The sequence below is a fragment of the Mus caroli genome, unplaced genomic scaffold (genome assembly GCF_978045245.1).
Source record: "Mus caroli unplaced genomic scaffold, Mus_caroli_1 scaffold_12, whole genome shotgun sequence".
Taxonomy (NCBI): Eukaryota; Metazoa; Chordata; class Mammalia; order Rodentia; family Muridae; genus Mus; species Mus caroli.
Window position 1 is genome coordinate 35,134,572 of NW_028227267.1, and position 72,089 is coordinate 35,206,660.

The 72,089-nt window shown below is 41.7% G+C and overlaps 2 protein-coding genes and 1 pseudogene across 2 annotated transcripts; 1 reads left to right on the forward strand and 2 right to left on the reverse strand.

Moving 5' to 3' along the window:
- Positions 1 to 23,858: 23,858 nt before the first annotated feature.
- On the reverse strand, positions 23,859 to 56,324 carry LOC147001700 (disks large homolog 5-like). The gene is made up of 7 exons (XM_085828849.1): positions 56,235 to 56,324; positions 31,832 to 31,887; positions 28,595 to 28,707; positions 27,649 to 27,811; positions 26,192 to 26,323; positions 25,346 to 25,529; positions 23,859 to 23,990 (listed from the first exon to the last, which is right to left on the reverse strand). The coding sequence occupies exons 1-7, from the start codon at positions 56,322 to 56,324 to the stop codon at positions 23,859 to 23,861; spliced, it is 870 nt and encodes a 289-aa protein (XP_085684975.1).
- On the forward strand, positions 32,099 to 55,137 carry LOC147001701 (uncharacterized; annotated as a pseudogene).
- A 10,227-nt stretch (positions 56,325 to 66,551) lies between the features above and the next one.
- Positions 66,552 to 67,022, reverse strand: LOC147001702 (eosinophil cationic protein 2-like). The gene has a single exon (XM_085828937.1). It carries the CDS (start codon positions 67,020 to 67,022, stop codon positions 66,552 to 66,554), a length of 471 nt encoding a protein of 156 aa, XP_085685063.1.
- Positions 67,023 to 72,089: the final 5,067 nt, after the last annotated feature.

The following is a 72,089-nucleotide window of genomic DNA, read 5'->3' on the forward strand; positions in this document are numbered from 1 at the left end:
AAATCATAGTGCAGAGCCCATCACTGACACTACCACTGGAAAGCGGGCAATGCAGTGAATACTGGCATAAGACAATGGAGCTGGAGCCAAGATAAAATCTTGCAATTGTAGTGGCTCTGAAAATGAGATAGAGCCTTCCCAGATGGTGTCTGAATGGCCTCCTCCATTTCTTTACAAAAGGAAACAAGGCATTCAATTGAGTAGCTGGTGTGTACTGGAGATTCATCCTCTGCTTTGCAGGGTAGGGCTCTGATGGGAAAGCCTCTACCAAAGCACTGAATGGGTCAGAGGTGCTTAACCCTTAACTCAGTACTTCTGCTAGCTTTCTGATTCTGTACATTGCACACAATAACTCTCATAAAAGAATCCCAGTGTTTTGACTTAGTTTGACTGGCATACAGCACATGACATAATCTATACTTTATTATTCAGGACTACTCTCAAATGTTGTGTGAAACTAATTTCAGAACATAAATAACTTTTATATTTCTCGGGTCCTATTTCATTTTCTAATAATTTATTCAAACTTTCTTTAAAAGTCATGAATTAATCTGGAACTATCATACACAGTTATTACATAGTTTCCAAGATGAGAACACACAGCATACACCTGGGACATTTTGAAGTGTGCTTTTCTGAGCCCCTTATATCTCAATTTTTCATAGTTTAAGAATCATTACATCAAGAAACATCGAGTTTCACAGACTACACCAAAGCAGAAGAAGAAAGAAATAGGAAATTCAGATATAATAGAATAATTATACACATCAAGGCCAGCTGCAAAGCAGTCATGCACAATGAATTCTATACAGTGATTGTACAGGGCTAAGGTTAAGATAACGGGAATCACGTTTTAGTATGAAGAGCTTCCACAGGCTATTGAAATGTTTCTATCACAGCCTACATCAGGCAGTCCCTTATTTCAAATGGCAGGTACCCAGGAGGAAGGTATCTCCTGCTTCTCAAGAACACAGACACCATCCTTTTTTACAAGTAGCTGCTGCAGGCTCCTGAGAGGTTTCCATTGAGACCTGTTGTGGGCAGTGCATGCTCTAATTGCATGCTCTCTCTATCACCATTTAAATGTAAATATGCAGAGACCTACAGCCACAGCTGGCCTCCTTGTTTTTCTAATTCTGGGCAACAAAAGTAAAAATAAAGAAGTACTGAATCTCTCAAATGGAGCACAGAATCATATAATTACATGTGTGTATCTGATGGGGAGTTCTCAGTAAGTGAGCAGTGGGAAACTTGAGCTGCTGTGGGCTAAGACTTGGCACCCCCACCTACATAAAAGCCAGAGGACAAAATATGGAGTTTTTTCTCTCCTATCATGTGGGTCACAGGGAAGGTACTCAGGTCTCTATGCTTGGTCGCATTACCATTATCCACTGAGCCATCTCATCAGCCAGTCACCACAGACACAGAGCTTAAGAATCTATGTATTCATATTTACATTCGGGGTTATACCGCAACTATGAAAACTTTCCCCAGAGAATATATCTACTCAATTAAGGGCAATAAATGGAGTCTGGGAGGGATATATGAGGAGGGTGGCAGGCTTTAAAACTTCAATGGAGCCTCACAGTTTTTTTTTTTTTTTTTTTTTTTTTGTCTCCAACAACTCTGGATGAGATGGGGTAATTTTTCCTTCTCTTTGACCTCCCAGTGCTATGATTGAACCTAATAATGTCCATGCTCCCTGAGTTACATTCCAGGCCTGTAACTTCATTCATCTGCTACAACAGCTACAAGGCAAGTAGCAATTTGAGACACCATAGTCCGTTTGGCTGCTACAAGATTGGTCCTTGAGAGTGGCTGAGAGAATGCTTTCAAGACAAGGAATATCTATCTGAAAGAGAAAAGGAAGTGTCTCACTTCACACTGCATACTCGGGAGAGTTTAGTCCTTTAAAGACTGATGTCAAGCTGTTATCTACCTGCACAAATAGCATTAGTAGATATCAGGTTAAGCTACCTGACATCTACCAAGACAGTCAAGCACTACACTGAAGACCTACAATTAAATAAGGCTCAGGACCCACCAGAGAATTGAAAGATGGACAAGAAGAGCTGCATCACGTGATAATGATCGGTTTCCTGTGTGTTTACAGGTGTCCCTTTCTGTGTCAGAGGCAGCTTAGAAAGAGAAGGTGTCCAAAGACAGTGAGCAACTTAACCCATCCCCCAATCCTTCTCAGACTTCTGCTTAAAAGCCCTGGTTTGACAGCACCAGTTTGGGGATCCAGGGGATTAATTCCTTCACTCATTAAGTCTCTGACTCACAGTCTCAGAAATGAGATCTGTTCCAGGAGACCTTCACAAGCATGAAGCATCCACTGGAAAAAGTACTTCCTCAATAAACTCTAAGATCTAGTGTGGTTAAGATCAATATCAACCATCGCTCTCCCTTCCTAGCCTTGCACAGACATGCTCTCCACCATAGGCATGTGACCTCTATTTCAGGATCCATCCATGCAGGATAGTTTGAAGTTTCATCCCAACACTGGTTAGCTGGCCTTAAATTTTTATTCCTTCGTCCACTTCTACTCACTGAGGAACTTCTCAATTCTGCATTTCTTCAATTAGGCATTTCATGCCTAGTCTGCAGTGTTATCCTACATGAGAGGAGACAGATTTGCTCCAACCTTGACAATTTTATGGCATTATCTTGAACCCACAGGAGCTCTAGATGGGTGCCAGGTAACCTAGGAAAATTAGCATTCCATCTTCAAGCACCTGAACCTATAGGTCTCCATAAACTTCTATCTTTGATTGTGGATGATCTTGTTCAATTAAAAACCACACAATCTGGAAGGACATAGAAGAAATGTAGAGTAGGGACAGGAAAGAAGGCTCTTCCATTAAGAACATTTGTTTATCCACCAGAGGATCCAGTGGGCTGCTAACAATCCTATTAATGAGTCTCTGGGTTGAATACCATGCCCTCTTCTGGCCTCTTCAGGAATTGCATGCATTTGGTGCACAGATGTGGTCCTGGGGGGATTTCTAGAGTCCCTTCTGGGCACCCCTAGGGTCCTGCCCTGCAGGCCTGGCTTGCTTGTTTTTTGCTGGTTTTGTATACCAGGTGCGGGTTGCAGCAGGCAAAACATACATATAAATTAAAAAAAAATGACAACGTTCCAAATTCAAACAAATAAAACCCAAATAGGCTCCAAATGTGTAGTCACACTAATATTACCTAAAAAGAAAGCCTTGTCTCAACATGTCTGGGAAATCTCAACATGAGTAGAAGGAGGTAGTTTTCTGGAAAGTCAGTATTTCTGCTTTACAGTTATCACCAATGCTGTATATCAAGGAAGTGAGAGGCAGATAGCTCTGGGTTTCCTGATTTCTTATGAACCCCGAATGAATATTCATTTCATAACAAGCTTTAGAGCAATACAGTTGTGACTCTCATAATTTGGTCAGCATGCTTATTACAGGAACATGTGAATGCCATTTACCTTATTTTAGGGGTACCTAAATATATGACCTAAAGGATACAGCATAGATCCATTTTCTATCATGAAGTGCTTATACACAGAGTAGGATATGACATCCATGCCCCCCAAAATATACCCTTGTGAAGGACTGGCTGTCTGGGAATTCTCGATTTAGACCATGATGCCTGGAGTTTACAGAAAACCATCTCTGCCTGTGAATTCTGGAGCTCCAGGAGTGTGACACCATACCTGGCTAAAAACGCTGGGCTTGATAGTGTAGGATTTGAACTTGTTTTCTTTTTTGTTTGTTTGGTTTTTAATTCATAAAAGTGCAGACATTTCACTCAGTATGGATTTAAAAAGAATCTCTCTCTACTTAGCTGTATCAGTATATGCAGTGTATATGGCTTCAGCAAAATATCAAAATAGTGACCAGAAAAAAGAAAGAGAAAATAAAAATCAAATCTGCAACACCAAGGTAACCAAAAATTCTAATCCCCTAAGCAATCAAAACCAAAACCTACAGGGGCAGTTTCGTAGCACTGAATTACAACATGTGGTCAACCGTGAAGCAAGGTAGAAAGGCAGTTTCAGATGTAATAGCCCATCAAGACAATCATTGCCATGTTTCTTTGGGGGCTTTGTAGTTTAGACTTTGTAAGACCAAGGTTGACACATGTTACAGGATTTTGCTCAAAGTCTTTTAACTTTACTTAACTCAACTCCATTAAATATTCTTGGTGTTGGGTGAGGACAAGTATTAATTTACAGTCTTAGACATTTTCTCCTGAATGCTGAGCAGCTCTGGATGTGCTTCTTCCTTCTCTGAAGCTCTGCCTGGTGCAACCTCAGCAAGAGGGGAAGCCCATACACCTCTGTGTGGAAATATACTGCCCCTGCCGACCTGGAACATCATCTGACCTCTGTTCATGTCTTTCAACTCCTAAGAAGATGAATGTCTTCTTGATGTACAACAATAATTTTGTAGCATAAATATAATATAACATAACATAAACAATATAGTATAGAATACAAATTCTAGCAACCTAAGTGTTCTTAATGCTTTGTCCTGGAAGCACATAGCTCCCCTCCCGCTTTTCCTGACATGTACTACACACAGCAGCACAGACATGAGTATGGTATTGCTCCCTTCTCTCTGAAATGGCTGTTGAGCCTAATGAACTTAAAGCTTTGTTCATCCCCAAGTCTATACATTTTACATTAGCTGCAAATAGTGAAGTTTCTTAGGTTCTCAGCTTGGAGAATGATAGAAGCCCTTATTGTCCATAAACAGTTGTTTCTTATAGTGACCTTGTCCAACCCTACAACTTGGAGAAATGAATGACTGAAGTTATACACTAAAACCAGTAGAATTCTCTGAAATTTTCTTTTGCAACATGATTTACAGTTACACCTTTTCAGATGAACCGTCTGAAACTCTAAAAGGTATTCTATTGCTGCCACTCTGAGGATGAAATTTCCAGGGTTTGGACATGCCTCAACTACCTCTTGCTCCAGGCCTGCTTCTCTCAGCCCCTAGCTCACTGGCCTCACAAAAATCAATAGTCTATAATTCATTAAGGGTGTCTTGGAGTCTCCTTACAAACACAGCCAAAGGATGTCTCCCATGCCTTCTATTGGGACTTTATATTTCATAGCCTATGGCTCTTGGGGAAGACTTTTTATCCCAGTAGCATAACTCTCTCTCTCTCTCTCTCTCTCTCTCTCTCTCTCTCTCTCTCTCTCTCTCTCTCTCTCTCTCTCTCTCTCCTTGTGACTGTGTGTGTGTGTGTGTGTGTTATATAATTTATGTATATGTAAAGTAATGCGACCCGTTAAGTCTATTTCAAACAATTTAGAGTTAATTTTTCCTACAAATTCCCTCTCCTTCTGTATTGTGCCATTTGTTCTAGTGATCTAGGTGGAGAGGCATGATGAAAAGCTGTTTCCCCAATGCAAAATGAACTGACAGAGTACTTTTCTCTTTTAAGTTGTCCTCTATTATATCGTTTAAGATATTTGCTGACAAAGTGACTATGTGAATATATTAAAAAATTACATGCATATGTGTACAGAGACACATGAATACTTGCCTTCACATATACATGCACACACACATAAAAGAAAATATGAATGAACAGTATTGTATACTAGCACCTACAACAAGCACCTATCATTACACAAATATGACACATAAACATGCTCACAAACACCTGGGCAAAAACACATACACACACAAACATACACATACACACACACACACACACACACACACACACACCAATGAAAACACTGCTATATTACAGCACATTTCCTGACAACTGAGGAAGTATTGGGACCTGAGCTGTGTAATAGATTCTTAAATTAACCCAACTTGTGCTGCCTGGGCCTGTACTGATTTCCTTGTCAGGAACTTTTTCCATGCAGATATTTGCTGCTTCTACAAGTATGACATAAAACAGACAAATGGGTCCTCTGCATACACAAGTGGGTCCACACAAGATTAAAGGTTCTAAAAGAGGGTTCCAAGAATATCCTCCAGCAAGCTCCAAGTGGAAATATATTCTGCTCTCTAAACCTAACTTAGCAATTTCTCATAAGACTCTGGTAGCACCAACAAAAACAGTTAGCCATAGATATTATCCAGTAGCTGCAATCAACAGATTACAGTTCATGAGATATAATGCCAGGGCCAGGAACCAGGAGTGGGTAGGTTGTTAAGAAGGGGAGTGGAAAAGGAATTGGGGGAGGGTTTTTTTTTTTATGATGGGAAACCAGGAAACGGGATAATGTGAGTAAAGAAAATACCCAATTTAAAAACAAAGTTGTGCGTGTGCCCGCGAGCACGCACGCGCGCGCGCGCGCGCGCGCCTGTGCGTACACACACACACACACACACACACACACACACACACATGTTAGTAATGTCAGCCAAAAAGAGGTTAGTGACTTAACATGCCTTGATTTTTCTGAAATGCAGCACTCTGCAAAACAATGAGGGGGAATCTGTACAGAAGCAAAGTCATGTCTATGATACACTCAGCAAAATAAAGTCAGCAAAGGGATGCAGTATAGGATTCCATGAATCCACTTGGTGAAGCCAGTAAGACACTCATTAGATTCCAGGGGTTTATCTTAGTGCAATGAGGCAAAGGAGTCTAAGTTTTATTTTTAAAATGCTTACATGTTTAACTTTTTATTACTAAAGACTTTAATTAGAAAACAATAAAACTGGAGACTGTCCTTCTGTCCTAGGAGTGTATTAGGCCCGAGGAGCTCTGCTCTGAGATAGCTGCCATAGAGAAGATCGGAGGACCTGGTTCCTAGATAATTCCGGAAGTGACATCCTGATTCACCTTTCCATACCATAGAGCTGGAAGGGGTTGCTGTCAGGGGTCCAGGAACTACTCTGCCTAGAAAGGAAAGCTAGCAGTGACCAACTGGGAGGGGGACAAGAGCGTGTGTCTGGATTGGAAGTGGCCACGAAGGTCACATCTGGCCTGGTCTCCTGACCTCCTGACCCCAGGGTCTGAGTATCTCCTGTGATCCTTGCAAGCATCCACGAGGCAGGCAAGAGGAAGAGTGCTTTGTGAAGGCCCTGCAGCAGAAGACAGACACAGAAGTGTAGCTTCACGAAGAAGCTTGATCCCAGGGCCACTGGAGTCTGAGGACCAGTGGATGGAGAGCCATGATAATCCAGGTAAGTTGGCTTCAGTGGTCCCTCAACCAACACCAATGCTTTTGCCCAATGTCAGGGAACCATCTTTGTGACTCGGGGGTGCCTGGACTCCTGCCCCTTGACCTCCAAGAGCCCCACACTCCCATCTTAGAATGATAGGCTGTTGTTTTAGGTTCCTAAGTGTTCTTTCAATCGGAACATCGAGATTCTTGGAGCCCCGTTTTGTTCATGTCTTCAGCTAGCTGTTTTTGAGCACCCCTTTTGTGCCCCATAACATACTCATATTCCAAGGGTACCATGCCGGCTTTGCGGTTTTTTCTCACATGGGTGGGCATCCAAACTCAGGATCTGGAAGTTGTAATGAATGAGGGAAGGACTGGGAAGGGGAATCTGAGGTCACATGGTAAGATTCAGAAAAGGTGGGCTGGACTATCTATGTTTTCATTCACTTTTAAGTGTTGGCAACATGGCTTCTCTTGGATTAGTAAGACATTAATTGTTGAAAACTTCAACTGTGGGTAACATGTAGCCCAGGTTTCTTGGGTAAGACCACCACTAGTCTACCCCCTCCCTACTACTTCTTTCTGAAGTTTCCTTCATGATGAGATAAAACTCATGAGAAGGCACAGTGAGCCAAGTTGTGTGTCTGACACCTGAAGCAGACGGCATTGTCTTCCTCTTTGTTAATGAATTGGCACTTACAAAAACAAACAAATAAAAAACCCCAAAACACTAAAATGTTTGTATAAAATTATAGAAAATAGCACCATGATCTTCCTAGCTATGAGCAATTGAACCTCATAACAATTAATTGAGACCAAACCATACAAAGATTTCTGCCTGGGAGGTGACAGAAAATTCAAAGATGCTGGTCAGACAGCTTAAACAAAACAGGAAGTCTCAGGTTCAGTGACAGACCTGGTTTCTAGGGAATATGTTACAGAAAGACTGAATAAAAAACAAACAAAACGATGCTGTCCCAATCAATCAATCAATCAATCAATAAATAAATAAAACAAAAAAAGAAAAACTGAACAAAATCTTACATAAATAACTGGACTTTCAACACACCCACCAATATATGTATTGGTACAGACATGCTTATGCCACACACAAACACATACTCTCTCTATATAGATAGATAGATAGATAGATAGATAGATAGATAGATAGATAGATAGATAGATACCACACACAAACACATAGTCTCTCTCTCTCTCTAGATAGATAGATAGATAGATAGATAGATAGATAGATAGATAGATATAGATATATGTCGCTTTCTCTGTCTAAAAATCATAAGTGAGTAGAAAACTATGAGGAGATAACAATGGATGGTAGAGAAACAGTTGAATGAGGACTATGGAAGGCTTATGTTTAATGTGAGACTCTGGTCTCTGCTATCCATCCCTTGGGCACTAACATTTCTTAGGGGGCACAATTTTTAGACTAGGTTGAGAGTGTTAGTGAAATTTCATTCTTGAAGCCTCACATCTCTCACACCAACACTCAGCCTGAGAGAAGCTTTTCTCACATCCTGGTTGATCCAGTGAGCTCCAGAATATAAGCTCTAGGAAAGAACTCTAGCAACACTGACAGAAAACAGTCCTGACAAGTACCTGCTCAGGCTCTTTCAGTGTGAGCCAAGATTTAGGTCTGTGATGACACATCTGTTTGTAGACAAGGAATTGTCAATCCTTGCTTCTGTTGCTACATAAATTCCCAAAGGACATAATCAGTATCTACAGGAGACTACATTTCCAGTGTGCACCTAAGGTGAGCACAGAGCTCATATGCTGTGCTGCTAAAAGTGAGGCTCCCTCTGTCTTCAGATCTTAAGTGGAACATACACACACACACACACACACACACACACACACACACACACTCCCTCCCCCATAATCAAACACATTCAGAATGCCAAATGAACACACATTATCTGAGAGTATAGTGAATAAAATTTGATAAAAGCAGTGATGAACTATGGCCAATCCAGTTATACTGAGAGACAATATGTGGGACCAGGCCCCTCCAGCTGTTGACAGGACCAGTTGAACCCAAATTACTTCCAGCTTAACTGCAAACATGATTGGCCATGAACACAGTGTACTTTGCATCTCCCCAAAACGTATACCTGCATAGGATTCTTACAATGCATGATTAAGGCTCACACACTTCAACCCTTATGCCTAGACTGTAATTCATACCACAGGCTCTGATTTACCTTTGGAGAAATCAAACTGCCTGAGTCCCATTTCACTCCTATCTGAACTTGAAGTTCTGTGTCGAAAATCCATTCAGCAAAATGAATTTGGATGTGTGGACAGCCTGGTGTTTTAGCCTCCTGTGATATGAGGGAATCTGAGGTTAACAGAGAGGGCCCAAGACAGTCAGCAAAGAACTGGGCATAATGACTACCTGTTGTTCAAAGCCTTGTTAGTGTAATTGGCTAGGATTCCCTGGAGTTCGTCTCTCTCATTTTTGATCTTCTGGAGAAACCTTTTGTGATTCTCCATCCTCCTCATTCTATGCTCCTGCTTATTGGTGGTGGAGGGTTGGGGTGATGCTTTTCCAACAGACCATGTAGGTTGAGATAATATGGCAGGGAATGGAGACAACATGATTTTCCTTTTCTTTGGGGCTCTTGTGACATTATTCATTTGTTGTGTTTTCTTGGGTATAATCACACTCATTCTGTTGGAATTTTGCTTCTAGTATCCTCTGTAGTGTTGGATTAGTGGAAAGATACTGTTTGAATTTGTTTTTGTGGCAGAATATCTTAATTTCTCCAACTATGGTCATAAAGAGTTTTCTGGGTATAGTAGCCAGGGCTGGCTTTTGTGTTCTCTTAGAGTCTCTGCAAGACATTTTTCCAAGATCTTCTAGATATTTTCATTTCTGGTGACAAGTCTGATGTAATTCCCATAGGTCTTCCTTTGTATGTTACTTGAGTTTTTTCCCTTATAGCGTGTAATATTTTCTTTCTTTATACTGTACATTTATACTTTTGTCTAATATGTGACAGAATGATTTTCTGTATTGATCCAATCGATTTGGTGTGTTGTACGTTTCTTGTAAATTTAAGGCCATCTCAGCTTTAGGTTAAGGACTTTTAAAAATGATATTGTTGAAGATGTTTTCTGGGTCTTTGAACTGTTAACCCTCACCTACTTCTTTTTCTGTTATTCTTAGTTTTGTTCTTTTTATTGTGTACTGCATTTGCTAGATGTTTTGAGTTAGGAGTTTTTTACTCTTTGTATTTTCTTTGAGTGACTTTGTAATATCATCTATGGTATTTCCTTTGCCTGCAATTCTCTTTTCTATGTTCTGTTGGTGAGACTTGCATCTGTAGATCCTGATCTCTTTTGTAGGTTGTCCTTTTCTAGGGTTGCCACATTTGTGATTTTTATAACTTTATTTTTACTTTTTCTTTATTGATTTTGTTATGTATTTCCAGTCCAAATTTTATCCTCCTTCTCAGTTCCCCCTCCAAAAATCCCATCCCCTCCACTTCTAGCATTGCCTCTATTTATGAGGGTGCTCCTATACCCCCTCCTCCCCACACTCCTGCCTCAGTGCCCTGGCATTGCCCAACCCTGGATCATCATGCCTGTACAGGACCAAGGGCATGCCCTCCCATTGATGCCAGATTAGGCATTTCTCTGTTACGTATCCAGCTGGAACTCTGGATATCCCCTCATGTACTATGTGCTTGGTGGTTTTGTGCATGTGAGTTTTGTGGGGCTCTGTTTCATTGATTTTGTTGTTCTGCTTATGGGGTTGCAAGCCCCTTCTCTTCCTTCAGTCCTTGTCCTAACTTTACAATCTGTGTTCCCTCGCTCGGTCTCATGTTTGGCTGCGTGCATAGCATTTCAAGAGACACCAACTACCAAAAGTTGCAGTTATGAAGTAGCATTGAATAATTTTATGGTATGGCGGAGGGAGTATCACCAAAACCTGAATAAGTACATAAAGGATTTGCAGCATTAGGAAGGTTGAGAACCATTGCTGTATACTGATATACTGAATCACCTTCTGATTACCCATAATCCTAACTTGATATGAATGTTATCTATCGTTGTTATACTGTGTTTAGGGAAAAGCAACAAAAATGTTCCTCCACCTGTGGGAAAAAAAGGAGAAAGAGAGAGAGAGAGAGAGAGAGAGAGAGAGAGAGAGAATGAGAATATACCAGGCTCCTGACAGCATCAGATTTCTTGACATCAACAATAGTGACTTGGTTTGGTGTCTCCAGATGGAATGGATCCCAAGATGGGGCAGTCTCTGGATGGCCTTTCCTTCAAGCTCTGATCCTCTCTTTATCCCTTCATTTCCTTTTGAGAGAAGGATTTCTGGATTAATACTTTTGAGATGGTTGGGTGGCCCCACCCTTCAAAGATTGCCATGCTTATCCAATAAATATGGTCTGTACAGTTCCTACTTCTTCTTTGTTTGGTATTTAGGCTAATGTCCTTCATGTTGGGTTCTGGGAATCTCTTGGGTCCCTGGCATCTGAGACTTTATAGTCGCTACACACAGTTCCCCCTCCCCAATGGCTACAGACCTCATTTCAAATGACTTTCCCTCTGTACTTCTTCCCCATCTCCTCCCATGTCCGAACCAGAACCTCCTTTACCTCCTACTCTTCTCTCCCTCCCAGATCCTTCTCTCCTCCTACTTCCAAACATTCTTGTCTTCCCCCTTCTGAGTAGAACTGTAGCATTCACACTTTGGTGTGATCTTCCTTCTTCTTCGGTTTCCCATAGTCTGTTAGTTGTATCGTGGGCATTCCATGCATTTTTTGAACAATTTCCACTTATCAATAACTACATACCATGTGTGTCCTTTGGTGACTAGGATATCACACTGAGGATGATATTTCAACTTCCAAACATTGGCCTTTGAATTTCATGAAGTAATGTTTTTAAAGCTGAGTAGTACTTCTGTACAATGTACCATATTTTCTGTATCCATTCCTCTGTTGAGGGACATCTGGGTTGTTTTCAGTGTCTGGTCATTTTAAATATGGTTGCTATGAACATAGTGGTGCATGTGTTCTATTAATATATTGGAGAATCTTTTGGGTATATGCACCATGGTGGTATAACTGTATTTGAGGTAGAACTATTTCCAACTTTCTCAGGAATTGCCGGATTGATCTCCAAAGTGGTTTTTCCAACTTGCTGTCCCAGCATGAATGGAGGAATGTTCTTCTTTCTTCACATTTTTGCCAGAATCACCTGTCAGCTGAGTTTTGTTCTTGGCCCATCTGAGTGCTGTGAAGTGGAATCTTAGGTTCATTTGGATTTGCATTTCCCTGATGACTAAAGATGTTGAACATTTCTTTAAGTACATCTCAGCCATTCAAGATTCCTCAGTTGAGAATTTTCTGTTTAGCTCTGTACCCCATTCTTTAATAGGGTTATTAGGATCTCTGGAGTGTAACTTCTTGAGTTCTTTATATATTTTGGATATTGCCACGTACTTTGGTTGAGTCAGTTTGACATAGCGAAACCTGGGAAGCTGACCTATGAAGCAATGAGTTTCAAGGAAACTCTCTTCCTGGAGTCTGGCACTTTCTCCCCTAAATCTTTATAAACCATAAAATCAATCTTCCATCCCCGAATTAGCCTAGTGTATGGATTCACGTGTGCTCTATTTAGTATTACCTTAATGTAATGACTTTTAAGATTGAATTCTAACATAGCTAAAGCCTTTCCCAGTGTTCTAAGTTCCCAGATAGCAGCAAGGAGCTTAAACTATTCAGTAACTAATTAAGCACTGCAATAAAACAATAAAGCACTAGCCATTAGCTCAGTTATCTGCAGAAAGAGATTGGAATTCTCACTGAGATAGAAATTCTTTTTACAGACTACATTCCATGCCAACAGCAAGTTAATATACTATACTGATAAATGGGAATTCTCCAGATGTAGATAAGAATTAAAAAGACCTAAGAATTCCAAGGTCCTTGACACTACTTTATTCCTGAGGCCAGGCAAGAGTTAATACCCCCCCCCAGCCCAATTAACAGTAAAGTGTGAAACTCTTGCCTGGCACAGGGCTGATCCAAAGCAGATGCTTATCTCTAATGTAAACATCATCCTTTTGAAGTCACTCCTCTTACATCTGGAGGGATGCTTATCTCTAATGTAAACATTTATCTGGTTACTATAAATTCTTTTTATAGTCACTCCTCTTGCACCTGGAAAACTTCTATGTACCCTATCTGCTATGTTTTACAATTTATGATATTCGCTGTAATATAATTAGTCTAAGTTCGACCAGAAAATTACATTCAGATTCTGCACAACCTCTCCTGTGTATGACTGTTTGTCACTCCATCCTAAGCTTTGCCCACCTACTCTAGAGAACCATTTCACACAGGCACGGGACCCAGAGGGTCTGCAGCAGGATACTAGCCCTCTATCAGACATAGGGTTGGTGCAGATGTCTTCCCAATATGTGTGTGCAATTTTGTCCTTTTGACAGCATCCTTTGACTTACAAAGCTTTTGAATTTTATGGGGTACCATTTGACAATGTTTTTTGTATTACAGCAGGAGCCATTGGTGTCCTGTACAGGAACATTTCCCCTTTGCCAATATGTTCGAGGTTCTCTACTGCTCTCTCTTGTATTAGATCCAGTGTATCTTGTTTTATGTGGAGGTCCTTGAGTGACTTGGAATTGAGCATTGTACAAGGAGATAAGAATAGATCAATTTGCATTCTTCTATATGAAGACTGCCAGTTGAACAAACACCAATTGTTGAAAATGCTGTCTTTTATCCACTGGATGGTTTTGGCTCCTTTGACAAAGATCAAGTACCATATGAGTGTAGGTCCATTTCTAGGTCTTCAATTCTATTCCATCGTTCTACTTGTCTCTCTATACCAGTACCATGCCATTTTCATCACTATTGCCCTGTGGTATATTTTGAGATCAGGGATGGTGATTTCCCCAGCCATTCTTTTATTGTTAAGAATAGTTTTTGCTATACTGGGGTTTATGTTATTCCAGATAAATTTGAGAATTGCTTGTTCTATCTCTGTGAAGAAATGAGTTGGAATTGTGATGGGGATTGCATTGAATCTGTAGATTGTTTTGGCGAGATGGACATTTTTTACTATATTAATCCTGCTCATCAATGACCATGGGAGATCTTTCCATCTTCTACAGTCTTCTTTGATTTCTTTGTTCAGAGACTTAATGTTCTTGTCATTCAGATCTTTCCCTTGCTTTGTTAGAATCACACCAGGATATTGTTTGTGACTATTGTGAATTATGTAGTTTTTAAAAATTTCTTCCTCAGCCTAATTATCCTTTGAGTAGTGGAAAGTTCCTGGATTAATTTTATATCCATTGACATTGCTGAAGTTATTTATCAGCTGTAGGAGTTCTCTCTTGGATATTTTGGGGCTCATTTATGTGTAATATCCCATACTCCTCAAATTGTAGTGTCTTGAATTCTTCCCTTCCAATTTGCAACACTTTGATCTGCCTTTTTTGCCTGATTGCTATGGCTAAAATGTCAAGGACTATGTTGAATACATAGGGGAAGAGGGGGAAGTCTTTCCTTGTCTCTGATTTTAATGGGATTGCTTCAAAATTTTCTCCATATATTTTTATGTTGGCAACTGGATTGCTCTATGTTGCTCTTATTATATTCAGATATAGACCGTGACTTTCTGATTCTTCCAATGCATTTATCTTGAAGTTGTATTGTATATTGTCAAACAATTTTTCAGCATCTGATGAGATTATCCAATATATTTTAAGATATTTTATATAGTGGATTACATTGATGGATGTCCATAATGAGTCATTCCTGCATTCGTGGGATGATACAGCATCTAATGAGATGATCAAGTAAAAATTTCTTAAATTTATTACATAGTATATTACTTTGATGAATTCTAAAACATTGAATCATTCTTACATCCTATGCATGATGACTATTGGATCATGGTGAATGATCATTTGCATGTGCTATTAGATTCAGTTTCCAAGAAGTTATTGTGTATTTTTGCATCAATATTTTTTATGGTTTTTATATGCTCAGTCCACTGAGTGGCAATATAAGAAGGTGTGGCCATGTTAGAGTATAGTGTGTGGTCAAGACCCTCACCCTAGCTGCCTGGACATTACTGTTCTATTAGCAGCCTTCACATGAACATGTAGGACTTTCAGCTTCTCCTGAATCATGCCTTTCTGGATGCATCCATGTGGCTACCTTGTTGGTACTTGACTGATCCTCTTAACCTGTAAGACATCCACATTGAATTGTAAGGGAAGCTGCAGTGCAGCCAGATTTGGAGGAGTCCCAAAACCCTCCTGGGACAACTAGTCATGGAGTTTGTTCAGCAGCCATCTGTCTGCAGGAGTCAGGGTGTTGTTCAGAGTCACACTTCTTATCTAAAGCTTTGAAGAACCACCTATCTGAGGGCCAGAAGCTCTTGTGGGTATCTGCTGATGCAGAGTTAGAAACAGCTCTACTAAGTACTCAGCCTGATACACAGAGTCCTAATGGTAGACACAGCAAATACAGAGGTCTGAAGGAAAGGACAAAGTACCCAAAATCTGAGTATCCAAGGCTGTACCCTCAGATTAGAAAAGAGAACAGAAAAAATGGAGAGAGAACCCAGTAAGTGGCAATGGGGAGAAGGGAGGCCATGTGTTCCTGGTGGTCATGAACTCTGCAGAGAGTTCACAGCAAATTTCAATGTGGATTATGAAAGTAGAAAATGTTCCCTTTGTTTTAGTACATTCACCTTGTTTGGGCAGATAATCCATGCAGGAAGGCTGAGAAAGGGCTAAGAAAGAAAGTTGACCTCAGAGAAACAGGAGGACTGGGGTTCTCTAGTGTAGTATACTGTAGTGTGGTGAGGGGTGGTGTGTTGTGGTGAAGTATAGTGTATACTCGTGTAGTGTTTGCTGCTTGGTATACATGAGGCCCTGGGCTCCCTCTCCAGTTTAGCCCACTTAGAGAAGCTGAAGTTAGAACATCAGTTGCCAGATTTTTTAGGGTGATGGTGGACTGGTTGTTGCAATCTCAGCTACCAAGGGATTACCTCTTCTATAGAAATAGAGTAGATGAGATAGTTCTTGTAGAGACCTGAGTAGAAGGAAGGAGATGGGGATTGTTAGATAACAGATGTCAAATTACAATAAGAACGAAGAAATTAATTCTAGTACTTAACATTGTAGAAGGGAAAGTTCAGTTCCCAGAAACTTATTATATTTGATGGAGAATTAAAGTAAAAATAGTTTCAAGTCTCCAAATGAGAAGATCTGACAGGGTGGACAAATGAAGAGACACTTCAGAAAAAGCATCTTAGGAGAGAAACTGTTTAGCTTCCATTTTCATGTGACTGCCCAGCATTGCAGGAAGTCGTAACAGCTGGTGCTTGAGAGTACTGGTCACATCACACTGACATTCCAATGCAGAGACAAATGAACACAGATATGCTCACTAGCTCGCTTGAGTGCTTACTTGTGTTCAGCTCAATTCTCCACCTTTATGCATTCGGGGCCTCTTCCTTGTCTAGGGAATATTGCCTCTGAGAGTGGGCTGTGGTTTTTGATATCATTTAATTTGACTAAGAGAACCAACCCTAAAGATATGACCACAGGCCACCCATGGAAAAATCCCTTGTTGAGATTCTGCTCCGAGATTGACTCCAGGTTGTTTCCAACTGACAATTAAAGCTAATCCTCACAGACTTGGTTACAGCAAGTCCTTGTTTAAGAAAATCATTTCTATACTACAGGTAAGCTGATCCTTTTAAATAAACCAGAAACTAGTTACGAGCTTTTATATTCTGTCTATTTTGTGAAAGTATTTTACAACCCAACCCCCAGATTCTCCATAATCCATAATTTCTTTGCAAAAGAGTATTTAGCCCCTTTAAAGGTATCTGATGAGATGAATATTTTCAGGGTCGTATGGCAATGGTCATTATACCTAGGAGAAGAAAATTAAAGAATGTGGAACAGCTTCTACCACAATACCAACCAACAAGAAAACATTAGGTCAAAATGAAAATGGGAGTTGAAAGCTCCCAATGAAAAGAAATGATAAATGATTTGATAGTTGTACATTGTGTTCTTATATTGAATCTTCACAAAGGATAAAGTTGCATGCCAATTGAAAATCTTTAACATTGCCAACAAACTTGCTAGACAAACACCGAAGTGATCTTGGTTAAAACATATTTTCCTATATCCATTGCAGATATATAAAGTAGACATGTTCCCACAGTGGACAGCCAAAGTTGATCTCAGAGAAAAAGGAGGACTGGGGTTATCTAGTGTAGTATACTGTAGTGTGGTATGGTGCAGTGTGCTGTGGTGAAGTGTAGTGTATTGTCCTGTAGTGTTTGCTGCATGGTGTGCCTGAGGCCCTGGGCTCCCTCTCCAGTTTAGCCCACTTAGAGAAGCTGAAATTAGAATATCAATTGCCAGATTTTAGGAGGGTGATGATGGACTGGGATTTGCAATCTCAGCTACCAAGGGATTATCTCTTCTATAGACATTTGGTGGGTTGCAATGGGCCAAATATCTCCAAGTAACTGCTAAAGAGTAATAGATATGTTCTCAACACACAGAAAATAATGAGATAGATGCCTGAATTGATGGCTGTGCCAGATACCATCTTCTTCAGCAATGTGGTCTGACCATTGACTTCCAGAAAGGAAGGAAGAGCAATGGACGCAGTCTTTAATGATTGGGGAGTGTGTATGAGACTCTGTGATGAGCAACTCCAAACAAGATAAGGCAAACCTGGCCCTGGACTTTTCATTGGGTAGTATATTATGTTCAGGGGAGGAATTGTCAGAGCATAATAGGGTATTTTCATTTAAACCTCCTTTATATGGGTTTGTGTATTATAAAGCTTCTTAAATTGTAGGCTTACAGGTGGCCTTTCAAAAGTCTGCAGTCAGTTATCCCACCTCCATACTACTTCCTTGTCTTAGTGTTGTTTTGCTTTCTGATCTGCAGCACAGGTGTGGGAAACCCACTGGGCAGACCAAATGCAGTCATGGTAGATTGTATGTATCCTAAGCCCACTGTCTGGTATTGACCTGGATTGAAATGCAATTACACTACTTAAGGGGTGGAAGAATGTAGACTTGGGCATGGGAGGTGGAAGCTGGGGTTCCCTGACACCTTGGAGTCCATTTGACAATGAAAACCACAGGCAGGAGTAGAGAATGGAGGTTCTGAATTCCATGGGCCTATGTTAAGGAGTCTGGGGACAGGGACCCAGGAAATCCTGGACATCCAGACAGTGCTGGGTTGCAGGGAGTTTATAGCAGGTTAGAGCCTGCTGGCCTGCAAGGAGACCAGGCCAAGGGGTTCTCAGAATCTTGGACATGCAGGTACTGCTAGAAGTCACAGAGGAGCTGAGCATGTAGGAGGCCAGCAGGCTGAGAACTAGCCCTGAAAACAGGGAATGGGGAATTCTGGGTTAGCTCAGAAGTGGCTAGTCCAGGAGTATTGAGGGTCCTTCTGTTGGAGACTTAGATGGCATGGCTCTGTAGGCAAAGGCTTTTTCTCCATATAACCCACAGTTGGTTTGATGAGAGAGACAGTCCTTGGTTCTAAACTGTTTATTGATTGTTTTTCATGGAAATGAAAGCATAACACGTCTTGAGGTTAGACTAGAAGGTAAGTACCTTCTGAGGAAGCAATGTCCAGGAAGGGAAGCTTATTGACTAAACCCTACCATCTTCTAGGTACCTCATTAGTATGGGGAACCTTATTCTGTTCTAAATGACCACAGGCCATGTTCCTATGTAGAGATTTTGGTCCCATGAAAGAGGCCTGGTAGGAAGCAGGTGACACTTTTGCCATCTACTGTGGGTCTGGGACTTCCAACCCACTCAACCTTACCAAATTCCTGACATGGTGGTCTACTGTCCCAGGTCTTTGAGTTTTATTGATGTGAGGAGACACCAGGACCAAGGCCACTTTTCATTGGGACTGGCTTATAGGTTCAGAGGCTCAGTTCATTGATTTCAAGGCAGGAAGCATGGCAGCATCTAGACAGACATTACTTTGGAGAAGAAGCTAAGAGCTCTATATCTTATTCCTAAGGCACCAAGAAGACTGTCTAACTGGTGTTTTGTAGGAGGGTCTCAAAGCCCACCCTCCACACTGACACACTGTTTCTAACAAGGCCACAACTCCTAAAGGTACCACTCCCATGATCAAGCATATTCAAGCCACCACACTCCTCTGCAATCTCCCAAGATATTTACCTCACTCGGTCCTACTGTTTTCCTTTTTTCTCCTTCACCAATTATGTGTTCTATTATTTTCTTGAAATATCCTCCTATAACCCAACACTATGCATTACCTTCTATGGATACTGCAGTTTAAATACACATCTCTAGACATTCAAAGTTACCATCCACATAAGACACATCATGTGGTATTTGTCTTTTTGGGTCTGGGTTATATCACTCAGAAAGATTATTCATGTCTCCATCCATTAATCTGTAAATGTCATTTATATTGTCACAGTTCATTACCATTGTGTATATGAACCATATATTCATTATCCTTTCATCAGTTATATTTACGTCTGGGTTGTTTTGATGTCCTGCCTATTGTGAATAAATCAGTAAGGAACATGAGCACACCCAGGTCTCTGTCTTAGGATAATGCCTTTGGCTATATGCCCTGGAATAGTGTCTGAGTCTGTGTTCACTTGCTAGAAAGGGACAACAGGACCATGATAGGTCCTTTTAAGGAGAGCATGTAAATGTGGGTCTGCTTACCATTTCAGAATTTTAGTACATTTTTGTCTTGACAGAATCATGCACAGGCAGACATGGTGTTGGAGAAGTAGCTGAGAGTTCTGGATCTGGATCTGCAGGAAGCAGGGATACTGGCCCTGAGCTGGACTTTTGAAACTTTAAAGCCCACCCCCACAGAAGGCTACAGCTCCAAATTTGATCAAATAGTGCTATACCCTGTTAACCAAGTATTCAAATCTATGAGCCTATAAGGGTTCTTCTCATTCACACCACCACAAATAGTACAGCTGGTTCATATAGAAGATCTATCTCTAGTAATGTTTTGCAGAACATTTCTCCTGTTTTTCATAATGACTGTACAGGTGAATATATGTTCTCTTACCCCACACTCATGCCAACAGTTGTGGTCCTTAGTCTATTGGTAATAGCCATTCTGACTGCAGTAAGATACAAGGTTAAAACTATTTTAATTTGCATTTTCCTATGAGGAAGGATATTAAATATGTAAATACATATTTATGATCCATTTCTTTCTCTTTCTTTTTTTTATTTTTAATATTTTTATTACATATTTTCCTCAATTACATTTCCAATGCTATCCCAATAGCCCCCATAGCGCCCCCCACTTCCCTACCCACCCATTCCCATTCTTTTGGCCCTGGCATTCCCCTATATTGGGGCATATAAAGTTTGCAAGTCCAATGGGACTCTCTTTCCATTGATGGCCGACTAGGCCATCTTTCGATACATATGCAGCTAGAGACAAGAGTTCCAGGGTTCTGGTTAGTACATCATGTTGTTCCAACAATAGGGTTGCAGATCCCTTTAGCTCCTTGGGTACTTTCTCTAGCTTCTCCATTGGGAGCCCTGTGATACATCCAATAGCTGACTGTGAACATCCACTCCTGTGTTTGCTAGGCCCCGGCATCGTCTCACAAGAGACAGTTATATTTGGGTCCTTTCAGCAAAATCTTGCTAATGTATGCAATGGTGTCAGCGTTTAGAAGCTGATTATGGGACGGATCCCTGGATACAGCAGTCTCTAAATGGTCCATCCTTTCATCACAGCTACGAACTTTGTCTCTGTAACTCCTTCCCTGGGTGTTTTGTTCCCAATTCTAAGAAGGTGCACAGTGTCCACACTTTGGTCTTCATTCTTCTTGAGTTTCATGCGTTTAGCAAATTGTATCTTATATCTTGGGTATCCTAAGTTTTGGGCTAATATCCACTTATCAATGAATACATATTGTGTGAGTTCTTTTGTGATTGTGTTACTTCACTCAAGATGATGCCCTCCAGGTCCATCCATTTGGCTAGGAATTTCATAAATTCATTCTTTTTAATAGCTGAGTAGTACTTCATTGTGTAAGTGTACCATAATTTCTGTATCCATTCCTCTGTTGAGGGACATCTGGGTTCTTTCCAGCTTCTGGCTATTATAAATAGGGCTGCTATGAACATAGTGGAGCATGTGTCCTTCTTACCGGTTGGGACATCTTCTGGATATATGCCCAGGAGAGGTATTGCTGGATCCTCCGGTAGTACTATGTCCAATTTTCTGAGGAACCGCCAGACTGATTTCCAGAGTGGTTGTACAAGCTTGCAATCCCACCAACAATGGAGGAGTGTTCCTCTTTCTCCACATCCTCGCCAGCATCTGCTGTCACCTGAATTTTTGATCTTAGCCATTCTGACTGGTGTGAGGTGGAATCTCAGGGTTGTTTTGATTTGCATTTCCCTGATGATTAAGGATGTTGAACATTTTTTCAGGTGTTTCTCTGCCATTCGGTATTCCTCAGGTGAGAATTCTTTGTTCAGTTCTGAGCCCCATTTTTTAATGAGGTTATTTGACTTTCTGGAGTCCACCTTCTTGAGTTCTTTATATATATTGGATATTAGTCCCTTATCTGATTTAGGATAGGTGAAGATCCTTTCCCAATCTGTTGGTGGTTTTTTTGTCTTATTGATGGTGTCTTTAGCCTTGCAGAAGCTTTGTAGTTTCATGAGGTCCCACTTGTCAATTCTCGATCTTACAGCACAAGCCATTACTGTTCTATTCAGGAATTTTTCCCCTGTGCCCATATCTTCAAGGCTTTTCCCCACTTTCTCCTCTATAAGTTTCAGTGTCTCTGGTTTTATGTGAATTTCCTTGATCCACTTAGACTTGACCTTAGTACAAGGAGATAGGAATGGATCGATTCGCATTCTTCTACATGTTAAATACATATCTATGATCCATTTCTTTCTCTTTCTTGAAGATTCTGTTCAGTTCGACAGAACATCAGAAGGGAGTATGTTTGAGACTGGGACTCTCTAGTTACCCCTGCTGTCCCAGAATCTAGTACATAGACTGTCCAGAGGCTCATGCAGTTCTTCTTGCCTCTGCCTTCTGACTGCTGGGATTACAGGTGTGCACTACCATGTACAGCCATAGAACATTTTGAAATGTTTAAATTTATAATGTTTTAATATTTAACAGGCAGGTTTCCTGGTGTTTGGTTTTAAACACCATCCGATTGTCTAGAAATGAACTCTCTGTCATATGTACACTTAGTAAAGTTCCTCTCCCTTCTTGTAGCTGATCTTTGCATTGATTAAGAGTTTCTTTTGCTTTCTTATTCACTGTTTTATTGCTAGGACACATCTTGACCAGGATAACATATAAAGAAAATATTCAATTGGGGTTGACCTACAATGTAAAAGTGTGATCCAGGATTGTCAAGTTGGGGAACGTGGCAGTAGGCAGGCAGGCATGCATACAGGCATCATAAAAATAGAGGAGTAGATGAACTTGCATCTGATACATATAGAGGAGGCAGAGGAAAGAGATAGATAGATACAGATTGACAGACAAACAGAAAGACTTAGGCAGAGACAGAGACATTATAGACTGAGATATAGAGAAAAAGAGAGAGAAACATAGTGAGATCAATAGAGACGGAGAGATAGTGACAAAGACAGGGACAAAGACAGAGGCAGGGATTGGCATGAGCTTTTGAAACCTCAATACCAACCTCCATTGTCACAACTCCTCCAGCAAGTCCATATCTACTAGTCCTTTGTAAAACAGTTCGATGAAGTAGGTATCAAACATTCAATTCTGAAATGAACTTTGAAGGTCATTTTAATCCCAATCACTTCATTTATAATTCAGAAGATTTTAATTACTCAATGTGAATATTTTTGTTTCCTGAGATGTATTAGAGAAATACTGTTGTGTTTCTAATTTGTTTGTCTGACGTGGTCATCCAAGAGAGTACATTATGACTGTAGCTAAATTTTTTACTATAGAGATAGAGCATGGATAGTTTTTCCATCCTGACCTCGGGATCCACATAGTTTGATACATTATCCACATCAAAAGCTCAATTTTATGTGGAGATCCGTCTGGCTGGGCACTACTTATGAAGCCTAAACAACATAATACTTGAAGAGTCCCATTCCTGCCTAAAACTTCTAGTGTTACAGGACTATGTATGAACCACACATAAATACAGAATATCCTTATAATAGAAATAATTAGAGATGATGTTTTATCCATAACAATACACTAATTTTATTCAATAAATTCTTAACGTGGGGAGTCAGTTTATACAAGATATAGACTTAGCAAAATGCAAATTAATTACATTAACAAAAAGATAATGAATATATAATGAAACTTCAAATGAAAACACAGGAAAACCAAAGACCCAAAGAAATCAAAACTCTAACCAAAAACCAAAGAAAATAATTAAACTAAACATCATTCTCTTGCTGCAGATGTTCAGCACAGACCCACAGCCTATTGCTGGCCTTGGTGAAATAGTGCAAAGCAGTCACTGATGGTAATAATCTGTTGAAGATGAATATAGGCATGCCTCATTGGGGTGGGTGTTCTGCTCATGGACTAGTCCTTCAAGGCTAACATGAGAGATGTTACAGATGATACCTCAAAGTTTTTCAAATTCACATGACTGACCACTATGAATTATATCTTGATGACCCAACAGGACCTGCCAAAATTGGCATTGTCAGAGTCCTGCTGGATGCCCAGCAGATCTTGATGTATCTCAGTACTTCTCTGAAGCCTTCCAAACAGGCAGTTTTGCTGGATGAGAGGCTAGAAAAAATAAAGGCCTCATTACCCATAGCAAACTAAAAAAGAAGAAAATGCAGCCCAAGATTGCCATGGTTACAAGGATTAGATGCAATGGTGGTTAATTTGCTTTGTACATCCAGTGCTCCTGGTGAACAGTTGTGTCGGAGCAAGATCTTGACCTGGTCTCTGATCTGTTTGAGCTTCTGCAGAATATTTCAGACCTATGGGAGGAAGAGAAAAAAGCCTGGTGAGATCTTGCCATGTCAGCGATCCAGGAAACATCAGCTTTACTCATCAGGATAATCCAGTATGATCTTTCATTTGAGATCTTTCCTGTATCCCCATAGGAGAAGGGGCAGAGAGCACCTGGGCCTGGATGTTTTTCTCAAATGTAAAAAATTGCTTGACACTGAATTGTGAACTACACACTGTGCTGGAGTTAAAGTAAAACACCACATTTCTCCAATAGTCTAAATGTTTATATTGAAAAATAAGTGTGTATCAGTGTCTGAATCTAACATTGAACAGAGGCCTTCTAAGGAGCCTAGCAAACTTTGAAGTGAAGGCTCTTATTATTTCTGGAGTGAAGATTCCTTCCTTGGCTCTCCTTGTGAACCCCTATATCTGGGAATCCCCAGAGAAACCATCTCACAGGAAATCCATGCACACTGAAAAGATACTGTAATCAGCAAGTGTGTGCTTCATGCAATTCTTCCCAAGGGTAAGCATTGAACTCTAAAGTGGATACTCATGAAGGAAAAAACAAAAGCAAAACCAAAAACCAATAGCCCTGCTATGTGTATGGCTCCTTAGATACTGCCATCCTGTACTAGTACTTCATCTTGGAGACATCGAAAGGACACTGCATCTTTTCAGCCAAGCCATGACATACACGCACACCCATACACACGTACACATACACAATAAAATTGGAGCCTGCCCTTCTGTCCTAGGAGAGGACAGGCCCAGACCCCTCTGGATGAGTTGCCATAGAGCAAAACAGAGGGCCTGGTTCCTAGATAATTCAGGAAATGGCATCCTGAGTCACCTCTCCATACCATAGAGCCTCTAGGGGTTTCTGTCAGGGGTCCAGGATCTCCTCTGCCTAGAGTGGCAAGCTAGAGGTGGCCAACTGGGATGGGGAGGAGAGGGCATGGCAGAAATCCAATTTCTCCAAAAGAGGGTAACTCCACAGAAAGTCTTGGAAATGATCACAGAAGTGTAAAACTGGATGAGACATAGGAGAGAGCCTGGATAAGGTGCAGGATGGTTACATACCTACAGGTGGTTTTTTAATACCATAAATACCATCAGGCTTGACTGTCTTTATGATTACACATTAGGGCATTCTGCCCATGATGCTTCATTCATCCTACCTGCTGCTGCTTAGTATAGTGGTCTTTGATCTTCTGGCTGCCTTCTTTACATAGTATTTTTGTTGCTATGTTGCATTCTTCCAATGCAGTCTGATCCAATACCAGCTGTCTGTTCTCACTCCTCAACATCCTGACTTTGTGCTGGATGAGCTTAGATTCAATCAGGAGGTGGCAGTTCCTGAAGCTGAGACACAAACAAAACATGGTGATTACAGGCAGCATCCATCCATCTTCCTCCCATTCCTCCAAGCACCATTCCTTCTTCATGGGCCCTGATCCCCAGACAGCCCCAGACAAGTATCCAGATTGGCCATAAAGGGAGATCAAATCCAGAGGACTGCCACTTTCCAGAAGACCCAAGATACTTTTGAAAACCCTGACACCAACAGGGACTCATGTATCTCTCAGAAAAGAACATGGTGTCTATATGTGCTTATGAGTCTGTGGTATTAAAAAACCACCTGTAGGTATAGGGCAAAATTCTCTAGGAGTGAAGAGACCCAAGCATCACACTATCTTTCTATGTTTCTCCTGGAAACCCCATCTATGAATCTACTTTCAGAGCTCAAGAGGTCCAAGGTTGATTGATATCTCCATCATGGTAGAAACCTTTCAATCTTGAGGATACTGTGTTGGAAAGGACAGTGACTTGAGGGGCTCCCAGACTCTTCACACTTGGTCAAAATGACTCTAAGATGTTAAAATCTTAGTGCCTCATTTGAAGGAGGCAGGCTCCTTTTTAGAGACTAAGAGTATAGAACCTGAGCCCCATGTTAGTTCAAAGACAAGGATTGTCAGACATATCCTGGGCCTAGTTCTTGGGTCATGACCCTGTTAGTCACTCACCAGTAGAACTGATTTTCTTTAGTCAACTCCTTGCACTTGGACAAGGCCTCACTGATGTCCTGGGGCATTCTCTTCAGGTCAGTCATCACCTGGTCATGTTGCATCTCAAGCATATATGTCTCAAAGTTGATCCTGTGGGAGGGCATGGCCCAAGCAACAAATTGTCCCATGAACTAAGGATACAAGGATCATTTCAATTCAAGCTGAATCATGCTCTACCCTACCCCATATATGCCACTGGACCTAGCTCCTTATTACCTTTTCCATTTGGTGCTTATTAAAATTATTGCTCTTCAGCTTGGGCCATTAAGCCCAGGGAAGAAAAGGCAGGGTGCTGATCTGCTTCAGCTCCCTGAAGGGGTTTGAAAGAATAGACTTGCTCTCCCAGAACTTTCCAGGAATCTGTGTCACAGGCCTGGGTCCACGTTAAATCTGTATGATTCTCCTCCTGGTTTTAGACAAGGAATTCCCAATCCTTGGTTCTATTGCTACAAAAATTCCCAAAGGATATAATCATATCTACAGGGAAAAGCCTTTATAACACACCAGGAGATTCCAATGTGCATTCACGGTGAGCACAGAGGTCAAGTCCTCTGCTACTCAGAATGAACCTCCCTGGCTTCCTCACTGTTATTGCCTGGAAATGGAGTCTTGCAAAACTCAATGATATATCACATGACACAGACTCTCTAGATCTTAAGCTGCACTCACAGGAACACACACACACAGGAACACATACACACAGGAACACACACATCCACAAAGGCACACACAAGCTCACATGCAAACAGTATCTCTCTCAGTCTCTGTCTCTCTGTCAGTATCTCTCTCTGTCTCTCTCTATCTCTTTTACACAAACACACACACACACACACACACACACACTCACACACAGACAGACGCAAGACACAAGACACACACACACAAGACACACAACACAATCAGAATGCAAAATAATTAAAATGATTTGGCTTTATCTGAGAGTATAATGAACAAAATTTGAGAAAAGCAGTGATGAACTGCAGCCAATCCAGTCATACTGAGAGACAATATGTGGGACACCCCGCTCCAGCTGTTGACAGGACCAATGGGATCCAAATTATAGCCTGGTCAATTATGGAAAGGATTGGCTATAAACAAACTTTACCTAGCAACTCCCACAAACCAACACCTGTGTAAGCTTCTTAAATGGCAGGATGAGAGCTCACACATTACTACCTTCATCCCCAGACTGTGATTCATGCCACAGCCTCTGAATTACTTTTGGAGGAATGAAAAGTGCCTGTAACCCCATCTCACTCCTATCTGAACTTGAAGTTTTGTGTCGACAGTCCAATCAGCAAAATTAATTTGGATATGCAGACAGCCTGGAGTTGTAGCCACCTGTGGTATGAGGGAATCTGGGCTTAACAGGGATGGCCCAAGATAGTCAGCAGAAAACTGGGCATAAAGACTACCTGTCATTTAAATCCTTGTTAGTGTAATTGGCCAAGATTCCCTGAAGTTCTTCTCTGGCATTTTTTATGTTCTGGAGCTCTCTTTTGAGCTTCTCCAACCTCTCACATCTCTTCTCCTGCTCATTGATGGTGGGGGTTTGGGGTGATGCCTCCCCAACAGACCCTGTAGGTAGAAAAAACACTAGTAACCTTGTAGAGATAATAGGGCAGGGAAAGGGAAACCATGCTTTGTCCCACACAGAAGCCCGAGGAAGAGGAAAATCTAGAGACACCTAGAATCCCTGATAGTGCATCATAGGTTTCTTCAAGCTGGGCTCCTCAGCTAGGTCCCTGTTCACAACCACCATCACTAAACATATGCCTGACTTCCTATTGTAATCGCCCTAGCCCTGAAATGCATAAGCTGCCCCAGGCAAGAATAAATGGATGGCATTGTCAGCTCATATCTGACAACAAATCTGTACCTCTTAGCATACTAGCCAACATTTTTCTAGTCTTCTTCAAATGCATGATGAGAGCTCATACACTACTACAGGAACCCCAGACTATGAATCAGTCCACATCATATGTGTTCCATACCAAAGTGTCTGAGACCTTGATTCATAGGCAGGGGAATAGCCCTCTTTGTTCTTGGCATCACATGCTCATGTATCCTAGAGGAAACTATATTAAGATGAAGTACATGAACACTCTATCCTTAGAACAACACTTTTCTATTCTCACAGAGCTTGCTCTGCATAATTTTCCATTCAGGAGCAAATTAAGATCTCTCAGCAAAGAAACTGCAGGCTTTTGAATACCAGGCTGTCTGTAAAACTAATCATCAGATATTCTTGACTCTGGTTCTACCATTGAAGAATCTGAAGTATCATAATCCCTATTCCTGGAAGGACCAGCTGAAGGCCACATACTCTAGGCAGCTCCCCGAACCTTGCCCAGGACTCACTGTGCCGTCTCCATGACCAGTTGTTTCTTGCCCTTTCCCACACTGACGGGCGGCTGGACTCTTTCTGCCTTACTCTGGTGACTGAGTGTATTCTATTCTCTCTCCGAAATACCCTGAGGAGCATGGACAACATGCCTGCTTGGGAACCCATGAGGATCTGAAGGAATACCCCACAAGCTGCTCTGGTTACCACAACAGTGGTGACATCACAGAAGATTCTAGGGTTCTCTTGGATACAAGAGATTGTCTGGGAAGTGACTACTGATGATGTCATCTGGAACTTCCATGGCCTACTGGCTTACCAGCTTACCCCATCTTGACCAGTTTCTGAGGTGCCCTTTCCTGGAGTTTCTCTTTTGCCCCTTGGGATACCTCTTGGCAACTTCTCCTTCCAAAGCTAGAGATTTCTCTCTGCTTCACTACAAGTCCAGTGCATTGAATGGGGAGAGTTTGTTAGTGCATTGGAATGGGTCGCTCATCTTTGTTTGGATCCTTTTATGAGGGAAATTCTTCTCCAATATAAATCTACTTCTGGGGTCCATTCATGGAACAAACAGTCGATTTATCCAGGTGTCTCTGTTTCCCAGAGGCCAAAAACCTACTCTTGCACCTTTACTCTTACACAAGTTGGATTATATGTTTTAGAGTGCAACTGCCTTGGGAGGAGACACTGTTTCAATATATTGATCCATGTGATTTCACACAATCTCTGATTTACAACCCCTTTTCTTTGCAATGAAAACTCCCATGTACTTGGCAATAGAAGAAGTCACTACAGGGGCAACATCAAATTGTAAATTTTATGTCCCTTCTTCCAGAGCTAAAATCTTACATTCTCTCTATCTCCAAAACAACCAGACAAAATAGGCATCTCTGAACAAAGGCCAAGAGGGACATTGAATGGCTGCTTCCTGGTCCCATTAGCTCTCACTTCTCCAGTATCTACCTTTGTAAGTTCCCAGTTCCAGGCCTGAGTCTGTTGGGGGTTGGAATATGATCCTGTATTCATGATATACCTAAGACTCAATTGGATGGATAGGGGATGAATGGCCTCGGGTCCAGTGAAACCTCCATTTTAATGGATTCATAATTTCAGAAGGGGCTCTCTTTGGCATTGACATCAGTGCCTTCTGCCTTCTTGACCTGGGTGTGCTGAGTGCATGGTAAAATGCCACCTAACCTCACAGGTTTAAGAGTGTAGATATCATGCAAAGCCTTTCCACATTGATTGTGTTGTCTTTGGCTACCACCTTCGGTTATGGAATATCACTACAACAAGGCCCAAAGGTGTCTGGGGAGATGGTGGGGTAGACAGAAGTATACTCTCTCTCTCTCTGTGGTAGTCAAATGAAGAGCCTTTATGGAGAACTGGAGAATATGGCTAATGAAAAAAAAATAGTTATATTTTGACTAGCTGATGATATCTGAGCCTACAAAGCTATGGGGCAGGCATTCCAATAGAATATTATAGGGATGAGTTCCTCCCTGTATTGGGTACAATAGGCCCAAAGTAAGAAGGAGGCTCAGTCCCTGAACTCTTCTGAGAGATTTGTAGTGTTTCCGTTAAGGAACTCTTCTTTACTTTCATGAGACCAGAACTCTGAGGTCTGCATATACCATGAAGGTTCCCATCTATTCCTAAATCATTCACTGTTTATTGACAGCTTTTGGCTATGAATGCTCTGCTATAGTTTGACACAATTCAAAGGGTGTGGTATAATTATTGGTCAAGTACCTTGAAGAGCTCCTCAGCTACTCTTTTAGAAGTTTCAGACTAGTGGATAAACGCATAGAAGGTTTCATTAAAAAAAAAAAAAAACAAAAACAGCATGGACTCTTACTCTCCCCCACCAGAACACACATCAGTGCAGTCAGTTTCCCACATTTGACCATTGTTTGGCCCCTCATATGTTCTCACTTCTGGCCGAAGTATCTGTCTTTACATGTATTTTACTATTAAGATGACATATTGCTTGGAGGAATTGAGCCATGCTGTTAAGTCCAGTTATACATACCTTGTTATGAGCAACTTAGAAAGTAGTGTGTATGCCAGTCAGGTAGTCTGTTGAAGGTTTGTTTCCAGAAACTTACCAGTATTTCCTGGCAGAGTGATCATTCCCTCTGGTGTCCACCACCAAATTTTGGCTTCAGCTATCTTTTAGATATTTTTACATCCCTTATTTCCCCTTGTTTATACAATGGATTCTCAGGCTGCAGTGGGTCACAGTATGTCAACTGAATGTCAGTAGATTCCACTGTTTTTTGTTTGTTTGCTTTTTGATTGGTTTATTCGAGACAAGATTTCTCTGTATCGCCTGGCTGTCCTGGAACTCACTCTGTAGACCAGTCTGGCCTCGAACTTAGAAATCTGCCTGCGTATGCCTCTCAATTTCTGGGATTAAAGGCATGTGCCACCATGCACAGTTTACACTGATCTCAAACAATTTTTGGCATGCCAACTCAGTGACCTGATTACTTGTGACCACAAGGGGGTCATTAAGTTGATGTGCTTTGCCTTGAAACCAAGAGTATCATGGAGGAATTCAAAGAGTTTCCAGGAGAGCCAAGAATTCCTCTTTGTTTTTAATGTACTTTCTATGAGCAGTGATGAGCTCTCCTTCTCCATAGATCATAATATCCACATATTTATTAAGTAAAGCATATTGACATTCCTGGTAAGTGATGACAGGTCTTTTCTTTCACCATAGATTTGGTCTATATATTTTGGGGCCAAATATTTTCACCTGCAATATCTCCTGAAGTCCCTGTGTACCTGGTTCCATATTTAATTGAGTTGTTCCCATCCATGTAGAACATTCACTCAGAATCTTTCATGGGATGTGGGGGTGTCCAATATGTTGAGACCGATCTGTTTCTTCATGTTTGTTTCCTCATACAATTATTGATGAGCTTCTGTGGGTCTTCATCTGTCAAGATGTTAGCAGACGTGATGACAGTGGGTTTTTCAAACTAGACTCCAGGATAGTCAAAGAGTAGGACTTTGACCCTTGCTTTGAACAGCCAGAATTTTGGTGTTGCTTTGAGAAGAACCTCAACTGCATGGGGTGATGTAAATATAAGATGCTGACCCAGAGAGAACTTCTCTGTTTCTTTCACTAGATAGTGGGAACCACCATAGCTCTAAGACAAGAGGACCAGCCTGAGGATAAAGGATTCAATATCTTGACAGGTCTATTAGAAACTTCTCACAGACCTAGTATAGTACTTCAGTCTCACCCAAGGTGCTCTTGAGGGTCATTGCTCTTCATTTGGTTTCCAGGCTCTGCTGTTCTCTGGGCAAGATAATAAGTTTACTCAGTACTAATAGGACCTTCTTTGAAGGAACAAGGATGTGGCATACAATTGGCTTGGGTAGTCCAGATACAGCCTTTTTTGCACATGATACTTGATTGCTTAGTTCAGAGGATATTTGCTCTTTGGGCCATGCTCTTCCACAGGATGAACATTGAATTCACCATCATTAAATCACAACATGAGAAGACAATGTTGGATATGGAAAAAATGACCCAGTCAATAAGTGATATCATAGAGAAGTACAAGGAACTCATAGAAGATAACTATTCCTGCAGGTGAGTCCCTGACACAGGTAAGGAGAAACACTAGGCTGGGAATGCTGGTGGCCTTCTAGGACTTTGAACAAAAATAAGGGCTCTAGTTCTATACTACCTGTTTCTTTTTTTAAAAAAAATTATTTATTATATGTGTAAGTACACTGTAGCTGTCTTCAGACACTCCAGAAGAGGAGGTCAGATCACATTAAGGATGGTTGTGAGCCACCATGTGGTTGCTGGGAATTGAACTCAGGACCTCCAGGAGAGCAGTCAGTGCTCTTGACCTCTGAGCCATCTCTCCAGCCCCACTATCTGTTCCTTAATAGGAGCCCTCCCTTGAGGCAAGGGTCTTGGATTTGTACCTCTTGGACTCAGTTTTCTTCAGTGTGACGAGTGTCCAAGACACTCCAAACTTTATTCTTCTAAATTCAGGATCCTCTGCATAGAAACCATTTCCACCATGCTGGGAATATCAAGCAACCCTGAAACTTTAGGATTCTGACAGCAGATTCAAAGTTCTGGGATCCATGACAAAAATGGAAAGAGTTTATACCTGTTGGGTCTTCTCTTCTCCCTCTGAGTGTTTTTGCCCTTTCCCTGCTGATTATTTTCTGGTACCCAGACATATAAGCAACCATGAGGAACATTTCCTCTTCTGTGATGTATATGGAAAACTGTTGGTGTTATGGTTTTCCGAAGTCCTTTGAGTCTTGTGGCATGTGGCTGATCTCTGCATTTGATCTACCTCGATTTGGTTTATACATGTTGGGTCTTCTCTTCTCCTTCAGAGTGTTTTTGCCCTTTCCCTGCTGATTGTTTTATGGTACACAGACATATAAACAACCACAATATTGGTGATACGGTTTTCTGAAGTCCTCTGAGTCTTGTGAAATGTGGCTGATCTCTGTATTTGACCTACCTCTATTTGGTACTGATGGGTATAGTGTGGACTCTAGTCTGAGGCTGTCCAGGGATCAGAACTCTTGTAGGGATCCTAGTTCTTAAAAGAGTGGCAGAGAAATGTAAGCTTGCTTGAAATGACCATTTTTTGTTTCTTTGTTTGTGGATCAGCTTCAGGCACTGTTACCTCCTGAATGACTGCAATTAATTGAAGGAAAGAGTAAGGATGTTGCTGAATGAGAACAGGAAGCTGCTGGAGGGGCAGGCTGAACAGGAAGCATCCTATGGTGAAGAAAAAGGTTCTGTGATGAGGCCAGCAAGAACATCTTTGTCACAAGTACCAAGCAGCAGCAGGTAGGGTGATGTGTATCAGAGGCAGATTGCCCTCATGGCTCACTATAAACAAAGACAGTCCAATGTAACAGTCCACCAACTTACCAGGCACTTGCCTATGTCTTCTCCAACTGTTTATTTATGGGATCATCTACAAGGCTTTTTGTGGAGGTAGCCTTTATCAAGAAACTGTTAGTTTGAGAAGTAAATTTTTCTGTTCTACTAGAATCTGCAGTTCACTGGGGGAGATAAGTTGATTACACATCACAACTCTATATGACATTGAGTTTGAAGGGTGCTGTGTTGGAGCCCTTCTTTAGAATAGTAGAGTGCTTTGCAGGAAGATGTAAAGGCCTTCAAAAGTTTTGTGGGGAGCATGTAGATTTCAGGTAGGAAGTAGTTTGGAAGGATGAGAGCTTAGTGGGATTGAGAAATAAGTGGATTTCATTGTTGCCTTTTGGAAGTTTTTGCCCCCCACCCCTACCCTTTCCCCTGTAGATCTTGATTCACACTGAGTGAGCCTGAGTAGCAGCTTGTCAGTCCTATTTTCTTTGAGTGCTGTTGGAGTTGGAGTTCCTGGGCCTTGTGGTCTGGAGCTGGCTTGATGAGCAGGGATGTAGGAAAGGCTTCTCACAATCTCACTTTGTGTGAGAGTTTTGAGACTTCATGAAAAAATTTCACTCTATATGCTCCTCATTCTGACCAAGAAGAATGTTGTCTAGATCTTTCTATTTCCCCAGTAAGAATACCAGAGATGTGTTTCTCAGTTGAAACATCTGCTCTGCATTGTCCAAATTTTTGTTCCACCAGCATGACAGATTCTTCATTGTTTTTTGCTCCCTTATGATTTTATGGGTGTGTGTGTGCGTGTGTGTGTGTGTGTGTGTATGTGTGTGTGTGTGTGTGTGTGTGTGTGTGTGTGTGTGTGTGTGTGTGATTATGGATGCTTATGCCAATCTGTACCTTTGTGGGTATTTTGTAAGGCCAGTTAAGGACATCTGATTTTGTGTAGTCATTCTCTAACTTGGTTCTTTGGGCCTACGTCTCTCAATAAACCTGATACTTCCTGTTGTTTGATGTCCAGTAGAGTTTTCATTTCCTGTCCACTACCAGGTGGAGATTGTCTCTTATTTATATCAACAATTCATTAAACAATAACACTATTTTTAAAATTAGTATAACATTTATAATTTTTCCTGCTTCGAGTTATTGCCTGGGCTATTCTGGCTTGTCTTATTGGCTTAACCATGGGCATACATAGAAGCCTACAGTGCTCACTCTGCTGACATTGTTTTGCTAACTATATTTTGGGCATGGCTTTGTTTCAGGATAGATTCTCAATCAGAGTTGTGCAGAGTGCTGCATTTCAGAAATGTCACAGCAGGTCATTTAACTAGAATTCTCCTGACTAATTTTGAGGATGATTTAATATAATATAATAAGTAATGTGTTGAAAAGATCCTGAGTAATGTCCAAAAGTCACAGTCTTCCTCAGATGCTAAAAAGGACTCAGTGTAGGTTTAGTGAGAGGGCCTTGATGTGTCAAAACGGGCTTAGTGGAGGCTATAGGTAGAAAGCTCTTTCTTGGCAATTTAGTGCTGTGTTGTCCAGGATATCTGTGTAGAGCTTATAATTTCCTGGTAGGACAGCAAGTATTTGCATATAAAATATTCCTGAGGAGGAGATAAGTACAGGTCAGGGCTGCAAAGCCCCCTTAAGTCTAAGAGCTTTGTGCACATCATAGGTCCCACTACATGCTCATACAATAGAAAATATGCTAGATAAGAGCAAGAATTTCATTGTTGTATGTGTGTTTGTGTCAGTCTTTGTGTGGTATGTGGTGTGTGTGCTGGTGTGTCTGTGTGTGTGTATGTGTGTGTGTTTGTGTACCAGCTATGACTCAGAGTGTTTATTCTAAGTTGTGTGTTTGTGTAAGGCAAAATGCCTTTGCAAGTGTTTGTGGTATGGATGCTTGAATATACAGCTGTGTTTGTGTGTGTATATATGTTTGTGTAGACGTGTAACCATGTCTGTTCTAGAGGCCAAGCATGATGAAAAGCCCCTGAGATTACACTGCACGCATAAAAAATCAAATACGGCAGTCAAATTAGTGTGCAACTCTACCTAGCTTCCCAGAAAAAAAAAAAAAAAAAAGGACACAAAAACTCATGTAAAGTCAGACTCTCAACTGGCTAGGGGCAATACTACTGATCCTCATTGAAATCCTTTGGAAAAAATCATCAGAATATGGTACATAGTGTTGAGGAGGACTTTGGTGTATAACATCCATGTGTTATGTCCCTTTTCTGCTCTGGAAGAATCATGAAGGGCCACTGGAATTTCAGGTGTCTCACTGTGTATTCTCAGCATTCCAGATTCTTTTCGTCATTGCCTGCTACCATTGCCTATCCAGCTACCTATACTCAGTAAAACGTTGCCTTATCATATGGCTTGGATTCTAATCATTGAGAGATTGAGTTGCATGTGGCTGTACATGCATCCAGCAGAATTCCCATAGCTGTGGTGCAAAACAGGGGTGTTTCAGGAGCCCCTTGAGGGTCATGATAATCTAAAGAACTCACACTATGTTATCTGTGTAGCATTCTGCAATTGCTGTTATTCAAACTCATTTTCTCAGTGTTAAAATCAGCCTCAATGGGGGTTGGGAGAAATGAGGACCTTCAGACAGGTCTGGTAGTATAAAATCAGGTAGGTGTTTGAGAAGTGAGGTTCAGAAAGTAGAAAAGAAGTCCCCTTTGACCCACTGATTGCAGAACAAGGAGTCGATATCCAGAGAGTCTCTAGGGCACATGAGGTCTGTACTGGTCCTCGAGTAGTCCAGAAGAAGATGATATCCTGATGTCCATCAGCTAAAGAGTGAAATTGTACTATGTGATGCAGCCCTTTCATGAACTATTACTCAGTGTTCGATAATCCATGCAAGTATTTGCCCTTCAACAAGTTAGCCGCATCTTACTCAAAATATCCCTGACACAGTCACATTATTGGGAGAAAATTGTTCCATTTGTTCCTATTTATAGTGACTTCCTATTTTTCTGGGATCATACCTTTGGACACCTAGTCAGTTAGGCAATGACAAAGGGAGCCTCTAATGGAAGGAACTGTTTTCTTTGGGAAAAGACTGAAACAGTGAAGGAGAGGCTAGTCCAATACCACCATGTGATCCTTTGCTGGCAGACAAGCCTACTCTACATACCTTTTGGAACTTGCTAAGACAGATTGGATACTATGCCAAGAACCCTGATTCTGAGTCTGTGTTTATGAGGGGAAAGCTTATCACTGACTGAGCTGTCTATATGCTTTGCTCATTATGTACCTATCCCATTCAAGACTTGTTTTTTATGACTCCAAAATATCCTGGAAGATTTTTATAATAGCATTACCAAGGAAACAACACTAAACTGGTTACTGAGGTATACTGTGCTTGTGTTGTGTGAACACAAATAATTTGCATATTTGACAGAGTGCTCTACAATAGTCTCAGATGTACAGGTGTGTTGTTATGTTCCTTCATGACCATCACTTTTTAAATTCAGTTCCTAGTGTTAGAAATATTTTCAGTTAACACATTCTTGCTGATTTTAGTACCCATGCAGTGCCTGTGGATTTCATGTGATATGTTTTCTCTGGTTATTTCCAGATATAGGGGTTGATGAGTGGTACCCTGTCAGGATCCTGCACTAGAGAAATAATCATAATCTTCACTTAATACTAGGCAGGTTCCCCATATGGCATCCACATGATTTTCTAGGTTGTTCACATCTCTCTTGAACTCAGATTTGGGCATTCCTACAATGTTAGTATTCAATATATTATACCTGGACTATTGGAGTAATATAGTGTTTTTCTTTTAAACTCCAGTACAATGTGTAGTTCACAGCTCAGTTTCTAGCAGTTTTTAAAAGCTGAGAAATAATTCCAAGCCCAGGTGCTCTATGACACTTGAGGATGCAGGGAATGACATCAGCCAATGATGGGGATGCAGGGAATGACCTCAGCTAACGATAGGTCATAATATATTATCCAGCTTAATAGATCTAGTGTGGGATGGAGAGCTGAATTGACAAATCCTAATCAGGCCGTTGTTCCTTCCTACACTTGATGTGAAATACTCCAGCAGAACCTGGAACATGGAACAGACTAGGACAAGGTCTCCTTTGAAGATAACTTCTATAGGGGCATCTCTGCGTGTGCAAAACAAATATTTCATCTCATCTCCAGTAATCATGGCTATCATCTGTTGCATTTTCTTCCTTTACTTTTGTTTCCTTGCAATGAATAGCTATTAATTTCATCTGGGTTCTGGCTCAGCAAGAGTGAGCATGTAGAGGGATTCAGACATGTGCTGAGACACATCAAGAGCTGCTGGGAAAACAGGAAGATTCTGAGAGTGTAAATTTTTCTTGTCCTAATAGGTCATCAAGGAAAATTAAAAAATCATTCTACAAAATCACAAAGTCTTTGAGCCAAAGTCTGTAACATGTTTTCTGCTTAGTGTTGGGTATCCTTATTCTTCAAACCCATATTCCAAAAAAGGAGACCTACTTAATTTTCTCTTGTAAAGATTGTTACCAGAAGTAACTTATTTTCTACTGTGTTGCCAAGGACAGTCATGGGCTGTAAGTCTGTGCAGCAAAATAACAGCCAAAGAAGGCTCTTTACCACAATTCTTGTTTTTAGATTTTGGTTTGAGCTTTGATTGCTTTTGTTATTTGGTTTTCTTTTGTTTCATTAGAAGTTTTTTTGTTTGTTTCTTTGCTGTTGTTTTGTTTTGTAATTGATTTAATATTTTGATAAGGCTATACACTGTACATATTGACTGCCCACTTTTAGTTTCTATTTAGTAAATTGGATATATTCTAAGAATAAAACAGTGATCTCCAACTCTTCACTCTTAAGAAATTTCTTTTTTTTTGATTTTTAATATTTTTATTACATATTTTTCTCAATTACATTTCCAATGCTATCCCAAAAGTCCCCCATAGCGCCCCCCACTTCCCTACCCACCCATTCCCATTCTTTTGGCCCTGGCATTCCCCTATATTGGGGCATATAAAGTTTGCAAGTCCAATGGGCCTCTCTTTCCATTGATGGCCGACTAGGCCATCTTTTGATACATATGCAGCTAGAGACAAGAGCTCCGGGGTTCTGGTTAGTACATCATGTTGTTCCAACAATAGGGTTGCAGATCCCTTTAGCTCCTTGGGTACTTTCTTTAGCTTCTCCATTGGGAGCCCTGTGATACATCCAATAGCTGACTGTGAACATCCACTCCTGTGTTTCCTAGGCCCCGGCATCGTCTCACAAGAGACAGCTATATTTGGGTCCTTTCAGCAAAATCTTGCTAGTGTATGCAATGGTGTCAGCGTTTAGAAGCTGATTATGGGATGGATCCCTGGATACGGCAGTCTCTAAATGGTCCATCCTTTCATCACAGCTACGAACTTTGTCTCTGTAACTCCTTCCCTGGGTGTTTTGTTCCCAATTCTAAGAAGGTGCACAGTGTCCACACTTTGGTCTTCATTCTTCTTGAGTTTCATGCGTTTATCAAATTGTATCTTATATCTTGGGTATCCTAAGTTTTGGGCTAATATCCACTTATCAATGAATACATATTGTGTGAGTTCTTTTGTGATTGTGTTACTTCACTCCAGATGATGCCCTGAAGGTCCATCCATTTGGCTAGGAATTTCATAAATTCATTCTTTTTAATAGCTGAGTAGTACTCCATTGTGTAAATATACCATAATTTCTGTATCCATTCCTCTGTTGAGGGACATCTGGGTTCTTTCCAGCTTCTGGCTATTATAAATAGGGCTGCTATGAACATAGTGGAGCATGTGTCCTTTTTACCGGTTGGGACATCTTCTGGATATATGCCCAGGAGAGGTATTGCTGGATCCTATGGTAGTACTATGTCCAATTTTCTGAGGAACCGCCAGACTGATTTCCAGAGTGGTTGTACAAGCTTGCAATCTCACCAACAATGGAGGAGTGTTCCTCTTTCTCCACATCCTTGCCAGCATCTGCTGTCACCTGAATTTTTGATCTTAGCCATTCTGACTGGTGTGAGGTGGAATCTCAGGGTTGTTTTGATTTGCATTTCCCTGATGATTAAGGATGTTGAACATTTTTTCAGGTGCTTCTCTGCCATTCGGTATTCCTCAGGTGAGAATTCTTTGTTCAGTTCTGAGCCCCATTTTTTAATGGGGTTATTTGACTTTCTGGAGTCCACCTTCTTGAGTTCTTTATATATATTGGATATTAGTCCCTTATCTGATTTAGGATAGGTGAAGATCCTTTCCCAATCTGTTGGTGGTTTTTTTGTCTTATTGATGGTGTCTTTAGCCTTGCAGAAGCTTTGTAGTTTCATGAGGTCCCACTTGTCAATTCTAGATCTTACAGCACAAGCCATTACTGTTCTATTCAGGAATTTTTCCCCTGTGCCCATGTCTTCAAGGCTTTTCCCCACTTTCTCCTCTATAAGTTTCAGTGTCTCTGGTTTTATGTGAAGTTCCTTGATCCACTTAGACTTGACCTTAGTACAAGGAGATAGGAATGGATCGATTCGCATTCTTCTACATGTTAACAACCAGTTGTGCCAGCACCATTTGTTGAAAATGCTGTCTTTCTTCCACTGGATGTTTTTAGCTCCCTTGTCGAAGATCAAGTGACCATAGGTGTGTGGGTTCATTTTAGGGTCTTCAATTCTATTCCATTGGTCTATTTGTCTGTCACTATACCAGTACCATGCAGTTTTTATCACAATTGCTCTGTAGTAGAGCTGTAGGTCCGGCATGGTTATTCCACCAGAGGTTCTTTTATCCTTGAGAAGAGTTTTTGCTATCCTAGGTTTTTTGTTATTCCAGATGAATTTGCAGATTGCACTTTCTAATTCGTTGAAGAATTGAATTGGAATTTTGATGGGGATTGCATTGAATCTGTAGATTGCTTTTGGCAAGATAGCCATTTTTACAATGTTGATCCTGCCAATCCATGAGCATGGGAGATCTTTCCATCTTCTGAGATCTTCTATAATTTCTTTCTTCAGAGACTTGAAGTTTTTATTATACAGATCTTTCACTTCCTTAGTTAGAGTCACGCCAAGATATTTTATATTATTTGTGACTATTGAGAAGGGTGTTGTTTCCCTAATTTCTTTCTCAGCCTGTTTATTCTTTGTGTAGAGAAAGGCCATTTATTTGTTTGAGTTAATTTTATATCCAGCTACTTCACCGAAGCTGTTTATCAGGCTTAGGAGTTCTCTGGTGGAATTTTTAGGGTCACTTATATATACTATCATATCATCTGCAAAAAGTGATATTTTGACTTCATCTTTTCCAATTTGTATCCCTTTGATCTCCTTTTGTTGTCGAATTGCTCTGGCTAGGACTTCAAGTACAATGTTGAATAGGTATGGAGAAAGTGGACAGCCTTGTCTAGTCCCTGATTTTAGAGGGATTGCTTCAAGCTTCTGACCATTTACTTTGATGTTGGCTACTGGTTTGCTGTAGATTGCTTTTATCATGTTTAGGTATGGGCCTTGAATTCCTGATCTTTCCAAGACTTTTATCATGAATGGGTGTTGGATCTTGTCAAATGCTTCTTCCGCATCTAACGAGATGACCATGTGGTTTTTGTCTTTGAGTTTGTTTATATACTGGAGTACGTTGATGGATTTCCGTATATTGAACCATCCCTGCATCCCTGGGATGAAACCTACTTGGTCAGGATGGATGATTGTTTTGATGTGTTTTTGGATTCGGTTAGCAAGAACTTTATTGAGGATTTTTGCATCAATATTCATAAGGGATATTGGTCTGAAGTTTTCTATCTTTGTTGGGTCTTTTTGTGGTTTAGGTATCAGAGTAATTGTGGCTTCATAGAATGAGTTGGGTAGAGTACCTTCTGTTTCTATTTTGTGGAATAGTTTGTGAAGAACTGGGATTAGATCTTCTTTGAAGGTCTGATAGAACTCTGCACTAAACCCATCTGGTCCTGGGCTTTTTTTAGTTGGGAGACTATTAATGACTGCTTCTATTTCTTTGGGGGATATAGGGCTGTTTAGATCATTAACCTGATCTTGATTCAACTTTGGTACCTGGTATCTGTCTAGGAACTTCTCCATTTCATCCAGGTTCTCTAGTTTTGTTGAGTATAGCCTTTGGTAGAAGGATCTGATGGTGTTTTGGATGTCTTCAGGATCTGTTGTTATGTCTCCTTTTTCATTTCTGATTTTGTTAATTAGGATGCTTTCCCTGTGCCCTCTAGTGAGTCTGGCTAAGGGTTTATCTATCTTGTTGATTTTCTCAAAGAACCAGCTCCTTGATTGGTTGATTCTTTGAATAGTTCTTCTTGTTTCCACTTGGTTGATTTCACCCCTGAGTTTGATTATTTCCTGCCGTCTACTCCTCTTGGGTGAATTTGCTTCCTTTTGTTCTAGTGCTTTTAGGTGTGTTGTCAAGCTGCTAATGTGTGCTCTCTCTAGTTTCCTTTTGGAGGCACTCAGAGCTATGAGTTTTCCTCTTAGAAATGCTTTCATTGCGTCCCATAAGTTTGGGTATGTTGTGGCTTCATTTTCATTGAACTCTAAAAAGTCCTTAATTTCTTTCTTTATTCCTTCCTTGACCAAGGTATCATTGAGAAGAGTGTTGTTCAGTTTCCACGTGAAGGTTGGCTTTCTATTATTTATTTTGTTATTGAAGATCAGCCTTAGTCCATGGTGATCTGATAGGATGCATGGGACAATTTCAATATTTTTGTATCTGTTGAGGCCTGCTTTGTGACCAATTATGTGGTCAATTTTGGAGAAGATACCATGAGGTGCTGAGAAGAAGGTATATCCTTTTGTTTTAGGATAGAATGTTCTGTAGATATCTGCCAGATCCATTTGATTCATAATTTCTCTTAGTTTCACTGTGTCCCTGTTTAGTTTCTGTTTCCATGATCTGTCCATTGGTGAAAGTGGTGTGTTGAAGTCTCCCACTATTATTGTATGAGGTGCAATGTGTGCTTTGAGATTTACTAAAGTTTCTTTAATGAATGTGGCTACCTTTGTATTTGGAGCATAGATATTCAGGATTGATAGTTCCTCTTGGAGGATTTTACCTTTGATGAGTATGAAGTGCCCCTCCCTGTCTTTTTTAATGACTTTGGGTTGGAAGTCAATCTTATCAGATATTAGAATGGCTACTCCAGCTTGTTTCTTCATACCATTTGCTTGGAAAATTGTTTTCCAGCCTTTCATTCTGAGGTAGTGTCTATCTTTTTCTCTGAGATGAGTTTCCTGTAAGCAGCAAAATGTTGGGTCTTGTTTGTGTAGCCAGTTTGTTAGTCTATGTCTTTTTATCGGGGAGTTGAGTCCATTGATATTAAGAGATATTAAGGAAAAGTAATTGTTGTTTCCTGTTATTTTTGTTGTTAAAGTTGGCATTTTGTTCTTGTGGCTGTCTTCTTTTAGGTTTGTTGAGGGATTACCTTCTTGTTGTTTCTAGGGCGTGGTTCCTGTCCTTGTATTGGTTTTTTTCTGTTATTATCCTTTGAAGGGCTGGATTCCTGGAGAGATAATGTGTGAATTTGGTTTTGTCGTGGAATACTTTGGTTTCTCCATCTATGTTAATTGAGAGTTTGGCTGGGTATAGTAGCCTGGGCTGAAATTTGTGTTCTTTTAGTGTCTGTATAACATCCGTCCAGGATCTTCTGGCTTTCATAGTCTCTGGTGAAAAATCTGGTGTAATTCTGATAGGCTTGCCTTTATATGTTACTTGGCCTTTTTCTCTTACTGCTTTTAGTATTCTATCTTTATTTAGAGCATTTGTTGTTCTGATTATAATGTGTCGGGAGGTATTTCTTTTCTGGTCCAGTCTATTTGGAGTTCTGTAGGCTTCTTGTATGTTCATGGGCATCTCTTTCTTTAGATTTGGGAAGTTTTCTTCTATAATTTTGTTGAAGATGTTTGCTGGTCCTTTGAGTTGAAAATCTTCATTCTCATCCACTCCTATTATCCGTAGGTTTGGTCTTCTCATTGTGTCCTGTATTTCTTGGATGTTTTGAGTTAGGATCTTTTTGCATTTTACATTTTCCTTGATTGTTGTGCCGATGTTCTCTATGGAATCTTCTGCACCTGAGATTCTCTCTTCCATCTCTTGTATTCTGTTGCTGATGCTCGTATCTATGGTTCCAGATTTCTTTCCTAGGGTTTCTATCTCCAGTGTTGCCTCATTTTGGGTTTTCTTTATTGTGTCTACTTCCCTTTTTAGGTCTAGTATGGTTTTGTTCATTTCCATCATCTGTTTGGATGTGTTTTCCTGTTTTTCTGTAAGGACTTCTACCTGTTTGATTATGTTATCGTGTTTTTCTTTAAGGATTTGTAACTCTTTAGCAGTGTTCTCCTGCAATTCTTTAAGGGATTTTTGTGCTTCCTCTTTATTGTCTTCTGCCTGTTTAGCAGTGTTCTCCTGCATTTCTTTAAGTGTTTTATTAAAGTCCTTCTTGAAGTCCTCTATCATCATCAGGAGATATGCTTTTAAATCCGTGTCTAGCTTTTCCGGTGTGTTGGGGTGCCCTGGACTGGGCGAAGTGGGGGTGCTGGGTTCTGATGATGGTGAGTGGTCTTGGTTTCTGTTAGTAAGATTATTACGTTTACCTTTTGCCATCTGGTAATCTCTGGGGTTAGTTGTTATCGTTGTCACTGTTTAAAGATTGGAGCAGAAGCTGTGTTCCACTCACCAGCAGTCCCAAAATCCTGCGGCGGGGGTCGTGGGTAGCTGGCGGGTGTCAGGCAACCCTGCTCTCCTGCTACCCCGGCGCTGATCCGGCCGGATGAGGCCTGTGGCCCTACTCAGGCCGGTTTCTGCTTCCCTACCTAATGCAGTCTCAGGTCCCGCGCAATTGGATTGGAGCAGAAGCTGTGCTCCACTCACCAGAAGTCTTAAGATCCTGTGGCGGGTGTTGTGGGTAGCTGGCGAGTGTCAGAGGACCCTGCGCCCCAGCTGCCCCGGTGCTTTTCTCAAGAAATTTCTTTATTCAGATGTGGTATCATCCTACTGAAATCTCACACCTATCAGACACAGATGGATATACTTAAGGGGCTTGGGTTCCATAATGACTTCCCAGCCAGATTGAGCTACAAAAGGAATAGATTGTACATTCAGTGTGTCTAGTGTGTCTAACTCTGTGAATTCCAACTACAAGATGGAAAAATTATCCATGCTGTATTCTTGCATGTCAAATATTTATCTGCTGCTAAAATACTGTGGATGATAGTGTTGAACAAATTAATGGGAAATATATCAGTATTTCTGAAATGTCTTTCAGGAAATAAAAACATATTCTAAGGGAATATAAAAGCTGTCAGAAAACACAGATATGTATGCTTCTGCTTTCCTTCAAATGTTCTACCAGTGGTAACTACTACTAGAGATATTCATATTTAGGACCTTTCGAGTAGGGATTTATCATTTTTTGGTTATTTTCTTGTTTTTCTTTGTTATGAGAGTGAATTTTGTGCTTGACAATACATTTGGTTCCTTTTTGCGTTTTTAACACAAACACAGTGTGTAGTTCAGTATTCAGTATACAAATGTTTTTAAAAGCTGAGACAAAATCCAGGCCCATATGCTCTATGAGTTTTCTCCTTCTTCACCCCCCCCCGTGGTGATTCTGCTTGTTATTTGGAATTATTTTATATTTATGCATGATTTGCCTTCTGTAGGTCTGTGCAACTTTTGCATGCCATTCCAAAAGGCCAGAAGAAGTTATTGGGTTTCACCTGGAACTAAAATGACAAAGGACAGTTAGATGACATGTGGGTATTTTGAGAAACATATTCTCAAATGAAGAGCTATCTCTCCATCCCCTGATATGCACTTTTGTCCTTCTTTGTGTGCTATATTAGTGGAATGGATCATACCTATAGAAAGTGGTTCTTGAGATATGTTTACTTTGTTGTAAAAAAGTAGAAGCACCCATTTCCTTTCAGAGCCAAAGCAGTTTAGAATGTGATTTGAAGTTTCTCTTGTGATAAGAGAAGCAGGTTTTGGGAGCAGCAACACCAGGTAACAGGGACAAATCATAGTGCAGAGCCCATCACTGACACTACCACAGGAAAGTGGGCAATGCAGAGAATACTTGCATAAGATAATGGAGCTGGTGCCAAGTTAAAATCCTGCAATTGCAGTGGCTTGGAAAATGAGAAAGAGCCTTCCCAGATGGTGCCTGAATGGAGTCCTCCATTTCTTTATAATAGGAAACATGGTATCCATTTGAGTAGCTGGTGTGTACTGGAGATCCAACCCCTGCTTTGCATGTTAGGGCTCTCATGGGAAATCCTCTACCAAAGCACTGAATGGGTCAGAGGTACTTAACCCTTAACTGAGTACTTCTCCTAGCTTTCTGATTCTGTACATTGCACACAATAATCCTTGTAAGAGTCCCAGTGTTTTGACTTAGTTTGACTGACATATAGCATATGACATATTTCATACTTTATTATTCAGGACTACTCTCAAATGTTGTGTGAAACTAATTTCAGAACATCAATAACTTTTACATTTCTCAGGTCCAAATGTTGTCTCTATTTCATTTTCTAATAATTTCTTCAAAATGTCTTTGAAAGTTATGCATTAATCTCGAACTACCATTACTCAGTTATTACACAGTTTCCAAGATGAGAACACACAGCATACACCTGGGACATTTTGATCTGTGCTGTACTGAGCGCTTATATCTCAATTTTTTCATAGTTTAAGAATCATTACATCAAGAAACATTGAGTTTCACAGACTACACTAGGGAAGAAGAAAAAAGAAACAGGAAATTCAGATATAATAGAATAATTATATACATCTAGGCCAGCTGAAAAGCAGTTATGAATTCTATAGAGTGATTGTATAGGACTAAGGTTAAGATAAAGCGGAATTACATTTTAGTATGAAGAGCTTCCACAGGCAATTGAGATGTTTCTATCTCAGCCTACAACAGGCAGGCCCTTATTTCAAATTGCAGGTACCCAGGAGGAATGTGTCTCCTGCTTCTCAAGACCACAGACACCATCCTTTTTTACAAGTAGCTGCTGCAGGCTGCTGAGAGGTTTCCATTGAGACCTGTTGTGGGCAGTCCCTCTAGTTGCATGCTATCTCTATCACCCTTTAAATGTAAAAATGCAGAGACCTACAGGCAAACATTAGGCTGTGGTCTGAGATTCATGTGGAAGTGTTGGTGGAAGGGTTGTAGTAGCCAGAAGGGTTAGGAAGCCACAAGAGGACCTACAGAGTCAACTAATATGAACCCTTAGGGGTTCACAGAGACTGAACCATGAGCCAACACCATGTAGGGGTTTGAACTAGGACCCTTTCATAAATGAAACAGATATGTAGCTTGGTCTTCATGTGGGCGACTAATAACTGGAGTGGTTGCTGCCTCGGATTTAGACTCTGTTACCTGCCTTTAGATCTCTTTTCCCTAGCTGGGCTGCCCTGTCTGGGCTCAGTGAGAGAGGATGCACTTATTCCTGATGCAACTTGATGTGCCGGGTGAGTTGTTACAGGGGAAAAAAGGAGGGTCACTTACTCTGGGGAGAAGGGGATAGGGAATTGTGTGGGGGGGGATTGGGACATTGATTATGACTGGGAAGAGAAGGAGGGACTGTGATCAGATGGAAATAAATAAATAATTCAACGAAAAAAATGCACACCCACTGGCTCTTGGAGACTTTCTGTTCAAGTATGTCTTTGATCATTTTCTTCATGATCTTCTCTCCCTTCCCCTCCAGGCAATGCTCTACTCCTTCCCTATCACCTTCTTTTTTGATACAAAGTTTCAGTAGAAACAATTTAAGCTCATCTGGACTTGCTTCCAAACAAATGACTCAGACTATGCTTACATCATTTGACTCTGACAATTACTGTGAGGTGGTGATGCACACTTTTACTCCCAGCACTTGCAAGGCAGAGGCAGGATTTCTGAGTTTGAGGCCAGCCTGATCTACAAAGTGAGTTCCAGGACAGCCAGGGATATTCAGAGAAACCCCGTGTTAAAAAAAACAAAAACAGAGACAATTACTGTGGGTTTGGTCACCCCTAATCTGCTTTTCTACCAGCTCACCTGGCTACCTCCCCAGTGGTGCACCCCAAATACTTGCTGTTTCTCCTCCATATGCACACAGGGTACCTCTCCTCCATGGTTCCTTTTCTCTTTTCTTCTAATTTCTCCTCTTATCTTTCAGTTCTCCACCCACAACCAGATAACTAAAAACTCACATATGTCTACTGCCTCCATTAAATACCAGTAGTCAGTTTTATTTAACCAATGGTTTTAAATTAAGCAACAATATTTGCACAACAAAATCATTTGATAGGAGAATTCTCTCCTAGTTCCAGACCTTCCTAGGAACAGAATTTAGCATTACAATACATAGCAACAGATGGGAACTCAATGAAGTTCTTAGAGTAATAAAGGTGACTTTAAATTTCTTATGTAGTCAAGGATGCTCCTGAACTGATTCTGACCTCCTCTCCCAAGTGCTGGGATTACAAGCAATGTTGTGAGATGTCAGTAACTTCATTTTCAAGGGATATAAGGCCTTCTTCTGTGTCTCCTGACACCATGTACCCACATCATGAATGGAAATACATGGTGCCAAAAAACCCATCCAAATGTGGGCCCTGCATCTTACTATATATGAACTGGTGGGAGTATTTCCTTATAATAACTATGTTTAGCACTCTTCTGTTAGGCTAGGCAGAATCCCCAAAGCAGATAATTCATTAGTCCTCTGGATGCACTTGCCTTGGAGCTGAAAGAAGGCCTGGGTTCCACAATTTATCTGTGAATATTTGCATTATCCCTTCCTACAAGTACAAAGTCCCCTTAACTGGTAAGCCTAAAACCTCCAAACCTCAGAAACTTATTTGACTTGATCCCGAATAAAAAACATAATCTCCACAAACTGTTTAGACTGCATTGATTTCATAGCATTCTGTCTGCCTGTACCTTTCCTGGCATTAAAGGCAAGTGCCACCATACTAGGTTAGATTGTTATGTCTTGTAAGATTGAACTAGATCATTGGGCCATTGTAAAGTGATCTTCTGGTACACATAACAGGAAAGTAGGACCACATCCCTGTCATGTGAGTGTCCACGGAACAAGGTGGTACATGATTAATCTATGTGGGCTGAAAAGAGAAGGAGAATGTTCTTCAGAGCAATGAACTACAGCAATGGCTATTTCTTCTTAACCTTGAGCCAACTCCACTGTGTATATTCAGAAGAGAAAGCAATTGTCTCAGCAGCAAATTCACAAGACAGTGACTTTCATCACTCTCCTTATGCTGTCTAGACCACAGATCCAAAGACCGTCTAGTAGTGGGAATACCTTCTACCTGGAAAACTGTCAGACACTCTGTACTAGGCCTCTGCCTGCACCTCACATTCCACTGTCTACTCCCAGGTCAATTTAATCGTTTCAAAGCCTACTGTTGTAAGCCTGGGCATATGCTTCCATCTTTGGGTCCTTTGTACTTTGCTACTGGTGTCTGCTTAAACCTAGGAGTGCTAGCACTGTTAATCATTTCACTCTGTGTCACTGATAACTGTTATTTTGTCAGAGGAAGATATTAGCATATGGCAGTACAGGCGACCAGGAGCAGCTGTGCATCATCCAGGCAAATCATCCTCACTCAAGCTGACTCTGACATCTAGTGAGGCTTCAACAGTCACAGGGATTAGTGCAAATTTCATCACAGTTTTTTTGTCTCTTTGAAGTAATCAGAGGTAGACAATAAAACAAAACTATAGCAACAAAGAAACAGCAGTGAAACAACAGCATCTACTACAGTTGGCCACACATGTATTGAAAATCATTTAGAGCAGTTTGGAACACATGAGGTTCACACCTCAGTTACAAATTCCCTATATCCATAATCCCTAACCTGCATTTCAGTTGTTGGTCTGATGCTGGCCTCCTTGGTTTCTCTAACTTCTGGGCAACAAAAGAAAAATAAAAAAGTACTGAATCTCTGAAATGGAGCACAGAGTCATATAATTACATGAGTGTATCAGATGGAGAGTTCTCAGTGTAAGTGAGCAGTGGGAAACTTTAGCTGATGAGACCTGGCACCCCCACCTACATGAAAGTCAGAGGACAATTTATGGAGTTTTTTCTCTCCTATGATGTGGGTCACAGGGAAGGAACTCAGGTCTCTATGCTTGGTCACATTACCTTTATCCACTGAGCCATCTCATCAGCCAGTCTCCAGAGATACAGAATTTAATGATCAATGTATTGGTATTTATATTCTGGGTTATACCCGAATTATGAAAACTTTCCCCAGAGAATATATCTACTCAATTAAGGGCAATAATTGGAGTCTGGGAGGGATCTATGAGGAAGGTGGCAGACTTTAAAAGCCTCCATGGAGCCTCACAGTTTTTTTTGTCTCCAACAAGTCTGAATGAGATGGGGTACTTTTTCCTTCTCTTTGACCTCCCAGTGCTATGATTGAACCTAATAAATGTCCATGCTCCCTGAGTTACATTCCCGCCCTGTAACTTTATTCATCTGTTACAACAGCTACAAGGCAAGTGGCAATTTGAGACTCTATAGTCAGTTTGGCTGCTACAAGATTGGTCCTTGAAAATGGCTGACAGAATGCTTTAAAGACTAGGAATATCTATCTGAAAGAGAAAAGGAAGTGTCTCAGTCCACTCTGCATACTCGGGACAGTTTAGTGGTTTAAATACTGATGTCAAGCTGTTATCTACCTGTACAAATAGCATTACTAGATATCAGGTAAGGTACCTGACAGGTAGCATTTACCAAAACAGCCAAGCACTACACTGAAGACTTACAAGTAAATAAGGCTCAGGACCCACCAGAGAATTAAAAGATGGACAAGAAAAGCCGTATCACGTGATAATGATTGGTTTCCTGTGTGTTTACAGATGTCCCTTTCTGTGTCACAGTCAGCTTAGAAAGAGAAGGTGTCCAAAGACAGTGAGCAACTTAACACATCCCTCAATCCTTCTCAGGCTTCTACTTAAAAGCCCTGGTTTGACAGCATCAGGTTGGGGATCCAGGGGATTAATTCCTTCATACATTAAGTCTCTGACTCACAGTCTCAGAAATGAGATCTGTTCCAGGAGACCTTCACAAGCATGAAGCATCCACTGGAAGAAGTACTTCCTCAATAAACTCTGAGATCTAGTGTGGTTAAGATCAATATCAGCCATCGCTCTCCCTTCCTAGCCTTGCACAGACATGCTCTCCACCATTGGCATGTGACCTCTATTTCAGGATCCATCCATGCAGGATAGTTTGAAGTTTCATCCCAACACTGGTTAGCTGGCCTTAAATTTTTATTCCTTCGTCCACTTCTACTCACTGAGGAACTTCTCAATTCTGCATTTCATCGATTAGGCATTTCATCCCTAGTCTGCAGTGTTATTCTACATGAGAGGTGACAGAAATGCTTCAACCTTGACCATTCTATGGCATTATATTGAACCCACAAGAGCTCTGAATGGGTGTCAGGTAACCTAGGAAAATTAGCATTCCATCTTCAAGCACCTGAACCTATAGGTCTCCATAAACTTCTATCTTTGATTTTGGATGATCTTGTTCATTTGAAAACCACACAATCTTGAAGGACAAAGAAGAAATATAGTGTAGATACAGGAAAGAAGTCTCCTCCATTAAGAGCATTTGTCTATCCAACAGAGGACCCAGAGGGCAGCTAACAATCCTATTAATGCTTCTCTGGGTTGAACATAATGCCCTCTTCTGGCTTCTGGAGGAATTGCATGGTGGGATTTCTAGAACCCCCTCTGGGCACCCGTGGGGTCCTGCCCCGTGCGCCTGGCTCACTTGCTTTTTGCCGGTTTTCTGGTACCAGGTGAGGGTTGCAGCAGGCAAAACATACTTATAATAAAAAAAAAATAGCAACGCTCCAAATTCAAACAAATAAAACCCAAAAGGCTCCAAATGTGTAGTCACATTAATATTACCTTAAAAGAAAGCCATGTCTCAACATGTCTGGGAAATCTCAACATGGGTAGTTGGAAAGTCTTTTTCTGGAAAGTCAGTATTTCTGCTTTACAGTTATCACCAGTGCTGTATTTCAAGGAAATGTGAGGCAGATAGCTCTGGGTTTTCTGATTTCTTATGAACCCCAAATGAATATTTATTTCCTAAGAAGCTTTAGAGCTTTAGAGTTGTGACTCTCAGAAGTAGTGACACAAGCGCTGCCCCTTCTCACACCTGGGCGACCTATGTTTACTGCCCCCCACCCCCACCATCATAAGGCGGTTGCTTGTGCACAGGTTGAAAACTTAAGGACCAGTCCCAGTTAGCTAGAAAAGTCCCGAAGTTACTTTTTCAGGACAGGATGGGTGAAAGTGTGATGGACCTGCCTTTCCTACACCCTTGGGATCTTAGTGTGTGTGCGGGGGTGGAGGTGGGTGTGGGGGGCACGACACTTCTCCCCTTCCAGGACCCCTCACTCTCCCACCTCTAGTAGCCCCAGCCCTCCCCTACCAGATGGTCTGTCCTCATTGAGTATCCACCAGGGAGGTCCTCCCAGTCGGAGACAGAATTTCGTCTCCCACTAAGCTTGCCATACTCCAAAGTCCATTTGTGAGAGCGAGTCCCTTTCTAATGTCTGCCTGTAGAAAAACTGAAAGTAGAAAGAAAGGAAGCAATCTCCAAGCAGATGTCTGACCACCCCTACTCGCGAAGTCACTACTCACAGCATTGGGTTACAGGGTCCTAGGAGCCCCAACTCCATTCTGCAGCCCCAAAAGGGTGAACAGCTGGTGCTTTCACTCCAACTTCCGAATTCCCCCAGGTCACTCCGTACCCCGCAGGATTAGGACCCCATAGTCAGGGAGGGCAGCGGAGAACAATGATATAGGTATAAATATTGAGCCTGGCTCCTCCCCTCCCCCGCGCTCCAGACACACTCTGGGCTGCTAGGCACGCCCCATCTGGTCCTACTGCTTCGCTCGGTGCTTATCCCTGAGGGGCCCCAGCAATCTTTTACTGCAGGAGCCCTGCTGGGGAAGAAAAGTAACTTTTTGTTTGTTTGTTTGTTTTTGTTTTTTGTTTTGTTTTTGTTTGTTTGTTTTGTTTTTTTCTGAGAAACCCAGCCTGATTAGACAGCCAGGGCGGGGCGGGGGGGGGGAGCTGGTGGAACCCGGTGGAAGTCTCCCAGGCAGTCTGATCACACTTTCTCCTTGTCCTCCTGTCTCCTCCTCCTAGGTGCAGAGATTGTGGGCAGACTCTGTAATCACTGAGGAGGGGGAAGAGGAGGGGTCGGAGCTCTCCTGCAGTGATGGCACGGGGCGCCCTTATGACTTGGCTAGGTGGAGTTTCATGGAGGCTGCACCAGAGGTCCTTCCTTCTAGCCTGGCGGCCTCAAGTCCAACTCCATACCTCTCCGAGGCCTGTAAGGCAGCAAGTGCGCACCCCGGTTCCACTGTGCCCAACCTGCAGCCTGCGGCCAGCATGGAGAAGGACAGCCTGAGCCGCGCCTATCAGCAGTATGAGTGCATGACAGAGATCTGCTAAGGCGCCTATGGGAAGGTGTTCAAGGCCCGCGACCTGAAGAAAGGTGGCCACTTCTTGAATCTGAAGCACATGTGAGGGCAGACAAGTGAGGAGGGCATGCGGATGTCCACCATCCGCGAGGTGGCGGTGCTGAGGCACCTGGAGAATTCAAGCATCCCAGTGTGGTCAGGTGAGCTGAGAGCCCTGGCTATAGGGTCCAGGAAGGTGCTGGGCAAGGGGCAGCTGGTGGCCCAACTAAAGTTAAGAGTTGAGTTTCCCCAGATAAAACCGGTGACCCTGCTAGACAGTGCAGAAAAGTTGACCTGCGGTGGCTTCCAAGCAGCCAAGCTATTCTGAAGAGCTTTCTTTCTTCCTGCTCCAAGGGGTCCAGGGATATTGGGTGTCTTTTAGGGACAAAACCAGACAACCCCAGAAATGTCCCTCCAGCCCTTAATTAACTTTTCCCGTCCGTGGGGGGAATTTTTGAGAGGCAGAGTGAGATAGTTATCCAGCTTGCAGATAATAGAAGGAAACTTTAAGGGTGGAGCATAATGTAAATAAAGTTTAAGAAAATGCAGAAATGTGCAAAAATGTGTTGGCCAATCACACCCACAGTGGTGCCTTTTTTATATAGTTGTAAATTGGCTTCTGATAGTCTTAGAAGTTCAGAAGTTTAGAGTCTGACACCTAGTGTTAAACATTGTTTGAAAAATGTCTTTCAAGGCTGGGTACTGGGAACACTGAACCAGGAAGATCCAGAGTTCAAGACCCTCCTGAGCTACAAAAGACCCTGTCTGAGGAAAGAAAGGGAGGGGGAGTAGGTAGTAGGGTGGAGGGCGATTACATCTCAAAAGGTTTTCTGATTGTATCATTTAGTATCTGTGGACTAGTATGATCTGACTTAGAATGCCTCTCTCACAGAGGTTAAATGTGAGTCTGTGCTTTAGATTCTAAAGCCTCTGTTTTCCCTGGAAGAGTTGTGCAGGTGGGGGTGTTCCTAGCCCACTCTCCTGTGATTGAAGAGAATGGTGTTTTCTTGAAGACTCTGGGATTTCCCTATTGTGCCTTTTCTCATTCTCTTTTTAAACACATGCATAGCTGGAAGTTAAAAGGGAAAGCACAGACTTTTCTACAAATTAGGTGATGAGTTAACATTCTCAGCTCTTCTTTTTAGAGGGATGATCTTGGAGTCTTCATCCTGTCTTCTCATTCCTGTAGGGATTCCTTACAACAAATATGTGCCTACTGTATGCCCTGGTGCGTCCCAGGCTTGATGAGCCAATAGTGTTCTGCACACAGATTTGCTCTAGTTTTATGGTTCATAATCTTGAATTCTGGAGCCTTTGTCAGAATAAGACTGTACGGCCAGAGTGTTCCTATTCCACAGGTGAGTTCTGTTTGTCATCCTTATAGACCTGTGATGGGACATCTGTTTGTAGACAAGGAATTGTCAATCCTTGGTTCTATTGCTTACATAAATTCTCAAAGGACATAATCAGTATCCTCAGGTGAAAGCCTTTATAACATACACCAGGAGTTTCCAGTGTGCATCTAAGGTGAGCACAGAGGTCATGTGCTGTGCTGCTCAAAGTGAGGCTCCCTGGCATCTTCATTATTATTGCCTGGAAACTGTGTCAAGCAAAATCTCAGGCCCCAGCATACTACACAGTCACTCTAGATTTTAAGTGGAACATACACACACACACAAACACACACACACACACACACCACATAACTAAACACAATCAGAATTCCAAATAAACACACATTATCTAAGAGTATAATGAACAAAATTTGAGAAAAGCATTGATGAACTACAGCCAATCTAGTCATCGTGAGAGGCAGTATGTGCGACCAGGCTCCTCCACCTGTTGACTGGACTAGTTGGACCCAACTTACCTCCATGTAAACTGCAATCATGATTGGTCATAAACAGAGAGGACCTTGTATCTACCACAAACCAACACCTTTATAGGATTTTTACAATGCAGAATTAGGGCTCACACACTACTACCCTTATCCCCAGACTGAGATTCATACCACAGGCTCTGATTTCCTTTTGGAGGAATCAAAAGTGCCTAAGACCCATATCACTCCTATCTGAACTTGAAGTTCTGTGTCGAAATTCCAATCAGCAAAATGAATTTGGATATGTGGACCGCCTGGTGTTGTAGCCTCCTGTGATATGAGGGAATCTGCAGTTAACAGAGAGGGCCCAAGACAGTCAGCAAAGAACTGGGCATAATGACTCCCTGTTGTTCAAATCCTTGTTAGTGTAATTGAGTAGGATTCCCTGGAGTTCCTCTCTCTCTTTTTTGATCTTCTGGAGATCCCTTTTGAGCTTCTCCATCCTCTTCATTCTCTGCCCCTGCTTATTGATGGTGGAGGTTTGTGGTGATGCCTTTCCAACAGTTGATAAACACTAGTAAACTTGTAGAGATAATAGGGCACGGAATGGAGACACCATGCTTTGTTGCACACAGAAGTCTGAGGAAGAGGAAAATCTAGAGTCACAGAGAATCCCTGAAAGAGCAGGAAAGCTATCTTCAGGCTGGGCTCCTTAGCTAGATCCCTGTTCCCAGAAACCATCATTAAGCATATTCCTCCCTCCCTATTGCAATTCCCCTAGCCCTGAAATGCATAAGCTCTCCCATGCAAGAATAATTGGAGGGCATTGTCAGCTCTTATCTGACAATGCAGTCTGTTCTACTTAGCATAAAAAAGTTTGACCATAAACATTAACACCTAACATCTCCCATAAGCCAACACCTGTCCATGCTTCTTAAAATGCATGATGAGAGCTCCCACATTACTACACTAACCTCAGACTGTGAATCAGTCCACGTCCTGTGTGTTCAATGCCAGAGTGTCAGAGACCTTGATTCATGAGCAGGGGAATATCCCACTCTGTACTTGCCATCACATCCTCATATAACCTACTGGAAACTCTAACAGGATGAAGTGCTTCAACACTCTATCCTGAGAGCAACACTCTGTTATCCTCACAGAGCTTCCTCTGGGCATATTTTTGCCACTTGGGATGATATTAAAATTTCTTAACAAAGCAAGTACAGGTTTCCCAATTCCTGGCTCTCGGCAAACTAATCATCATAAATTCTTGTTTCTGGGTCTGCGATTGAAGAATTTTGAGGATCCAAATCATAAGCCCTATTCCTGAAAGGACCAGCTCAAGCCCACATCCTCAATGTAGCTCCCCAACCTTTGCGCAGGAAATATTGTGCCTTCTCCAGGACCATTTCTTTCTTCCCACTTCCCAAGATGACAGAAGGCTGGCCTCATTCCTCCAAAGTCTGGTCTCTGTGTGTATTGTATTTTCCCTCCAAAATAGCGTGAGCTGCATGGACAACCTGTTTGCCTGTGAAACCAATTGGTTCTGAAGGAATACACTACAGGCCTTTGGTGTCACCACAACAATGGTGACATCACAGAAGAGTCAAGGGTTCTCCTGGATACAAGAGATTGTCCAGGGATGTGACTACTGATGATGTCACTGGGAACTACCATGGTGCACTGGTTTACCAGCTTGCCCCATTTAGACCCGTTTCTGAGGTGCCTGTAAAATTTGATATTCCCCCTGTACCTGAGATTCCCTATTGCCATGAACAAGGGAGTTTTAATTAGAAAAAAAAATGGGATTCTCTCTTTTGACCCAGGGGTTCCCTTTGTCACCTTCTCCTTCCAAAGCTGGAGAGTTCTCTCTGCTTCACTACATGTCAAGTGCTTAGGATGGGGAGAGATTCATAGGGCCTAAACATGGATAGCTCATCTTCGTTAAGGCCTAGAGCTCTAGGATCCTTGCATGTGGTAGATTGTTCTCCAATGTAAATCTACTTCTGGTGTCCATTCATATAACATATAGTCCAATTCCCCAGGTTGCTCTGGTTTTCAGAGGACAAAATCATTCTCCTGCACATTTAATTTTCTGCATGTTGGGTTATGTTTTTTAGTGGGCACATACCTTGAGAGGAGTCATTGTTTCAATATATTGAGATATGTGCTTTCAAAAAAGCTCTGTTTTAAGATCAGATTTTTTTTCAATGAAATTTCCTTGTACTTGGCAATAGAGGAACTCAGATACAGGGGGAATATCAAATTGTAAAGTTTATGTCCCTTCTTCAAAAGCTAAAATCCCACATTCTCTCTTCATCCAAAAGAACAAGACAAAGTAGGCATCTGTGAGCAAAGGTCAACAGGGGTCTTGGATTGCTGCTCTGTAGTCCCATTAGCTCTCCCTTCTCCAATATTTACCTTCTGATGTTCCCAGTTCCAAGTCTGAGGCTGTTGGGCATTGAATTATGATCCCATAGTCGACTCCAAGATATGTAATACTCAATATGGTGGATAGGCAATGGAAAGGGCTCAGGTCTGTGGAAACCTCAATTTTAATGGGTCCATAATTTCAGGATGGTCTCTGTTTGGCATTGTCATCTCTGGCTTCTAGCTTTTCGACATGGGCCTGCTGAATGCATGGTAAAATGCCACCTAACCTCTCAGGTGTAAGAGTGGAAAAATCATGTAAGTGTTTTTCAAATTGATTGTGTTGTCTTTAGCTACCCTTTTCAGCCAAGTAGTATCACTACAACAAGGCTCAGAGGTGGCTAGGATGATGGTGGAAAAGTCAGAAGTCCACTATGTCTCTCAAAGAGTTGATGAATAGCCTTTATGGAAACAGGAGGACCTGGACAATGAAAAAGAAATACTTATAGTTTGGTTAACTGATTATCTTTGATATTGGGAAGCAATGGGGGAGGCATTCTAAACAAATACTATAGGGATGGATTCCTACATGCATTGGGTACAAAATGCCAAAGTAAGAAGGAGGCCCATCCATCCTTCCAGGAAATCTCCTGAGAGTTAAGTACCGTTTCCATTAGTGAACTATTCTTCATTTGAATGTGAGCAGAACTCTGAGGTCTGCATATACAATGAAGTTTCTCAGCTATTCAGAAATCATCCACTGTTACTTGACAAGTTTTGGCTATGAGTTCTCTGCTATAATCTGACACAATTCCAAGCAAGTGGTAAAATTGTTGGTCCAGCACCTGGAATAGCTTTTGAGCTACTCTTTGAGACCTTTGAGACTAGTGGATAAAACTTATACCTATCCAAATAAGGTATCACTAAAAAGAAGCATGGACTCTTATCCTCCCCTAGCAGGCCACATATCACTGAAGTCAGTTTCTCACAATTGACCATAGTTTGGCCCCTCGTATGTGCCCACTTCTGGGATAAGTGTCTGTCTTTACATTTATTTTACTATAAATCTGACATATTGCTTACATAAATCGGGCCAGGCTGTCATGTCTAGTTATAACATACCTTTTTCTGGGCAACTCAGAAAGTATACTGGACCTCTGTCTGGTACCCTGGTGAAAGTTACTTTCCAGAACCCTGCCAATATTTCCTGGCAGAATGATCTTCCCTCTGGCTTCCACCACCATTCATTTGGTTCTTCTACCCTTTGGATATTTTTATATTCCCTATGTCCCCTTGGTTGTATATGGATTCTCAGGCAGCAGTGATGCACTTTATGTCACCAGAATGTCAGTAGGCCTCACTGGTTTTTGGGCCGATTTTTGGGTAGCCAAGTCAATTCCCTGGTGACTCGTGGCCTCAAGGCTGTTTTAAAGTTGATGTCCTAAGCATTGAAACCAAGAAACTCCTAGAGGAAGGCAAAGAGTTTCCAGGAGAGGCAAGAACTCCTCTTTGTTTTTAATGTTCTTTCTGCCAGCAGTGACGAGCCCTCCTTCTTGATAGATCAGAACATTCACATGTGCAGAATCTAAGGCATAGTGACATTCCTGGTATGAGATTGTTATCTTCTTTTTCACCATATATTTGGTCTATAAGTATGGGGTCCAAATCATTTCAGTTGCAATTTCTGCTGAAGCCCCTGTGTCTCTGAATCCATGTTTAAAGATGGTGCTCCCAACCATGCCTCATTGCCTCAGAATGCCAAGCATTGCCTCAGAACTGAAAGATTTCATTGGATGTGGGGATATTTATTAGGTTTAGGTAGACAGATTTTTCTTTCTTTCTTTCTTTCTTTCTTTCTTTCTTTCTTTCTTTCTTTCTTTCTTTCTTTCTTTCTTTCTTTCTTTTTCTTTCTTTCTTCCTTCCTTCCTTCCTTCTTCCTTCCTTCCTTCCTTTCTTTCGTTCTTTCTTTTGTTCATTTGTTCTTTCTTTCTTTCTTTCTTTCTTTCTTTCTTTCTTTCTTTCTTTCTTTTAATTTCTTATTAGAGATTGTCCTCATTTACATTTCAAATGCTATCCCAAAAGTTCCCTATACCCTCCTCCCACCCTGTTCCCCAACCCACACACTTCCACCTCCTGGCTCTGGCATTCTCCTGTGCTGGGGCATATAATCTTCCCAAGACCAAGGGCCTCTCCTGCCAATGATGGCCAACTAGGCCATCTTCTGCTACATATGCAGCTAGAGACATGAGCTCTGGGGGTATTGGTTAGTTCATATTGGCTGCAGACCTGTTCAGCTCCACGGGTACTTTCTTTAGCTCCTCCATTGGGGGCTAAGTCTTCCATCCAAGAGATGTCTGTGAGCATCCACTTCTGTATTTGCCAGGCACTGGCATAGCTTCACAAGAGACAGCTATATCAGGGTCTTGTCAGCAAAATCTTGCTGGCATAAGCAATAATGTCTGGGTTTGGTGGTTGTTTATGGGATAGATCCCCAGGTGGGACAGTCTCTGTGTGACCTTCCTTCTGTCTCAGATCCAAACTTTGTCTCTGTAAGTCCTTCTATGGGTACATGAGTTACAGAGACAGATCTCTTTCATCACATTTCTTTCCTCAGACAATTACTGAAGAGTTTCTGTGTGTCAGCATCTGGCAAGAATGTAGCAGGACTGATGACAGTGGGGTTTTCTATCTAGATTCCAAGGATAGTCCAAGAAAAGGACCTGCTACTTTTTCAAACATGCCTTGATCAGCCAGGGTTCTGGTTTTCCTTTGAGAAGAACCTTCACTGCATGGGGTGATGTAAGTATAAGATGCTGACCCAGAGTTAACGTCTCTGCTTCTCTTGCTAAAATAGTAGTAGCCAACATAGCTCTTTTTTTTATTAGATATTTTCTTTATTTACATTTCATATGCTATCCCAAAGTTCCCTGTCCCCTCCCCCCGCTCAGCTCCTCTACCCACCCACTCCCACTTCTTGGCCCTGGTGTTCCCCTGTACTGGGACACATAAAGTGTGCAATACCAAGGGGCCTCTCTTCCCAATGATGGCCGACTAGGCCATCTTCTGCTACATATGTAGCTAGAGACAGGAGCTCTGGGGGTACTGGTTAGTTCATATTGTTGTTCCACCTATCGGGTTGCAGACCACTTCAGCTCCTTGGGTACTTTCTCTAGCTCTGCCATTCGGGGCCCTGTGTTCCATCCAATAGCTGACTATGAGCATCCATGTCTGTATTTGACAGGCACTTGCAGAGCCTCACATGAGACTATAGGTATTTTGTTCCCTAAGTGGAACAACCTGAGGAGACAGAGTCCAGTAACCTGGACAGGGCTGTTACACGGTGGTACAATGGGCCTAAAATACGTAGTTTCACACTACTTGCAGTAAAATTTGTTTTATGGACCTGTAGATGAAAAGGCTTGGAGGCATCTGGAGTTGCTAGGGTTTTGAACTAAAGCCCCATCTTTAAGGTCCCAAACATGATTTGTGCAGACTCATTCCAGATTAGAGAGTCAATGCCCTCATTTTCACTTTTTTTGTTTTTGTTTTATTTTTTGTTTTGGTTTTGGTTGGGAGGATTCTAATGACTACTTCTGTTTCTGTAGAGGTTATGGGACTTTTTATATAGTTTACTTATCTTGATTTTAGTTTGGTATGTGGTATTGGGCTGGAGAGATGGGTCAGCAGTTGGGAGCTCTGGGTTTCTTCCAGAGGTCCTGAGTCCAATTTCCAGCAGCAGCATGGTGGCTCACAAAAATCTATCATGGGATCTGATGCCCTCTTCTGACACATGTGTGTATATGCAGCAGAGCACTCATACATTCCAAAATAAACCTTAAAATAAAATAATATCTTCCATTTCATCTACATTTTCCAGGTTGGTTGAGCATAGGTGTTTCTAGTCAGACAGGCTGAGTTTTTAAATTCCTCAGTTTCTGTTGTTATGTTTCCCTTTTCATTTCTGTTTTTCTTAATTTTGGTACTGTTTTTGTGCCCTTTAGTTAGTTTGGCTAACTGTTTTCTCAAAGAGCCAGCTCTGGGATTCTTTGATTCTTTGTATCTTGCTCTTTGTTTCTATTTGGTTGACTTCAGCCCTGAGTTTGAGTATTTTCTGACATTTACACCTCTTCAATGTGTTTGCTTCTTTTCATCCTAGAGAATTTAGGTGTGTTCTTAAGGTGCTGTTGACTCCTTATTAAGATGACTCCAAATTCTTTTTTTTTCCCCTATCGTCAATTTACTCTGTTTTTTAATTGGATATTTTATTTATTTGATTTTCAAATCTTATACTCTTTGCAGGTTTCCCCTCTGCAAACTCCCATGCCATCCCCCTTTATCATGCTTCTATGAGGGTTTTCCCTTGCTCCATTGCTTCAGCATGGCCGGTCCCAATGAGAACAGGCAGTCAATGGTTTTAAAGCATGTATTTTAGAAAGGCACAGAGAGGAAGAGAGCAAGGAAACAGGGAGGCTCGCTATGGCCATATGGATAGAAAGTAGAAGAGGATGGGGAAAGGAGGAGAAAGTGGGAAGCAAGAATAAGAGAGACATGAGAGTAAGAGGGTAAGAGGTTAAGAAAGGGAGAAGGGGGCAAATAACCCCTTTTAGAGTGCACAGATCTACCTGGCTGTTGCCAAGTAATTGTGGAGAGGAAACTAGATGTGGCCAGGTAATTGGCAGTGTGGAGACCATACAGAATACCAGGAGCTTGGGGCCTTGTCTATGTGACTGATGGGCACACACACCCCTGCAGGGGGACTGTGGGAGGCTGTGGCTGCAGTAGGAACCAGGGGCCCAGGAGATGTGGCTGAACACCTGCGGTCCCATGCAGGGAGAAGTCACCACCTACCAGGTCACCATGGTTCAAGGCCTGTGCTCTACTAGGGACCACCCTGTAGGTGCACAGCTCACTGTCCCACAAATCAAGGCAAGTTTTAGAGTGTAAAATGACACCATGACTCAAATGTTTGTGTTGGAGTCTGGGAATCGTCACACACACCACTCAGACACTGGTGCCTCTCATCAAACAGGAATGGTCTATCAAACACCATACCCCATGGCTGATGATAGATCAGGGAGTCCAGTCAGATGTGGGAGCAGACTGTCACCTTGTGTCAAGATCCAGTAGGGCTTTTTAAGCCTGAGATTACAAATATCTGTGTCAAGATTTTCACCCATCAGGATTTAGGGATGGGGGTTTCCTTAGGAACATGTCTTTGTTGTACACTCATCCTGTTCCCATTGGTTGGAGTATTCAACTGTGGCAAAGGACTTGCCTTGTCTAACCTTCATGTGTTAACTTGTCAACCACGATGGGATTTGTCTAACCTTCATGTGTTAACTTGTCAACCACGATGGGATTTGTCTAACCTTCATGTGTTAACTTGTCAACCAGGATGGAATTTGTCTAACCTTCATGTCTTAACTTGCCAACCAGGATGACAGTTACCCATATACACGTCTCTTTGTACCAAGTAGGATGTCAGTTCCTAGGAAGGTCCTGGCAACTTAAACTTTACTTGACCCTTACTCAAAATGGAAGCATTAATCTAAATAGATGCAGGTGTCTCTCTTATGATTGGGTCCATCCCAGGGGCAACTTATAAAAGCAAGTACCATAAGGATTTATACACAGGTGCAGGAAGTGCTGTTGTTGAGTGGTTGGTTCGGGATGAAGCTTATTGTGGGTACCTAGACAAAACAGTTCTATTGAATTTTATCTTAATTTCAAGGGCACAGAACAGAAAAGAATATGTAATCAACTTGGCATTAGCAAGTTTCTTAATGACAGCAGAAGCAACAGGTGAGAAAGTTTCATTATAATATTAGTAACAGCACAAAATGACAGGCTATCCAGGAAACAGTTACCTAGGCCTTAACATTTTTATTTAGGTTTTAACGTTCCATCTTGGCCTTGCTATTTTACCTAGGTCTTAACAATTTGAATCCTGCTACTAAGGAATATGGAGATAAGGGTGAGGGTGAAGTGAAGCGGTGGATCAACCAGCAAAGGCCCTTGCTATGAATGTATGGCAACCTGAGTTTGATTCCTAGAACCCAAGTAACGGTTATTGGCCAACATCTGACCTATAAAATATAAGCAAACATAAGCAAAAAAGATTTTAATCCTGTTGGACGCTGTCGAAGATTTTGACAAAGATCAGTCATGTACTGGAAGGGCCATCAGAAGGGCATGCATGTCTCATGTGTCCCAAGGAAATATTCCAGCGCAGAGAAAAGCAAAGAAGACAGTATTGCAGATAGATCCCCATGAGAGTACTGATCCTTCCAAAGACATATGATATAAAACGTATATGTACATCACTGTGCCATGAAAAAGGGGCAACAGAAACTGGCCATGGATCAATGTGGAAAGCACCTTTCCTCTCTAAGTCCTGCAGTTAAGAAAAATCATGGAATACATGATTCATTCCATCCAGGGAGGGATGTCACTCTGTAAATGGTAACTTGACTGTTCTTGGGTAGAGAGTTACCTACAGTAAAGCAAGAATATCAGGGCTATGGTCTTCACAATGTTGCTGCCCTCATTCTTTACACATCTTGGAGCAATGCAGAGGACGTGCTCCTATCCCAGCGAGGACTGGGAGGTAGAATGTACTCTTTTGTCTCCTTGGGGCAGCTTCAAATATGTGTTTGTGTTTGTACACACCTTCTTATACTAGATAGAATCCTTAGCAACTGGGGTTGAAATGATTACAGAGGAGTCAAATATGTTTTTCTAAAGGACACTGTCCAAGGTTTGGTCTCTTCTGGTCATTTAAGACTCACAGATTAACCTTTATTTACACATGTGATTATCTATATTCACAGCTCTACGGATAAAATATTACCCAAACTCTGCTTGGAAGCCCCAAAGCTCATGTGGTATTGAAAGTATTAACCAAGCTCTTAAGTAGATCCTAGGAAAACGTTACCAAGAAATTGAAAGACCCACAAAGTTAGGACTCCCCCATGTTCTGACTCAGGAGAGGCGACACCCCAAATCACTCACCAGAAATGGCCTTGATGCAAACCGCAAGAGGATTTTTGTTTTATTCCAGGCAAGCTCTAGGCCCCACGGTCGCACACCACGCAGGGGTAGAGGACTCTGGACCCCGAGTAGCTGGAAAAGGAGGTATTTAAAGGGAAAAAAACACAGCCCAAGGGGGTAGGGAGGGCATTATTGGAAAATGCCAAAAACACTGGTGAAAAAGTCCCAAGGGGGTACTAAAAATTACAAGGGGAAACTCCCTGCTTCTGAAGATTGTTCTCAAGATTTTAATCTAACTTTTGTGGACAGCCAGGTCCTGGAACAGGGTCACTGAACCAGCTAACCTACATTCTTGGTGCTAGGGGTCTGAATTTTTACTGGTCTTTCAACACCTCTGATAAATGGCTGAATCTGTTCTTGTTGCCCCCAGGGGTGTTAGAATAGCTCCCCAAACTGACACCAAATATAGTCCTTGGTTGTTGTATGGCTTTTCCTCACATGAGTCCTGGGTTAGACTCTGAGGTCAATCAGATGATTCAGTACAATACACTACGAACTTGGGGCAAATCCAATAACCCTACAAGAGTATGGAAACAAAGTTGTACACACTCAGTCTGAATGGATCTGGCTTCTCCTGGTAAAATCCACAGAATAGTTGGACCCTCTGTGGAAGGGACCTTACCAGGTGGTTCTGAGAACTCCAATGACTGTCACATTGTTTGATGTTAATACCTGGGGTTATAGTTTCAAGTTAAAATCAGCGACCTCAAAGCAGAGATTCCACCTGAGGACATAGAGGAATAATCCCCCACCTATGATCCAAGGAAGGCTCTCCAACTTCTCTTAATGGACTAATGAATTGACTCAGCAAATGAAAGCACTGCTGATGTCCCAAGTTTGAGCTGCAGAGTCCATGTATTAGAAGAAGGGAACCAGATTCTGTAAGTTCTCCTTTGATACCCACATACATGACCACAACATACATGTCTTCCACATACATGCTATGGTATGTGTGCCCCCACCAACACAATAAATGTAAAGCATTAAAATAAAACTTCAAACAATAAACAAACCTCCACCCCCATGAAATGCCATCACCCCTATCTACACTAAGATCATCACCTGTAACATAATCTTCTTAGGGAGAAGATAGTGTGGGAGAGCATAAGGCATGCTAGCTGTACAGAGAAAAGTGCCAACAACTATCTCAGAGACAAGAACGGTCACATGGATAAACATGAGAAGGAATGGCTCTGTTACCATTTCCTATGGAATTTGTTAGCTTAATGAAGAGAGGAAGACAAAGCTATAGAATGCTGAGCCTCTCTCTTCTCAGATGGATGGGCCACCCAAGAAAGGACAGTTTGAAGATTCACTTCCTGGTTTTTGTCTGTGTAAAGGTTAGATACAAAGCAGTAGTGTTTATCATGGACATTTCACTCACTTGTGTAATCATAATTTCTCCTTCATTCCTCTGCCTCTCTGATCTGTCTTGCACTTACTTCCTCACCCTGTGTGGCTGGTTCTCTTGTTTCTCACAGTCCCATCTTCTACTTTCCTATTCCATGTATTCTACTCCCCTATTTTATACTTTCCTTTAGATTTCATCTTTGCTTTTCATCTAAATCCATGTATGGTTACATATAACTACACACACACACACACACACACCCCACTTTTAAAAATCCATTGAGGTGGAGAGATATCTCAGCAGTTAAGAACACTGATTGCTCTTGCAGAGGACCTGTGTTTCATTCCTAGTTCCCATGTAGCTAACAAACATCTGTAACCCCAGGGCAGGCCCTCTCATTATTCATCTCTTTCCTGTGCAGATTCCAGTTCCCTTATCTTGGAATCTGTCCTTCTGGTTTGAGTTGAATGTTCTCGTAATTGATCTTTAAGGACAGCTGTACAAGGAGAGGGCAAGGGATAGCCTCATCCAGAGATCCCAATTCCCTGGTCTCCTCTGCCAGCCACCTCTTTCCCACAGTGAAACTTTAGGTAAGATGCTGTGTGGGAACTTTTGGGAAAGATGTCCATCTTTTCTCAGATTCATTTGTTTCTAGGGACTGGGAAGATTCCTAAATTGGTATAAGGCCCTGCCTCAACACACACACACAACACACACACACTTTGCTGTGTGTGTCTCTTCCCCTTCCTCTCTCCACAACACTGTCAGACACAAAGATACCAGAGATCTAGATTTGTACGCAAAGGTGTTTATTAGTAAGAAAAGATCTGTTCAGCTAAATTAAAGGTAGTTAGGGACAGGTTTCACGAGGACATGTGCTATATGGAGTGCAGACAGAGGAACTGTCTCTTCATTACTATGATCTTGCAAGTAGCAGATGAGTGAAGGTGCAAAGTGCTGGCACTGGAGCTAAAATGTCCCATCCAAGTGAACTGGTACCACTGGATACATGGGACTATCCTGTTGAGTTCTGGGGTTACAGGCAACTGTGTAGTACTCCACTGATCTTCTTGGTTGGTATCTGCATTGGGTATAAGGTGTTCTCCTCCGACTTGTGATGTTACATACAGTTATATGCACCCGAGATGAACTATTATGACAGTTGCTACTTATATTGTCACTGCACAAGCCACTTGGATTTCCACACACACCAACAGCATTAGCAAAACTTGTATGAAGAAAAGTATTTAAGCCCTTACATGTTCTTCTAAACCTGTTAATACGCTGCATTTCAACATTACATTGGAGGTTGGCATTATTATTGATATGCTGGATGGCAAACCACTGGGAAGGGGTTTGTCCCAGGCATGAGGCAAGCATTAGGACAAGTCCTAGCAGCAGCAGGAGACAAAGTCGGGACTCAAGCAGCTTCGGACCCATGTTTCCTGTGAGGAGAGAAGAGAAGTGACTGTTCCCACCTTGCCTTAGTTTTCCCTATGTCTTCCTGAAGGCCCTTGCTGTCACTATGGGTTCACAGTGCCACTTTTCCTGGACACTGCCCCATTACCTGCCCACCCTGTCCCAGGCATAGGCAGTCAGTGTCTTACCCCGTCTGCTTTGTGGTTCCCGTGGACCTGAGGTCTGGTTGTCCTGGAAATCAGGGATAATGGGTGAGCACCACTTGGGCCCTTAGATATACAGCAGGCTCTGTGGGTGGAGCTGGTGGAGAACCCACAGATTGGTACATTGCCTGCTTGTGCAACCAGCCTTCTGTTTCTTCACTTGGCCAAGCCATGGTGCTGCTGGCTCCATTGTAAGGAATAAATTCCAAGCCCTCTTGTGCAGGGCAGTTTGAAGTCTGAATTGGAACTCTCCACAGAAATCTCTGTATTGCCTTTTGATTGGCTGTAGGCTTCGTGTCTGTTTTCAGTAAGGAACAGACAAGTTTTCTATTAGCCTGACTACACACTTTTAGGAAGCCTTGGGAAGCCGGAATCATAAGAGATATTTACCTTTCTGTCTTGCATCTTTAAAATTATATGATGGTGAGGTCTGCAGAGATGGCTCAGTTGTTAAGAGTACTTGATGCTCTCCAGAGGACCCAAGGTTGGTTTCAGTACCTATGCTGGATGGCTTACAATTGCCTGTAACTCCATCCAGCACATCTCATGTCTTCTAATAGCATCTGTTGGCATGTTCATACACATGTGCACAGACACACAGAGACACATTAGTAAAAATAGGTCTTAGAGATCAGTGAGATGATAGTGGTTAAGAGAACTTCCACTCTTCCAGATTCCTCCTCTTCCAGAAGATCACAGTTTGTCACGCAGAGGCCACAACTTGAGATAACTCTAGGTCCAGAGGAAATGGACACCTGTTTGGTTTTTGTTAGTACCTGTACACACATGGCACATGTGAGTTCAGACACATGTAAATGTTAAAAAGGCAAACTTTAAATATTGCATATAGGAACACTGTCATAGTTATAAGAAAACACTGTACTCACGGCATAGTTCATAGTACTTTTCTGATTGTTTTCTGTATAAGATTCCTTTCTACATTTCCATCTACCCTCATTTGTTCCACAGCTAGTACCAATGGTCTAGTTTTACACCATGGACCCTCAGAAAACATCTCTTTATCTAAGATGCCAGAGTTACTATAAGCCAATGTTAAAAATGGTGCAATAACTCTAAAAGAATTTTGATTTCTGTTTTTCTTCATACTGGAGTTTGAACCAGGCTTTTTGCAATCTAGAGACATGAACTGCTGCTGGTCTACATCCCTAGTGTCACCTAGATAGAGAGTTTGGGCTTCCATAGTTTAAAAGCCTCTCTAAGTTTTTTGTTATCCAAACCTCCCTTGCACTCCCACCCACTGACACATGCCCAGACCTGCTCTCAGTTCTGTTGTGAAGTACAGCCGGAGTTATAGCCCAAGAGTAAGTCTTGGGATTTTCTTTCCAATCTTGATGAATATCATAATAATATCTCAAGAAATACTTTTGCACTTGACCTATAAGCTACAATGACTATTTTGCTTTCCCAATTGATAGATGTTTTTTGTGCAGATTCCATCGATGAGAGATTGTTTCCAAAACTTGGAATTTCTTCAACCCTGGGATCCTCATGCAATGACTGCTCTTGACTTACTGACTGACAGATGCCCAGTGTCAGTGTAGTATTTGACACAGCTCTGTCAAGTGCTCCGGCTGTCTATGGAAATGACAGTGGACAACATTTATAAAATTGTCACAGGAACCTGTTTTTAGGGACTAATCTTTTGGGGGTCTAAGGAGTGTTGAGTAGGGTATCACTCTGTAGCCTGGGTTTGGTTTCAACTTGCTTAGAAACCCAGATTGGATTCAAAATTTTCTGTCCTTCTGCCTCAGGCTGGAAGTTGTAGGCTCCCAGACTTGCAATTCCAGACCCAGCTTATGAACCAAGTTGTAAGCAGCCTGTGCTGCTGTGAGTGGATGCTCAGCTTTAGGAAGTAAGACTCAGCAACAAGAAGCTAGGATGCCATGGGCTTGCCCTTGAAGGATGTTTGGGGACGCAGTGCCCTTTCCTGTCCTCCTTTCTTCTGCCTTGACCTTGAGCAGCATTGCTTTAACACACACCTCCCATCGTGGGCGTTTCTCTACCACAGACTCTGGAATAAGAAAGCCAACTGACGGGATTTTATCCCTGACACTAAAATTAAATGAATGTCTGTTTCCCTTCATAGTTGTTCCCGTACACACATGCACACATGCACACATATGCACGTGCACCCACATTTATTCATTGACTCAAAGCATTAGAGAGATTCCTAGATGGAAGGAATCTATGAGATCTTTTATTACAGATCCTTCATTTCACAAAAGAAGACCAGAATCCGGTGTGATGTCCCAGGCTGACACAATATGGGACTGGTGACTCTCCGATCTTAGGGACACACAGCACTCTGACAACTTCAGGGTTGAGGTGGAGATCTCCTGCAGAGTGTGCAGTCTCAGAAAGAGAAGAAGAGGCTGAAGCTGGGTGCCTGCAGGAGGCTAAGAAAGGTTAGGCTATCAGCTAGCACAGAATGAGGTCTATAAGACCTCACTGTGGTCAGCAGAGGGCAGGAGAGGGCCTGTAGTCCTGTGCTGGTGTGGGGCCTGGGAAAAGAGGACCTGGCCTGGAGATGGCCTCATTTCTTCCTGAAACACAGAAAACACAGATGTGGATGTTCTTCCCACTGGAACCTTCTCAACTAGAGTCTCTTTACTAGACTAAGAATGTTGTAACTTTCAATGGACTGGCCAGCCTCCTCACTCTGTTAATAGGATAACCTGTAATGGTGTGTGTGGGGTGCTGCTTCACTCTGAAATGAGAGATCATCCCAGTGGGGTTGTGCTTCAATGTTCAGCAGCCTTCCCCTTTGATGACACTAACCTGGGATACAGCTGTTTAGAACACTCTAGAGATGAAAGCAGTTAGGATAAGTCCTGAGGACAGTCATTTAGAGGCTGCATGTTGGTCTCTAGGAAACCCTTGCTCTTGCCTCCTTCCCTAACCTACACGGCTTTTATTCTCAGTTTTATCAATAAAATACTCTCTTCAGTTTCATGGTGCTTTGGGGGACTCAAGGGGTCAGGAGCTCTGGTCCTGTTCAGTGTATGGCCCTTACCCAGCACCAGGCTGTAGGTGCCACCAACTGTCCAACTTCTGTCTGATTTGCCTCAGCCAGGCCACTCTCTTTGAACCAGTACTATTCTTGGCATTGCCTCCCAAGTGCTGGATTACTGAATAAACTTCCCACCTTCTCAGGGGCTGAGGACTGTTTTTGGTTTGTTTTATTTGTTTGTTTTCTGAACAACAGTTCTCACTATTTAGCCCTGGGTGGCTTGGAATTTGCTATGTAGATCAGGCTGGCCTCAGAATCAGACAGAGCCCCTTGATTCTGATTCTCAAGTGTTGGGATAAAAGCTTGTGCCACTATGTCTGATGCCACTGAAGAAAGCTTCTCGTTCAGATTCTGTTGGGCGCAGCATCTGGGAAATTTAGATCCACACTGTGCAGACTTTCTGATTTCTCACAAGGCAGAAATAAAGATTACTTTTATGTTGAAAACTGTAAATATTTATGTATGTATTTATTTATTTAATGTATGTAAGTACACTGTCACCATTTTCAGACAGACCAGAAGTGAGCATCAGATTCCATTATAGACAAGCCACCATGTGTTTTCTGGGAATCAAACTCAGGAATCCTCTAAGAGTAGTCAGTGCTCTTAGCCATTGAGCCATCTCTCTCGAAAACAGTAAATCTTTATATTTGTAGTTAATTAAAAAACATAAAAGGGACAGTGTAGTTCAGCCAGAACACATGTAGGGGCATCAGGTCTCTGCTCCTACTTAGTGACCTTAACCTTTGCTTTGTAGTTCATGGCCACATCATCCCCCTTTACTATGACTGCGAACTTGCAGGAAGAACAGTATAGAGCTAGGCACACCAACAAGTCAGCTAGTGGAAATTAGGTAAGCCTATCACAACATTGCTATGGACAACACGTTTGAAGAAGCTGTCTGTCCTAGCAAACATGACCTGATTGCCAAGTTTTTGTGTTAAATAAAAAGCAGGTACTTCACTCAGGGTGCAGGAGGGACAAACAGGCTTAGCATACTAGCACTGGTTGCCTCTTCAGGCCTGTTCCATTCATCTTCTATTTTCTTTCTCCTGCCAGATCATCTCCTTGGAGTTGTGGTTCTTTAAAGTTTCTTGTTTTCTCAGCATGTCCTTCAGGCCACCTTGGGTCTTTTGCCTTTTTCCTCCCAAAGTATTGGAATCATGGCAGGAGCAGTTGACCCAAATGGACTTTGCATTGGTGTACGTGAGCTCTCTTGCTGATTTGCAGTGGTAAGGAGTGTTAAGAGATGGTGAGATGGCTCAGCTTGGAAAGTACTGAGAAGAGGGGTGGGTAATGAATGAGATCTCAGTGGAATAAGGGTAGCTTATGCCTGAAGCCTTATATACTTGCATGAGCTGTCCTTAAATACCTTTCTGTAATCATGAATGTTCATGTGATAATAACAAAACCATACAACATGGGTTCTAGTTTAAAGTTTATTATAAAATCATCCTCTCTTGTGCCTTGAAGCTCCCTCCTCCTTAAAAAAAAAAAAAAGAAAAAAGAAAAAGAAAAGAAAAATGTTGTCATTCTGTTGTCCCCAGAACATGTTAGATAAAAGGCACTAAGCAATAAGGTGTTGTTATGGGTTAACAAGCCTCTTATCAGAACTCAGATGGTGAAAGCAGAATCCGTTACTTCACCACCCCTCTATCTCTTCTGTCTTGGTCTATCTTCAGGCAGAAGTCCCACACGCATTGATAAGAAATTCGTTTTGTGGCAATCTTTCTGGAATCAGCCCACTGATACCAGTAAGACCAGAAGAGAGGTGATGTCACCTGTGGACTGAAGCTAGGATAAATCCTGGAAGGGCTCTCAGGGTGGAGTTGGCTTTTATTCTCATTTTATACT

What these genes read in the sequence shown, in the direction of transcription:
- LOC147001700 (XM_085828849.1), bottom strand. Translation starts at nt 56,324, where the DNA reads ATGCAGCTCACGCTATTTTGGAGGGAAAATACAATACACACAGAGACC. An exon ending in AACAAGGATTTAAATGACAG is followed by an intron (nt 26,324 to 27,648) that starts GTAGTCTTTATG and finishes GCCCTCCCACAG; the next exon opens with GATCAACTTTGAGACATATA. An exon ending in AAAGAAAATCAGTTCTACTG is followed by an intron (nt 25,530 to 26,191) that starts GTGAGTGACTAA and finishes TTTGTGTCTCAG; the next exon opens with CTTCAGGAACTGCCACCTCC.
- LOC147001702 (XM_085828937.1), bottom strand. Translation starts at nt 67,022, where the DNA reads ATGGGTCCGAAGCTGCTTGAGTCCCGACTTTGTCTCCTGCTGCTGCTA.